Genomic DNA, 72,089 nt, shown 5'->3' on the forward strand with positions numbered 1-72,089 from the left:
GTAGTGATTCTGTGAATTCTAGATATTTTTACAAGAAATGGAGAAAATCTTTTCTTCACTTTTCACCTTCTTTTCAGGATGCTCAAATCCGCATGTCCCTAATTTTGAGATACTCCCCGCTTCTACTGTTGCAGTGAACATGGGTATTCTTCTTCAATATAACGTTTGAAGTACAGTCAGACCTCCATATATCGAAGTAGCAAATTGCTCGAAAAACATTCGATAAATAGAAATTTCGATATATGGAAACGATCTTATTTTATCATAAAGTGTCCTAAAAACATCAAAATAAAAGCTAATTTTCATGTATGAAACCCAATTCATAATTTATACGAGTATCGGATTAAATGCAAGTTAGTGATTAAGAAATTAACAGAAATTAAATTTTTACGCCTTCATACACCTTCATTTTTTGGCAATTCAACTTAATCGCAATATTAGGGGATTTTCGTTTTAACAATGTGATCGAGAGAAAAAGTAAAAAATCAATCTACTTAAGTTGAATGATTTTTATTGAAGCTAAGAAGACTAGAAATGATAATCAACAAACAAAAGAGATAATTTGAAACTGATTTTACAGTGCTACTGGTTACAGATAAGATTTGAAATAAACTTGAGAGAATTTAAGAACTTCAGACCGAAACAACGACTTTACTACACACCCTTCAACACCAGATTTCTTGTGAGTTCCGTAGCAACCTTTAGTGAAGGTAATTTTCTCCTCTAACTTTCATTTTTGATGAGACAAACAGTCTAAAGTGGAAGAAAAAATCTACGAATGTATCGAAAAAAAATTCGATATGTGGAGATTTTTTCGATATATAGAAACAATTTTTCTATATAATGAACATAGAAATTTGCTGGGATTTCGATATATAGAAAATTTCGATATGTGGAAGTTCGATATATGGAGGTTCGACTGTATGTATTTTGTGAATTATTAAGAGGTTCTATTTTTAAATACTTTCCAAGTCATTAGTCGTCCCTCAAAATAGATGCAGGACCTGATTAACGAACGGTCTTGCTGGTCCGTGGAACTGCGCATTATAATTTTAAGGACCCCAAAATCAGATTACTTTCTTTCTTCCTTCTTTTTCAAACAATTACTATGAATTCTCGCGTTTTTCTCACAAGAAGGGCACCAAATTTTACAGGTCGGTCTCTAAATCCCCCGTCAAAGTTTTTTTTACAGCAGCCTACGACGCAAATAAAAAACATAAAAATAGTCTGCAAGGTAAACTGGCATTAGATTAGTCACCAGCATTTCATTAGTCATTATAGATCAAATCAAATGCTAAATTTATAAACTATATTCGTCTAATGTCTATAATCCATTCAACACTAGAAAATCCATCCAGTTTCACAAATAGATGACAGCGAACTTTGCCGTCTTGCCCTCCGTTCCTTTTATTTTCCCTTGTTTTTACTTCCCCTCTCCTCTGTTTCTTTCCGAAGTTGTTTTCTACTTCAAATGTGACAGATTCAAACAAAAAGTAGTTGAAAAATCTTTCTTATTCAGAAATAGGCTGCAGCAGTGTTGCCAGATTGGGGGAAATTTCCCCATTTTGGGGAAATCTGGTGCTCTGGGGAAATTTTGGGGAAATGGGTTTTGAGGGGAATTCTTTGGGGAAAAATTTTTTCCTTGGGGAAAACCTGGGGAAAAAATATTTTTTCGTATTTAAATTCGCGTTTTGACATCTGGTAGTTATATTGTATCAAACAGCATTGGTTTAGCTTTGCTTAACTTTATGGAATTCGCATTTCGCATTATGTGGAATATTATGCTGCGGAATTCTCATTAATAGTTCTGCGTAAGTAACTAGTTAATATGTGAAACAGGCAAAAAAGAGTGTGATGAAGAATGTACTTAGATAAATACATACAAAATCATAGTTTAAATGTACATACAGAAGCAGAGTAAGTAAATGCGAGTAGAAAGAAAATATATGGTTATTTCTTATCTTTTGGTCAGGCGCTTGTATTTATGACTAGTGTCACCCGCACGGCTTTGCCCGTAGTAAAAAATTAAAAGGTATTTTGGTTCCCCTGTATATTTACAAATAATGCATGATGAATTTCTCGCCAATTGGTTTGCCCACGTCACGGTTCCGCATTATGATAACTTGGTAATTTAGTCGTCCATCTTATGAAAATTTTGCTTGGGAAAAGGTTCGTAAAATTGGAATCGGAAAATCGCTTAAAGGTGCACACCCCCGTGCTACAGACTAATTCTTTGCCAAATTTCATGAAAATCGATCGAACAGTCTAGGTGCTATGCACGTCACAGAGACCCTGACAGAGAGAGAGAGATCCGGACAGAGAGACTTTCAGCTTTATTATTAGTAAAAAAAAAAAAAAAAAAAAAAGATAAAGACAAAAAAAAAAAAAAAAAAGTGAAAATGGGAAGGAAAAAAAAGTTGGGGAATTTTATAAGAAAATTTGGCTATTTGTGGAAAAAAATTTTTTTCAAGAGACAAAAATATCAGAGGAAGTCGATTCATTTTATGAAAACATTAGTGGGAAAATAATTTTTGAATTTGGGGAATTTTGATAGAAAACATCGCTTTTGGGGTAAAGTTGGAAGGGAATTTTGGAAATCTGGATTTGACCATCTGGCAAGACTGGGTTGCAGATCTCCCCAAGAATCTGCGACGGGCGTCGCAACGCTGCTCTGTTTCTACTACCGATTATTCATATTTTTAAGTACTTCAGTTCACTATTACGAGAAATTAGCTGACATACGTCTGAAAATCTTGGGCTAAGCCCATGGCATGCAGTTATCATCAGGGCTGCGGAGTTGGAAAGAAAATGGCCGACTCCGACTCTCGGAATTGAAGGGTCTGCAGCAACAAAGAGTTAACTCCATTTTTTGATTGTTGGGTCATCTCCTGGAGTTAACTGCATATTGCCTCAAACGAATGAAACCACTAACTCCTGCTGGCGAATTTCTTTAGAACTACCAACTGGAGATAACTCCTTGCAAGGGCACCCATATAGGGGTCAATGGGAGGGGGGAGGGGCTCAAGCCCCTCCCCCCTATAAATGAGAACTTTCTTGCTTTTAAGGTTTTTTCTTTGCAAAAATGTATCAAAATTTCCTTTCCAGCCATTAATGAATAAGTTATTAAAAATGTCACATTTTAATGTCTCTAATATGTACTGAAATCGGTTTCCATGGGGAAAAGATTCGGCTAAACCAGAGGTTCCCAACCGGTGGTTCGCGAACCCCCAGGGGTTCGCGAGGTGCAGGAAGGGGGTTCGCGAAAATTTCGGTGCAATGGCGGATTTTTCCTAGTTTGGTAAAAAATTATAAAATATTCAGTTTGCACACATAGTTACTAAATTTTTTTTTAATTTGAAAACGCGCCAGATTCTTGTATTAAGCTCAAAAAAAAAAAAAAATCTTTCAGCGGTTTTATAATCTTGGTAAAAAAGAAATTTTCTCATTTTTTTTTTCGATAGACAACAAAAAGAGATATCCTTCCTTCTTTATTGCGAGGCGCCATGCAGAAACGTTGTATTAAGCTGTGGCGGGGATCACGATGACCTTAAAAAGGCGCCATCGCGTGGAGTCAATCAAACAATATACATATACATATTTCTGCTTTATCCCTGGCTAATGGGCGGTAATTTACTGAATATACATATGTCGAAAAAAAAAAAGAATTCTCAAACAATGCATCATAGGGGTATTATTTCTAATTTGGTTGAAATATAACTCGGGAATTTCCGTCGAATTCAGTCATCGAATAGCAGACATGACAGCAAAAGGCTTCAAACTTAAAATTTATTACTGGATTTTACCCATCTGTTCGTTTTCAAAAATATATAACATCAGCATGCTCATAGTTCTGGGGAAATAGTTGTTAACAGACGTATTTAGAGATACTTTAGAGATGCTTGAAAACAAGTGATTTTGTTTGCAATTGGTTTTGCTACGTGAACTTGCTACTCTGTTTGTGAAGTTATAATCGTGTTGGTAATTTTTATGATTTAATAACTTTCTGCTGTTATGGATCGATGGTTGAAAACTGGTAGTTTGGTTGAGCGACAAATGGAAAAGCAGTCAATCGATCAACCCTCAACATCAGCAGTAACTTTCGAATCAACACAGGATATTGAAATAGATAGCTGTAATGAACTGCCGCCTCCCCCGACTAAACAGAAAAGTGAACTAGGGGAGAAAAAAGGAAAAAAGTGAAAATATGACAGTAACTATTTACAAATGGGCTTTTATTTTACTGGAGAAGAGTCTGAACCTAGACCGCTTTGTCTTCTCTGCAACGAAGTTCTAGCGAACAGCAGTTTGAAACCGTCACTTCTGAGAAGACACCTCGAAGCAAAGCATCCGACACACAAGGACAAACCTATCGAATATTTTAAAAGAAAATTGGAATATAATAAAAAGTGTAGCGTCTCTACGTTCCTGTTAGAATCCAACGAAGATAGTAAAATGGCCCTTGGAGCTTCATATCGAGTCAGTTATAGAATTGCAAGATCTGGACAGCCACATACAATTGCAGAAAATTTAATTGGACCGTGTGCTAAAGATATTGCTAAGTGTATGCTGGGAGAAAAGTCAGCAAAAAAAAAAATAACCTGGTTCCGCTATCAAACAACACAGTATCACGCAGAATTACTGATTTGGCAAGTAATGTGGAGAAAGAACTTGTGAATAGAATAAAAGAGAATAATTTTGCCATCCAGCTTGATGAGTCGACTGATGTAGCAAACGCTGCAATATTACTTGTCTATGTTAGGTATATTTTTAACGATACAATTAAAGAAGATGTACTATTTGCAAAACCTTTGAAAACCAACACAACTGGAGAAGCAATTTTCGAACTGGTCAACAGTTAGTTTGAAGAAAATGGAATTGGTCTTTGTGTGTGGGTGTGTGCACGGATGGTGCAAAATCAATGACAGGAAAATTTGTTGGCTTTGTGGTGCGAGTAAAGAAGATCAACGAGAAAATTGAATGGACTCATTGCTGCATTCATAGACAAACATTAGCATGTAAGCGTATTCCCGCAGAATTATCCGCTACTTTGAATGATGCGGTAAAAATTGTAAATTTCATAAAATCACGTGCCACAAACTGCCGTCTATTTCACGCGCTTTGTGAGGAATTGAGAAGCCTTCATGTTACTTTACTTCTTCACACAGAAGTTAGATGGCTTTCCCGTGGCAAAATTTTGACACGCTTATTTGAATTGAAGTCAGAAGTCCAAGCATTTTTTTGTTGATCATCCATTTCACTTGTCCACTTGCATATTCGATCCTCTTTGGATGCAAAGGCTTGCATATTTAGCTGACATCTTCTCAAAATTAAATGAATTAAATCTATCCTTGCAAGGTGCAGTTGTTAATATTTTCGTTGTATATGATAAAATTGAAGCTATGGTAAAAAAATTGAATTTCTGGATCCAATGCCTGGAAATGGGTGAGTTTTCTTGTTTCACTTCTCTTAGTAGTCTTTTATCAGAAAACTCTATGAAACTTGATGAAAGCGTTAAAAGAAATGTATGTGAACATCTGCAACATCTTGAACTAACTTTTGACGAGTATTTTCCTAATAGGCGTAACGTCCCTCTCTCAAACAACTGGATACGCAATCCTTTTGAAGGGAATCCATGCTTAGAGAACACCCTGACATTACCTGAAAAGGAAATGCTCATCGAGTTATCCTGTGATAATTCATTGAAAACTGAGCTCTCGTTAATTGACTTCTGGCTCAGCGTAAGAAATGACTATACCGTTTCGTCCAAAAAAGCAATTCGAATTTTATTACCATTTTGTACAACATATCTGTGCGAGAAAGGATTTTCCTCCTATACTTATCTCAAAGATAAATACCGAAGCAGATTGAATGCAGAGCCTGATTTAAGACTCAAACTGTCAGACATTGAACCAAACTTTCAGTTTCTTTGTTCCGTCAAACAGCCACAAATATCGCATTAAGGATTTTTTCCCCCAATTTAAAATATGCTTAAAAAAATAGTTGGTTTATAAAACTTCTTGTTTATAATTTTTCTTGTAGATGTAGTTTTAACTTTTTATTAATGTTTGCACTTAATGATATTTTACAATTATATTTTTGTTTATTGCAATCAAATGCTGCAAAAAATGGAAAGCAAACATGCTGTTTTTTATTGTTTCTTACATGTTACTAATTTCAACATCAAGGGGTTCGCGAACTTTTTTGCCTGTATCAAGGGGTTCGCAAAGAGAAAAAGGTTGGGAACCGCTGGGCTAAACCATGGGGAAAACTTTTGAGCCCCCCTTAAAATTTTGCATATGGGCGCCCTTGACTCCTTGCTGAAGCACACCATCAAAAAATGGAGTTAACTCCTTGTTGCTGGAAACCCTTCAATTTTATGTCAGACTCCCGACTCCGACACCTTCGCCGTAAAAGCAGCTCGACTCCAACTCCGCTGCCCTGGTTTCTACGAGAGGACCAAAAACGAGGCGCTACTCTCCTTGAACTATTATCGGTCTTGGCATGAAACTCCGATCGAAGTGGATGCTCGTGACAAATGGTGAGATTTAGCAGGAAGTACCAGGCTCACATCGGTCATGAATTATGCATGTGGAATACAACGTCTCCATTCGGAAGACTGAGGAAAGCCGCTCTCTTGGAATCGCTGCCGATCCCTCGAGCGCATTATGAGGAAAGAAACGAACTGGAACAACCAAGAGCACATCACGTGCGCTCAATATGGTTCCTCCTTTTTACTCGATACCACAGCCAGGATTATACGCACTAAAAAAAATCTTGAAAATATGCATGCATATATGATAGCTACAGGGCCCGATTAAGATATCGAGGGGCCCCAGGCTAAATTATTTTTTGGGGCCCCCTGTATTCAAACTTTATAACTATAGCCGTTGGCTGAAACAATTTTAGCCATAGACTAAAAAACATTTCAACCATTTGGGGGCCCCTAAATGTCCGGGGCCCTAGGCCAGGGCCTAGCAGTAACCAGGCCCTGGATAGCTATCAGCACTGAAAGCTAAAAATTAAGGGGACTTATGCGTAGAATTAAGGAATTTGGCATGAATAAATTTAACGACAATCATTTGAGTTAGGAAGATACTTTTAAAATATAAGTGGGGATTTCTTAAATTAAGAATGTGCAGGACCCAAAGTCGACCTTTTTAATCCAGCAGGACCCGAAATTCGGAAATTGAGAATATTATTATTATTGCTGTTTTTAAGTCAAAAGCTACGACTTTTAGGAGAAATTAAAAAAAAAAATTAATTTGAATTTTGACATTTTGAATTCAAATTATGTTTTTTTCAATCACGAGTGTGTGTATGTAGGCGTGTGTGTTTGTGTGTAGGGATTATGTGTATGTGTGTGTAGGCATGTGTGTTTGTGTCTGTGTGCTGGCATAAGTGTGTGGGTAGTTGTGTGTATGAAGGTGTGTGCGTGGGGGCGGGGTATGTGTATGTGTGTGTAAGCATATGTGTTTGTGTCAGTGTGCAGGTACGAATGTGTGGGTAGTTGTGTGTATGTGCGTGTTTATGTGTAGGTGTCTGTATGTATGCGGGTGTGTATGTGTTTGTGTATGTGTGTATGTGGTGGCATGTGTGTGTGCGTAGTTGTGTATGTATGCGCGTATGTGTAGGACATGGATGTAACCTGGAGACGGCTTTCGCTATAGGAGCAGCATCGTCGACGGTGATGGTGCGGAGGGTGGCGGTGAGAAAAATCAAAAGACGCCAAAAACAGTCAAATGAGAACATTAAGCAATCGTGATTACTCAAAAAAAAAAAGGCAAAAGCTGTTTTCTTTTATGAGTGGTTTTTTGCATTCCTTGCAGGAGGTAAAAAGCTCGGAGAAAAAATCGGTAGCGTTTTACATCATTTTTTGGGAGGAATTAAAATTTTTCAAGAGAAGGAAATTAACGTTTTAAAACTGATAGTTCGTTCACTGTACACTGCCGTCGTGAGGTAAAGGGCAACAACGGCAAATTCTCCTTTTTTTTCTTTTTCGCTTTTGCCATCAACTGTACGTTCGCTTTGTTGTACAAACTTGCTTACTTGGTTTCTATTCAGAAAGAACCTCAGGGCGAGAAAAAAACATTTTGAACACTAGAAATTTTACAGTTTGCTACGAACTGATAGAGAAAAGATGGAGAAGATTGCAGATAATTTCAAAGATCGGAAAAATTTTAAAGTTGGTTGAACGAGCGTCATATTGGTGATGCATTTCCAATTTGGCGGCAAAAACTTTTATCCCTACATAACAATGTATCCCTATACGGTTGTCAATTTATAACATTACTCCACTTTCAATTTAAATTAACATTGGATAGACAATAGAAAGGGGCACACACCGTATTACAACCAAACAGGTGGATGCACAACCAGACCCCATACAGACCCTACATACGGAATTCCGACATTCTACGTCATACCGTTTTTTTAGTAACTCTAGATACATGCACATGTTGTACATACATACGTACAAAGAGATGTCACGAGAATATTCATGATAACTAATTGGGGATGATCAAAATGAATCTTTCGGTTGCTTCTTAGTTTTTACAGATGCACAGTATGCACATGAAGAAGTGCCGAAAGAATGAGTCAGATTCATGAATGGATAGTTAAAATGAAAATTGAAGCTGAAATTGGAGTTTAAAAATCTTTACTAATAATAAAGCTGAAAGTCTTTCTGTCTGGATATCTGTCCGGATCTCTCTCTGTCTGGATCTCTGTCTGTCAGGATATATCTGTGACGCACATAGCGCCTAGACCGTTCGGCCGATTTTCATGAAATTTGGCACAGAATTAGTTTGTAGCACGGGGATGTGCACCTCGAAGCAATTTTTCGAAAAATTCGATTTTGTTCTTTTTCTATTGTAATTTTAAGAAAATTTTCCTGAGCAAAATTATCATAAGATGGACGAGTAAATTACCAAGTTATCATAACGTGGAACAGTAACATGGGCAAGCCAATTGGCAAGAAATTCATCATACATTATATGAAAATATACAGGCGAACCAAAAGACCTTTTAATTTTCTACTACGGGCAAAGCCGTGCGGGGTGCCACGAGTTTATGAATAAAATACATCTTTTACGACGTTCATGGAAGCAATAACTTTTAAAATGTCAAGCAGTGAAAATCAATGAAACACTAACACTAAAAATAAACATTGATAGAACCTAATATGACCTAAGAGTATGATGGTGGGGGGGGGGGGGGGAATGATTTTCGGATTAGTTTGACATTTTACCTCGTGACTGACACCATAACGAAAGATTTGAGGGAAAGAATATCCATGCAAATGTTGCATTTACATTTAATTTTATCACTCAATCAAAGGGTCCTGCAGTTTCAATTTTGCGAGAAATCAAGTTCTGCGTTGAAGAGACAGCTACCGTCAAGGTCAAGTGCACCAACTTTGTGTCGCTGCATCTTTTTAGACATTCGGGTTACGAAGCGGTTGTAGAAGTGTTCATTTCATCGATTTTTACTTCCTTTTACAAAAAAGGAAGTATTGTATTCGCGAAAAAAATTTCACTCAAAAATCGACCTTAATTTCCATTTTGCTCACCCTCGTCTGAATGTTGATTTTTTTTTTTGACCCGATCACACGTGGATATATGCCTAGGAACGTACAGACACCCGAAATATCCTTTTTGACGACCTCCGAGTTAATTACAACAAATTTTCTCGTGACGTCCGTATGTACGTATATATGTATGTGCGTATGTGTGTATGTATCTTGCATAACTCAAAAACGGTATGTCCTAGAAAGTTGAAATTTGGTACGTAGACTCCTAGTGGGGTCTAGTTGCGCACCTTTCCTTTTGGTAGCATTCGGATGTTCCTAAGGGGGTCTTTTGCCTCTTTTTGGGGGGGGGGAATCATTGTTAATTTCGATGTAAACTCAAGTTGTGTTATAATTTGTCGGACACTAGGCGATATATCGCCAGTCTTTTGGTCGCCAAGTTTTATCGCCAACTTGGCGACAAATTTGGCGATTTTTTTTTCTTTTTTTTAAAATTTGGTTTCAATTTGTCCACTGTTGGTGATATTTAGAGAGTAAACTATTGAATCACATTAAAATTGCCAACGATGGGGAAATGAAATTAAATTGGAGTAAAAGGAAGTCATGTGATGCACACATCAGCTCGTTTTTTTACAGCGGCCGAACGGTCTAGGCGCTATGCGCATCACACAGATCCAGACATCCTTCAGACATCCTCCAGACAGAGAGACTTTGAGCTTTATTATTAGTAAAGATAAAGATATATTCATTGTCCCAAGTTGGGAATCCTCCTCCCTAAATTGTCACCGTTAACGTAATTGATTTTTATTCTAACTGCGCAGAAATGGAAAATAACTTGAGGGCACCTATTATTTTAAACAAGCCTATTTTTACAACTAAATAAAGAAGAAATAACATTAGACAGAAGTAATACAACCTTGTACACTTTCACTAATTTCAGAATGTATACTTTCCCCTGAAAATATTTATTGTTTGGTGAACCCAAGTATTTACTTCTGCAGCAGATACTTAGCTTTGCGTATTCCTCATTTCACATCTTTTCACATTCATTTTTATTCCTTCACTGTACGAAAAACTCACAACAAATAAATTGGTCTCATTTACATTTTGAGACTGATTTTCATTAATAGAACTAACATTTGAAATATTTTGGCCAAACGTATCTTGTTCACTGCCAAATTCCAATTTTTTTTACCAAACACAAATTTTCTGTCCAGTAACGGTATGACACATTTATTATCATCAGAATAGTGATCTTTTAAAATTTTTTTCAAACTATATATATTTTTTTCATAATTAAACTTTACTCCTATAATTTACACAATATTCCTCGTCGACACTTTTTCTGCTTTTGTATCCAATTTGGAACCATGTCGCAAGTTTGGAGCGTATTTGCAATTTCTCAAATTTATGAATAAATAATTTAAACTGAGTAAGTTAAGCGAAAATGAATGTGCACAATACATTGCCGAGAAGTATGACGAAAATTCAAACTAATGCTGCTCAGTTGACGTTGGTAGCCAAAGATGTTTCCATGCTTAAATATCCCATATTGTATCAAAATTTTCAAAATGATCAAACATACCCATAATGCTGAAGCATTAAAATTTAACTCACATAGCTTCAAAAGATACTTATTCGCTTATCCTGTACCGCCATTTATTTCTTACTGGTCGTACACTGATAAGTGTACAAGCACTCAAAACAAAATTTGTCAAAATACCCCTATTTAGGGTAATGAGATAGTATGGGCACTGACTGTAACAAAAAATTTTGGATATGTATGAGATGTTGCACAGTGTTTCTGCATTGTCGTGAGAGTATCGCGTGAAACAACTATTTCCACTCATTATACAAATACAAATACAAAAGTGACGACCAGCAACAGGCTCTGGGCCCAGCTAGGCTGGTCCTAGTCCATTTACAATCCCCAGTGAAGATCAATGGCCCTCTTAAAACTATCTACTCCCTTGCTCATTACCACCTCTTCCGGTAAGCTGTTCCAAGGTTCTACTACCCTGCTATAATAATAATTTTTCTTAATATCTGTGTTAGCCTGGGATTTAAATAACTTAAAACAATGACCCCTTATCCTGTTTTCAGTGCTAAACTTCAGCCCCGTAACATCTTTCATTTTAATAAATTTAAACAACTGAATCATGTCCCCTCGGTCTCTTCTTTGCTCAAGACTGTACATTTTTAGCCTTCTAAGCCCGGAATCATAGTCTAAATGAGAAAGTCCATTTATTAGCCTTGTAGCTCGCCTTTGAACCCTTTCCAATACATTAATGTCTTTCTTAAGATAAGGAGACCAAACTGAACAGCATACTCCAAATGAGGTCTTACCAAACTTCTGGACTGTTAACAAACTGTCTTGTCCTTATAAACTGTTGGAAATTTTAATGTTGTACTTCTACTTTATCGAAGGTTAATAACCCGAACCCGCGATTGCAAGAATTGCTTTGTTTAATTGTTATGTCAATGTTACCTCTGTACCTCAGAGCCAGACTGACGTAAGTCCAAAAATTGCGATTTTCCGTTTATTAGTGCATTGTATATAGACGTCTATTTCGCATCGAGCATGTGAACGTAATTCTGAGAAGAGAAAAATCCTTTTCAAATTTGTACCAGGGTTAACATAACTTTTATTTTCGAGGTAGACCGTGCAAAACCGGGCGAGGCAGCTAGTACCTTCATAAACGTGAAATTCACAAAAAATTAATTGGTATTATCTACAATTTAAGATGCATTTCCACTTCATTAATTCAGTTAAATTTATACATGCATAAATTTAAGAAATTGCTAATACTCTCCAAATTTAGGAAATTGCTCTAAGTTCAAGAACCATGGGCGAATTTATGGGGGGCAGAGGGGGGCAATGCCCCCCCAGTTTTGGGAGGACTTTATGTAGTAACAACACATTTACCAAAAATTAAAAAAAATAAAAAATTTTCTTTTTTGAATAGTTCAGAAGGGCATGGGTGGATTTATAGGGGGGGCATAGGGGGCAATGCCCCCCAGTTTTGGCAGGACTTTATGTAGTAACAACACATCTTCCAAAATCTTAAAACAAAAAAAATCATGACTATTTCTTTTTTGAATTGTTCAATGAAAATGAAGAGAAAAGCAAATGTCCTTTTCTGATATGAAAAAGAAAAGGAAAAAAAAAAAAACGAACATTAAATACAAATAGTACAGCTGTCACTGGGGTGCTGAAAATGTGTCTAAATTCACTATTTTGGACTGAAAACCATTTGGGCAAGTATATGAATGAAAATATAGGCTAAACGAGCTATACATTAAGCTGCAACACTTATAATAATTGACGATTATTTTAACAAATTAGAACCTAAAGCAAAGGGGAAAAACTCCCCCTCCCCCATTTGCGCTAACAGAACGTTCTACTATGATTTGTGTCCACATTTCAAATATTTATTTGTGCATAATATTTATGTTCTTAGTATATTAATTGGCCTTAATGAGAAATTCTAAAAAACATAAGTTTTTTTTCCTTCTCTCTCTCTCTCTTTTTTAAGAGAGAAATAAATACTATCGCAAACTGAATAAATTTCAGTTATCTGAGTATTCTGATTAAATGAATCTTTTAACTTAGAGGGAAAGTACAATTTTACTTACTTTATAAATACTGTTTAAAAAGTAAAGTAAGTCATAATCATCTAAGTCTAAGTGAGTCAGTCCTTGTCATTATTGAAATCGAAATAATTGAGTCATCAAAATTTACTGAAATTTTATAAAAGTCTATAAAAACCTAACAAAGATTGGTAAAATCGTAAAAAACTGACGAATTTTCGTAAAAATTGCCAAAAATCAAGCAAAAATTTACAAATAAGAGTGAATTACAAACAGAGTCGAATTTGCCTATAAGATAAACAAGCTGTTGCTTATGGCCCCGCTTTGAAGTGGGTCCCTAACTCCCAAAAAAAAATAATTCATGATTCGTTCCTTAAAAAATGGAAATTGCTTGAAAAAACTAATTTCTTTTTTAAGTGCTTGAAAACGAGTGGCTACAAACCTTAAATTTTAAAATTTATAACAAATGGTAGAGGGGGAGGAATGCCAACATATGTCAAATTCAGCTCCTTGCCACATCCTGTATTAAAAATGTAAAAATCATGGTTCTCACGTTCGTAATATATTATTTGAAGTAAAGTTTTGTGACTCACATGTTTCATATCTTGCTATTTATTCAATCCTGAATGCAGTATTTTGGAAATTCTTTTGTATTGATTGCTTTTTCTTACTTCTTCTGCATATTGTCTATCTGTTTAGCACAGAAAAAAAAATACACACTAATTCTATTTCATTTCGTTTTCTGTCCCACTTGCAACTGAAGAAAAGTTGTTGTCATGAGATATCTATGGTTTCTTTTTTCTTTTAAAGTTAAAATAGTTATTTCTCCCAAAGTAAGAACAGGACTGCAAAAATTTACAATCAAGTACTAAAATACCAGAGACTGGAAAGTACAAATGAAGGGCGTTAAGTAATTTTATTTATTCCAGAGTCCTTGAAAACAATTAGATAAGTCTTTGAAAATTCTAAGCAAAGTAGGCTCCAATTACTTCTACTGAATATTGTTAATCTGTTTAGCCAGGAAAAAAAATGATACACTATCTCTATTCCTTTTCGTTTTCTGCACCACTTATAATTAAAAAAAGGTTGTTGTAATGAGAAATCTAGTTTATTTTTTCTTTCAAACTTAAAATGGTTGTTTCTTACAAAGTTTGAACAATACTGTACAACTGTATAATCTAGTTATCAATTTCTATGTCTATCCAATTAACCTTTATAAGGCTTCAATATGCAGAATTTTATATCCGTTATACAAAATTTCCTCCGGGGGAGAAACCCCCGGCCCCCTAAAATCGGAGATATTCTATTTCCCACTTAAAAGGGAGCCCTGCGTCACTCTCTTGATACCAGCTCCCTCTCTTAAGGTCAATTCAAAAAGGACAGCATGAAAACACACATTAATGAAAACGACACACAAAACAGTAAAGCATGGACTTATACATCACAGGAAACAGACAAAAACTTAGGAGTGGGGGGGGGGGGGCAATAAAAATGTTGCTAAAAGAAATAAAAAAATCCTGCCCCCCCCCCAGGAACTCAGTCCTAAATCCGCCTATGTCAAGAACCAAAGCAGAAAAGGGTGTACGAAGAATGTTGAAAGTTGGCACTGCCCGATTAAGATACCAGGAGTCCAAGGTCAAATAATTTTTTGGGGTCACCCTGTATTCAAACTTTACAATTTTAGCTATCGGACAAAACAATTTTTGCCATTTGGGGGCCTCAAAACTAGGCCATGGCCTAGTCGACCTATTCAAAAATCAGGCCCTAAACGTCAGTGTTAAAAAGACAAATGATGACTGTTCTGATGACAAATACATGTAGTTACAGGACAGAAAAATGGTTCTTCGTAGTTATTCAGAATCTGTTGATAAATAGAAGACATTTTGCCAAAGTTTGACAGTTTGACATCTGTCAGCATTGCCAAAACAGAAGACGTTTTGACATTTGCTAGATCTACTAATTTGGTCGAGTTTCAAAGTATAGAAGAGGCCTTTTTTTTTTTTTTTTGTTCTGAACTTCACTGATTATGAAGGAACGAAAATGAATGAAAAAGTGTTTGTCGAAAAGATTACCAAAATGAAGAACCAATCGGAGATGATTTAAAATCATATACAATAGAAACTATTTTGGCCCACAAAATATTTTTTTTTTCCATACGTAAAGGGGAACGCGGAAACGTTATATTCATAGGAATCAAACTGTTTGAGGAGAGAATATTTTCAGAGGAACGTTTACATTCCCACACCTGTAAAAGTCAACAAGATAGTGAAGTTTCAACTGATGATATTTTTTCCCTATTCAATTTCAAAACAAACTTCTTTCAAACGATAATAGGTGCCCGAAGTTATTATGTACTAGTGGTACCCGTACGGCTTTTCCCGTAGTTGAAAATTAAAAGGTCATTCGGTTCGCCTGTATATTTACAAATAATGGATGGCAAATTTCTCGCCAATTTGCTATGTTCATTCGCTCTCCCATTTCCACGTCATGATAATTTCGTAATCTACTCTTCCATCTTATGATACTTTTGCTCCGGAAAATGTTCTTAAAATTGAAATAGAAAAAGAACAAAATCGAATTTTCGAAAAATCGCTTCAAGGTGCATACCCTCATGCTACAAACTAACTTTGTGCCAAATTTCATGAAAATCGGTCGAACGGTCTAGGCGCTATGCGCGTCACAGAGATCCAGACATCCTACAGACATTCTCCAGACATCCAGACAGAGAGACTTTCAGCTTTATTATTAGTAAAGATAAAGATTGACACATACATGAAACAAAAATCAAAATGTTAAGTATCCCAAATTAAAGAGGAAGATCCATAACTTGGGAAAATGAATATTTTTTTCGATTTATTATTTTGGAGACATATCTACGCATTATAACTTATCATGTAAAGTACCAAAGCCCTCTGGGGTGCCTCTATGGGAGATCATGGTAGGTCACGGTGACCTCCCAAATGTTTCTTTTTTCGGAATATGCTGTCAAACGATTCGGCAAAAACATCCTTATTTGGCAAATTTTGTCTGACGATTCGTCAAAATTGTCATCATTTTCGCAAAATTTGAAGTTGCATTTAGCAAAATTGTCATCACTCGGCAAAATTTGGAGCTGCATTTGGCAAAGAGCGAGTTTTCACCCTCACAAAAATTTAACTTTAGAGCGCCTTCTGTGGCCCTCCGATAAAATAAAGCATTTTGTTCAAATTGAAAATAAGAGATTAATATGTAGTTAAACGCTAAGGTTCGAGACAGTTCGAAACTGTCTCAAGTAAAGACAATTGACTGTGCTTTATCAAAATACCATTGAAATTGTTTTCATATATGCTAGTTCTAACATACATATAATGTTAAAAATAAAACAAAATCTTTAAAATTAAATTTTTTCAAGAGCAATTTGTGATTCTCGAGATTTTTAAAAGGTGGAGCTGTCATTTTCTTCAGGGGTGCCCCACCCCCTAAAATCAAGGGGGCACCCCCCTCCAAAAACCAAGAGTCCCCAAAAAAAGTCAAAAATACCCCTTAAAACAGCCCTCCTAAAACTTTCAAATGGCAATCTGCACCATGAGCCCCCCCCCCCCCCCCCCCCCCCGGTGGGCACTCCGGCCTTCTTGCGCCGAGATCATCATTCCGAAATTCCGATTTTGCAATAATATCAACATGCACTGGCACTGAATAAATCCATTGAAGTCAGTTAGTGTTTTAGTGTTTTAAGAAAATACTAATGAAATTGGTTTCAAAGAGTCAAATTCTAACATAGTATTAAAAATGAAACAAAATCGTTAAAATTAAATTTTTAAAAAACAATTTGTGATTCCTGAGAGTTTTTTAAGGGGGTCCGGGACACATTTTGAAAAAAATTTTAATAAATACTTTAGAGTTTTGAATTTTTTTTTTGCACTGATTTGCCATCTATTTAACAAGGAAAAACATGACATAAATGTTTAATTTTTTTTAAATTTCAATTTGATTTGTTTTTTTAAAGAAAAAATGGGGTTGTTTTAAATTGCTATAACTGAAAATATTCTTGGTCAATTTTTATTTTTATTTTTCAAAAAATTATGCACAAATATCTAAACTTTAATTTTTATTCGGCGATTTTAAAAGTATTGAGTCAATAAAAAATAAAAAAATATGAAGAAAAATTTCGAAAAATTCGAAGATACTTTTAAAAAAAAATCATATTTTTTGCAGTAAACTTTTTTTTAAAAAAAAATTCGCCGAACAAAAGTTAAAGTAAACTGTTTGAAAAAGATATGCTCCAAATTTCATTACTTTATCGGTTCCTGACTTACAAGAGTTTGAATGCAAGAAATCGAGAAAAATTGTATCATGGAGAAAAACGCGTTTAAAGTTTTAAAGTTAAATACACATTAATTAGGTGCATGCAAAAAATAATTGTATCTTTCGTTCTAAATAAGATAGAAACAATATTCAAACGTCCTTTTAAGCAGAAGAAAACGGGGTAATTTTTCAAATGATAAATTTTTTTTCCAAAATTCGACGATTTTTGTGTTCCGGACCCCCTTAAAAGATAGATCTGTCACCTTCTTGTGCTCAGATCATCAATTCCAATTTTGCAACGATATTTACATGTACTGGCATTGAATTAATCCACTGAAGTTAGAATGAATCTTAATCGAAGTACAGTTAACGCTTTCCAGTCCCCCCCCTCCCCCCCAGTTAAACAATGAAAGTGTTTCCAAAATTAAATATAGGAAGAAACTTACTTGATTTCTTGACAAGTTTTAAATCCATTTTATGCACTAATTGTTTCGTGGAAACTCTCCTGACACTCGGAAGATGGCGTTAATTTTTGAGTGGATTTCAAACATGGCAGAAAAGAACACGCGCACGCTGGTAATCTCGCGAACAAACACGTTTTAATTACTTCGATAAAAATGGAAGCGGGAAATGTGAGAGAAAGTTGTAGCAGGAAAAAAAGAGTACGCCATTTTTTTTTCGATGAAAACAACTTTGTTATTTATTCTAAACGGCAGATTAGCTTTTCCTGTTGTTAAAACAAGTCCTTGCCTTTCATCCTGTCAGTTTTATTGAAAAGCCAAGGTAGAGAGAAGAGGTTGCATTGCTAGGAAACTTTTCTAGAACTTTTAGAAAAATAAAGAGGTTGCTCAGAATAAAGAACATTTCGAAAACGCTGCCGAATACAGAAATTGATGTTGTAGCTTGTAAACATATTATTCACTACGTATTGTTCAAGGCTCTTCTTGGGCTGTATTTATCTAATAACCATAACTTTTTTTCCCCTTCCTTATTTCCCTCCACTTTTTAGAAAATGTTATGTTACTTTGACATCGTTGAAATTAATTAATCATCCAGGAACGTAGAACTTGCCTAAAGGTGCTGTATGCATAAAGAAGACCATACGTTCCGTTTTGAACGGGACAGTCCTGTTTTCAGGTATCCTGTCCCATTGTCTTCGGACATACTGAAGTGTCCCGCTTTTTAAAGGGACAAGTGAACACTAAATGCTTCAACCAAACGTCACTGGGTGGGGCTGTTTAAGCATTTTCATACAAATAAATTAAACGATGAATATTATTATTTCAACATATTTTATGTTTGTTGAGTCTTACTGTTTGACCACGGATTGTATGTAATTTGGCAATCTGCCAACTAAAGATGATTCCATCTGAATGAATCTAGCAGGGAAGAAGGGAAAATAGCGATGGGATTTTGATGCACGTGTTTCATAATGTCACTAGTGCCTTATTCATTAAAATTAAATAAGGGGAAACAAAAAAAATATATATATATATATATATATATATATATATATATATATATATATATATATATATATATATATATATATATTCATTTTGTTCAGAAACGTAAAAGCAAAATGGTAAGCTCAAAACTTTGTTAAACCGGTAAATAAACAAATCAATTAATTTTTACCTTGAGAATATAGATCAAATATACTTTAGATTTAAAAAATGTTGCTGTGGGTACATTTTCATTTTTACAAAACTTAGGCTAAATAATAGAGAGGCAAAAGTGCACCTCTGAAACAAACCAACTAACATCCCTATAAACTACTAGATATAGGTACGTCCATTTCCGCCTATAAACCGGATATTAGCCTTTCCATGTAATCGATGGTCAAACAGTAAATATTCGTACAAAGAGCATATTCGCTTATTTCTAATTCGTGGACTAGCGAAAAATCACAGTTGAAAATCGCAATTCAAAGCAATATTGTTTTTAAAAGTAAATTGCGTATGATATTCTCCAAAAATATCATTTTCGTTTAAAATCAGCACCAAATAAGGGGAATGTTTCAAAGTGAAAAAGCGGAGCAAAGCGAAATGATCAAATATTTACTCCGCATTCAGCGCTACCTGATGCGGTAATATTTCAACTATGTAGTAGCACATATAGTCTATTCTAGCTCGTAAAAAAAAAAAAAAAAAAAAAAAAAAAAAAAAAAAAAAATCGACACTCATATTGTAATTTTGTTGGTGTCTAAAATTATTTTTGTTATTATAAAATGATAAAGTTCTCGTTATAAACATTTTAAATATTAATTGAGGACTTCTAATGTTCGTTGAAGTATATTTGTTTAGTTTATATTAAACTTATTTGTATTTCAAATATTTGTTTACAATTAGTCAAGTATATGCAGAGCAAAGTGGATGGGGCAAAGTGAAATTGTTTATTTCGTTTATTCATTCAATCATTTACAAAATAACTGCAAATTTTGCTTTAACCACACATTTTTTAATTTAATTTGTTATTGAAAGTAAAATATTAGCATTCTCTCATTTTCCACACAGTTTTTTCTTCAGACTAAACAATGATTACTTAGACATCTTATGAAAATCAAATGTTTTTCAATCATGGTAATAGATCAGCGTAAAACAGTAAGTGAAGACAAAAAGCAGGTGTCGGTTTCAGAAAGTGTCGTTGCGTCTGGTCAAAAGTCGCTACAAGATTGGAGTTTGACTAAGATTTTTAGTGCTAGACTGATGTTAATGCAGTACTGGTTTCTTGAGTGATTGACGTTTATTTTATTTTTTACATTATTAAGATTTAAAAATTGTTTTCTGTTAAGATTAAGTCTCGGAGGTAAATAAAATGATTAACGAGCGAAAAAGGCTGAATTATTTTAAATAAAGAAAACATTCTAAATTAAAAACCGAAGAACGAAAAAGAGTCTAATATTTTTTTAAACGTGATATATTTTTTTTCCAAACGGGCAGTTTTCAAAAGCAGAAACTTTGGACTCTTTGCAATGTAATCCAGTTTCAAAATAGTTATCCAGTTACTAATAAAACAAAATCGAAGAGTGAGGAATGGTAACAAGTGAGTGAAATTATTCAAATCGTTAATTTGATGAAAAAATAAATAAATAGCAGGATAAAGATGCTGCTTTAAATAATGATGACAACAGATATAATTGTTAACGCATAAGACATTAAAGTTCAGTGCTTATCAAAGAATCAGCTACATAGATATTGAAAAGGCCAAGCTAGAGTTTCGATTTCGAAACACGGTTTTGATGATAAGAGCACTAATACATAACTTTAAAAAAAAATTAAAAATTAATTTGAATTTTGTCATCTTGAATTCAAATTTTGTTTTTCGCAATCACGAGTGTGTGTGTGTGTGTATGTAAGCGTGTGTGTGTGTGGGGGGGGGGGGGCTGGGTATGTGTGTTTGTGTGTAGGGGTATGTGTGTGTGTAGGCATGTGTGTTTGTGTCTGTGTGCAGGCATGAGTGTTGGTAGTTGTGTGTATGAGTGTTTGTGTGCGTGGGAGCGGAGTATGTGTATGTAGGCATATGTGTTTGTGTCTGTGTGCAGGCATGAGTGTGTGTATGTGTATGTAGGCATGAATGTGTGGGTAGTTGTGTGTATGTGTAGGTGTCTGTATGTATGCGTGCGTGTATGTGTTTATGTGTGTGTTTGTGTATGTGTGTAGGTGTGCGTAGGTGTAGGTGTGCGTAGGTGTTGGTGTATGTGTATGTATTTGTGTGTGTGTGTGTAGTTGTGTATGTGTAGGTGTCTGTATGTATGCGTGCGTGTATGTGTTTGTGTGTGTAGTTGTGTATGTGTAGGTGTCTGTATGTATGCGTGCGTGTATGTGTTTGTGTGTGTGCTTGTGTATGTGTGCGTAGTTGTTGGTGTATGTGTGTGTATGTATTTGTGTGTGTGTGTAGTTGTGTATGTATGCACGTGTGTGTAGGATATGGATGCAACCTGGAGACGGTTTTCGCTAGAGGAGCAGCATCGTGAGGAGCCGGTCGACGGTGATGCTGCGGAGGGTACTGGCGGGAAAATAAAATGACAGCACGTCAAAACAGTCAAATGAAAGCAATAAGCAATCGTGATTGCTCAAAAAACACACACACACACAGAGTTAATTCGGTACGTAATACTTTATTAACCTGCCTAAGAGCAGTACTTGAGCCATGAACGATGTAAAAAATTAAATGACATAAACAAGGGCGCACTGAACTAAAATTTTTGGGAGGAGGAAAATTATAATTTTACCGAAGGATTAAGACACGAGCTTACACGCATATCATACATACGTCCTTCTAATGAGAGGGAAAGTTAGGCATCATTAAAAAGCAATTTTAAAAATTAAAAAAAAGATTGCAATGTTATCTCCAAATTTGCTGAAAAAGGATTTTTATGGGAGACCACTGTGACTTTCCGTCGGGACGCCCCTGAATGTGAAACGCTATTTTTTGAGTCAAAGAAAATTTGCTTCTTTTAGGGAGGAGGGTTCGGCAGATTTCAAATCTGCCTAACGGCGGCATGGAGCTAAATTCGGCCCTGGTAACAGCAACACTTAAATAATTTATTAAAAATCAAAAACTTCTCAGCAATTACCAGCAGAATCTCAAAATAAAAAATAAAAACGAAACCTTGAAGAGATCCTGAAGATTTTAACTCATTTTTTAAAAGACAATTTAGAATAAAAGAGTATAAAACAATTTCAAAAGGCGCAGATTTGTAGGCAACATCATATACATGTTTCGGGATTACAAAAGGCCCCTTTTTTAACGTAAATTTGTCATTTTTTAAGTTGTTGAATATTCCTGTACTAAGTACAAAGGTATTTATGCAATTATTTCAATAAATTTAGAATGTTTTGACAGTAGCGTAACTAGGGGTTGGCAGCCAGGGGGCGGCATTTCGACTGATGAAAAAATTTTTTAAAAGAGGTTTTTTTTTTTTTTTTTTAATCATAGAATGTGAAAAATGCTTTAAAAAAATTAAAAAAAAAAAAAAAAAAACTCGCAAGAAAAAGAGCTAAAAGGGGGGAAATATATATATATATATATATATATATATATATATATATATAACATCTTCTGAGACATCCTCCTATTTGTCGAATAAATCAATTCAAATGTTGATTTATATATATATATATATATATATATATATATATATATATATATATATATATATATGAATAAACAATCTAAATAAAATTGAAGATGCAAAAAGCAAGAACATCGAAATGAAAAAAGGTGAACCAGGGACCGACACTTTTTCAAGGAGAGGACCGGTCCCTAAGTTCACAAGGCCCTTTCTGTTTAGCAAGAGAGAAGGTCCCATTAGCTTGCTACCCTCCCCGAGAGCCTTGGAGGAAAATTGAACAAGAAAACATACCTGAAAAATAATAAACGAAAGCGTTTTCAGGTGAACCATCAAAGGGAAGAAACGATCAGAATGTAGACCTTGAAAAAGAGAAATGATATGCACGTGCCAGGCAAACATGCAGTTAAGACACAGCAGCAGCAGAACCTGGAATTGTAAAACATGGAGTTGAAAAAAACCTGGAGTTGAAAAAAACCTGGAGTTGAAAAAAACCGGAGTTGAAAAAACCTTGGAGAGGAAATAAAAATGATAATAAAAATAATAATAAAAATTAAAAAAATACTAAATTAAAAAAATACTTAAAATAAAAACTGGATCGGAAATTGCATCAGAAATTAACAAAAATTTTTCCAGGGGAATTTATATAGGAGTTTGAACTACAGGTAATATAACGGAATTTAACAGGATTTTTATGAAATTTGGGGTAGACACGGATGGTAATATATGGAAAGATAATCTTAGAATATATGGAAAGAGTTTTTAATTTTAACTTTTTTGCAGTTAGAGGAATTATTTAGTTCTTCATCTAAGAATTGGAGATAGAATTTTTTTACATATAACTAAAAAGTTGTTGGCTGCTTTGTCAATGAGAGCGATTATAAAAGAGTCTTGAAGATCTTTGATGTATCTCATGTTGCATACGTATGTATCTCATTGTTCTTAAAATGTATCTCATGTTGAGTACATATATATATATATATGTTTGGAGGTCACAATGACCTCCGGTGACTTCCCATTGGAGCTATGGGGGGGGGGGGGGCAATTTCTTTAGTTCGCCTGGGGCGTTAGACCCCATAGTTACGCTACTGCGTTTTAAACAAGTTTGTCGAACGATTTTAAAGTTTTTGAATTAAAATAAAACTTTTAACATTTTTTAAAAATGCAATGGTGATAAAAAATATGGAGAACGCTCAAACCCGGTATTTAGAGTATGTTTTAGATAATTTAGAGGATTTAATCTAAATTTTTTTTTTCCAAACTTATTTACACATGCCCCCCTTTTTTTACACATGCCTTTACATTCGCCCATATGCAAAGTTGCAAGGAGGGGAGGACTCAGATATTTTAACCATGGTTTAGCAGGATATTTTCCCAGTGGAAACTGATTTCAGGACAGATTAGAATCATTAACATTTGACGTTTTTAATAACTTATTCATTAATGGCTGGAGAAGAAATGTTTTTACATTTTTGCAAAGAAAAAAGTACTAAAAGCAAGGGAGTTCTAATTTCCCCCTATATGGGCGCCCTTGCATCTTACCGATTTATATGGCATACTGAAAAATGAAGAGAAGTGTCCGGTGGAAAAAATTACAAACCGTGGAGCCCGACTTCGACTTCACGAGCCTAACTCTACGTCGGCCTGGTCGCAGCACAGATCATTGACAGACTACTGAAACAACCGTGAATGACATTTTAATTCCAAAACTAGCTGTACCCGACGCGCGTTGCTACCCCAACAAAAAAATACATCATTATACTGATTTTCATGACAATCGGTTGAACGGGGCAGAAGTTGCTACTCTGCAGTGCCACCTGGTGGCGAGTGGCTTCAATGAGCATATCATGCACCTTCTCGGTGGAAAAATACATATATATATATAGCAATTTTCATAATAATCGGTCCAGGTATCAAGTGAAGCCGTGACTATACTCAAATTTTGTACTCACGCAGTTTGCAAGATCAATCCATCGCTAAAAATATCAAATAGAAAAAGTTTTAAATCCCCCCGTTGCATGAAAAGCCATAAAACAATCAAGAAAGATTTTATTTGTTCAAACTCAAGAAAAATGGCAACAGCCTACTTCTTATCAATGAGATCTTTCACGCGAATTAATTTTATTCGTATTTATCCAATGGATTGTGACTTAAATTGGAATAAAAAAGGAACTATCGATCGAATTTTTTTCGAACTGGTCTATAAACATTCCCAGTACCAAAAATAACAAACGGTGAAAGTTTCAGCCAAATCTGCCGGGTAGTTTTTGAGTTCATGGATGACATACAGACAAACGTTGATTTATATATATATAGATTATCGGAATTCGTTGATAGCCAATAAACCACTCCTCCTTATTGCTAGGGTTTTTACCTTTAATCAAACTCGTAGGTTTTTCACTTTTCACTCCAGGGTCCCCCGTATCAACCACAATTTGTGGTTTAACCAATTGGATGGGACCCTGAAGACAGCTCTGATTTTTTTGATCCAGACCAGAAAATGAGCAATCCCTGGTCCAGCACCCCCAGAGGTATCGTTTCACTTAGAGAACTTTGTGACTACCAGCATATTTAATGTCTCCCAGTCACCATTAATGAAGACGGTGGATCTTCGACTGGCTAAGATCTATCCCGGGACCAGGGTTGCCAGAATTAAAAACAGTAAATACGGGACAGGCTTCTAGGAGTGAAAAGGGGGGGGGGATATTTTTGAACCGTCTGTTCATGATAAATCTGAAAAATTTAATCGCAACAAAGCATTGAACCTCACGAAAAGTCGCCTATTAAATTATAAAAATCGGTTTCATTGCGATTGACGACGCATGCGCAGAGATATACAGTGAAATCTCGTTACAACGAGCTTAAGGGACCGCAAAATTTTGTTCGCTGTATCGGGAAATTCGTTGTAATGGAATTTAAGCAATGTAATGAAAATTAAATCGGAACTGAAAATTTCTTTCGTTGAAACGGATATTTCGTTGTATTGGTTTTCGTTGTAACGGGATTTCACTGTATTTCTAACATTAGTCAATGAGTAAAGAAGAAGCAACCATTCGGTTCCTCATGATCTGCTGCCAAAACAAAAACACTTTATTTTTTTTCTCTTAATATAATGTCTCGTTCTGTAAAATATTGTTATCGGCTAGAATACGGGACTTTAGCCGTCCCGTATGGAAGTTCCCCGGGACGCGGGACGCTTTTTCAAAATACGGGACTGTCCCTTGAAATCCGGGACGCCTGGCAACCCTGTTCGGGACCTTCCGCTCACTAGTCCGATGCCTTAACGATCAGGTCACTACGGCCTAAACTCGTAGGTGTCGGCCTAAACTCGTAGGTGTCGGACTTACCGTATCAAGCTATCCTTTATAAGCTCTATCTGGGACAAATCAGGGGATCGAACAGCCAGATGAGATGATAATATGGAGGAGGAAGTCCTCTGACACCTTTGCTGTGTTGAATCGAGCCTTGTCCTGTTAAAGAATGACTCTTGGTACATGCCATGAGTGCCGATGTGACTGAGGATATGGTACAAACGTACCGTTAGACTGTCATGGTGTAGTGGATTGATCATGTTTACTAATAATAAAGCGAAAAGTCTGTATCTAGATCTCTCAATCTCTTTAACGCGCATAGCGCCTAGACCTTTCGGCCAATTTTCATGAAATTCGGCACAAATTTAGTTCGTAGCATAGGGATGAGCACCTCGAAGCGAATTTTCGAAAATTCAATTATGTTCTGTTTCTATTCCAATTTTAAGAACATTTTACCGCACAAATTACCAAAACGTGGACGAGTAAATATCATAACGTGAAACCGTAACAAGGGTGAGAAAATTAGCACAGCAAACTGGCGAGAACTTCATCATCCATTATTTGTAAATATACAGGCAATCCAAACGGCCTTTTAATTTTCTACTACGGGCAAAGCCGTGCGGGTACCACTAGTGTATCATAAAGCCATGGTACCCGATCGTAACACCCCAACTGTAGGTGCGGTGAATCGCTGAAAACAAAGGCAGGATTAGGCTTTCCACACTGTCATCTCCATTACTGTCTTTGCTTTTCAGCTGCACACCTCAACTACAGCTTGGGGGATGTTGTCGGGTGCTATCGTCAGGAGCGTGCACAGAAATTTTGGGGCTCGTCACAAATGACTTTTCCGCCCCCTCCACGTTGTTTACCCCTATATTTCAACCCTAGTTTTAAAGATATTGGGCGCTCTTCAGGCTCGGGCCCAGGCCAACAGGTGTCCCTTCTCCCCCCCCCCCCTGTGCACGCCCCTGGCTGTCGTATGCAACGCTACAATTCGCAGTCACCCCTTTTGTTGTTCCACAACACTATGACAGCTTAACGGTACATTTGTGACATTATTCAGACAGATATGCTAGCAATCATGGCGTGGATCCCAGGGGCTATTTTTAGCAGGACAATGCTCACTGCTCTGTCACACAGCAAGAGGGCATCAAGTCTTCTTTTCTTCCACATTATCACCTTCTGTAGCCTGCTCGATCCCCTAAAACATACACAACATAAAAAGAAACGAGCTGATGTGTGCATCACATGACTTCCTTTTACTCTGTCATTTCCCCATTACTGGCAATTTTAATGTGATTCAATAGTTTACTCTCTAAATATCACAAACAGTGGAGAAATTGAAACAGATTTTCAAAAAAAATCGCCAAATGTGTCGATATATCTCCAAGTGTCCGCCAAATTATAACACACTTGAGTTTACATCGAAATTGACAATGATTTCCTCCAAAAAGGCACAAAAGACCCCTTTAGAAACACCCGAATGCAGCCAAAAGGAGAGGTGTACAACTAGACCCCACTTGAGTCTACGTACCAAATTTCAACTTTCTAGGACTTACCGTTCTTGCGTTATGCGACATACATCCGCACATACGCACATACATACGTATATATAGACGTCACGAGAAATCTCGTTGTAATTAACTCGGGAATCATCATTATGGATATTTCACGTGTCTATACATTCTTAGGCACTTATCCACGTGTGGTGGAGTCGAAAAAAAAACTCAACATTCATTCGGGGGTGAGTAAAATGGAAGTTAAGGCCGATTTTTGAGGGAAAATTTTTTTGTGAATACAATACTTCCTTTTTTGTAAAAGGAAGTAAAAAAACCTCTATGGTAGGAAAAAAGCCAAGGAATGTATAAGTACCAATAAAACTGCGATTTGATAAGAAATTACAATGTCAGGCTCTTCAGAGAAAAACCCTTCAAAAACTTAAATGCAATGAAAATTGCATCACTTTTCAACCTTTTCCTCAAACATAGATAATGTTTGGGAAAAAATGTAGTGGGGGGTCTCCCTAAAAGAAGCTACTTCGAGAATCCACTGATGGCGTTCCTGGAATATCGATAGCGAATTTGATATTGCCAATAGAAGAAAAACCTGCCCATTACTAGTTGGTTGCCCATGAGTATAGGGGAGCTGCTGTACACACGGACAAAATTTACTTTTCAATTTTTGCTGGTCTCTGGGAATGGATAATCGATTTGAAAAATTTTCTGGCAGAACATACAGCTTATCATCTAATTTGGCAATTTTTGTCAGGTGAAAATCTCAAAACTTTCAACCACCAAAAAAAAAAATCTTAAAAACCATATTTTTTGTCCGTGGGTACAACAACCTGTTCATCCCGCGGACAGGTGCCTTTGTATTGCCTTAGCCCTGGCTATAGGGCGGTAACTTACTGAATATAACTGCCTTGCCTGCAATCTTCGAGTTGAACGGAACCATTGTTTCGGTCACTCGTCTGGTGAGTGCTAATTCTATGTTAGCTACCAGTTTGTTTCGCACTCTTGGCTTCCTTAAGAGGTTTTCCACTTCCAGCTCAGTTAGTCCTATGCCGGGCTGATGAGTGCTAATAAGCACGAAACTGCAGTCCTCAGCTGGAATTGACTGAGCTGGCGGTGTATTTCATGTAATATATAACTAGGTCTGAGGAACTCAATTATACTCAATACATTTTCGTAAGCCATTTTATGTTGAAATACTTCAAACATCCATTGAAAATAACATTGAATAAAATATGCAACAGAAATTAAACTTTGAAAATTCATCGAAGTTTTTTTCCATTTTTAATTTTCCTTAATAATTAACATCAGTGAACTTTAAAAAAATTATTAGTCTTAAGAGAATTAATGATGTTATGAATAATTAATATGCTTAAAAAAAAAAGATTCATGATAGTACGGCTCTCTATGTACCTACATAATAACTTCAATTTATATGGAAATTGAAATCTTTAACCAAAATTAACCCATCACAAAAAACTTAGTTTAGATGAAATCAGCAAAAATCGAGAAAAGTCGACTTCAAATGAAAACAGGTGGGATTGACGGTCTGAAGATCCTAGAACAGGTGGGGGTTACTTCAACACCATATCTTCAAGCCTTACTTCAAATTCATCATCATTGTTAAAAGCAAATTTCGAACGTTGATGATAAGGCACCATTTTGAGGTACTTGATATTGTAAGAAGACTCAAGTGTGACCCAAGGAGACTAAAAATTGCTGTCCGTGGATACACATATTTGTGTGTCATTAGTACAAAGGTATGCCATTTTGGTTTTGCAAGGCCGTCACATCGACAGGAACACAGTTTTACAACATTAAAAATCAGCAACAGAACCTTCAAAATATAGGGAATCATGATACCTACAACAAAAATGAATAATACAATACACGACGGACAAAAAAAAAAATAATTTGAATTTTTACATCTTGAATTCAAATTATGTTTTTCGCAATCACGAGTGTGTGTATGTAGGCATGTGTGTTTGTGTCTATACATGAGTGTATGGGTAGTTGTGTGTATGGGGGGGGGGGGGTATTTGTGGGTGTGTGTATGTGTTTGTGAGTCTGTATGCATTTGTATGTGTTTGTGTGTCTATGTGTCTGTATGTATGCGTGTGTGTGCATGTGTGCCTGCCTATGTAGGATATGGACGCAACGTCAAGACGGTTTTCGCTATAGAAGCAGCATCGTGAGGAGCCGGTCGACGATGATGGTGCGGAGGGTGCTGGCGGGAAAATAAAATGATAGGAGCGCCAAAAACAGTCAAATGAAAGCAATAAGCAATCGTGATTGCTCAAAAAAATTCTCCTGTTATTTTTTACTTAGATCCTACTAAAACCGAAAAAATGTGATAGAATCTTAAATGTTCGTTTGATGGGGTTGAAACTTTCTAGGGTATTGGAGAGGGCTGTGACACACACGTTGAACCCCAATTTGGATCCCTCTCGACGATGCCCGGAATTTCCCGACCAACGTCCGTAGGTACAACCGTCCGTGGGTACATTAGCTTCCCCTAGTCATTTAATCTACATATTAATTTCATAAAATTGACATATTTATGCATTGAAATGCACTAACTTCAAAAGGAGCAAAATTCTGCAATTGCATAAGCACCGTATCATACACCAGTATTATGTTTACATATAATACGGGTTCTAATACGATAAATTAATAGAAAGAACAAGTGTACTCACAAGACCGAATTTCAATAGTTTTAATGATAAAATCACGTACGTATCTCTCACATCAATGATAAACACAATATTCGTTGTATCTAGTAAAAATTCTATTTATCAGGTAACATTATAATGCAAATTTAAAGCGAAACTGATTTTAATCACTATTAGATTGCATTTCATTAAGTTTGTAAACAAATTCAATGTCGGGTTAAACGACTTTTTATTATTCTTACGAATAAATACAGATTCGAAGGATGGAGAAATTTTCCATTAAAGCCAAATAATTCTAAAGTAATTGTCATTTCTCAATGGTTCTCTCCTTTTTTACTTCCTTTTACAAAAAAGGAAGTATTGTATTCGCGAAAAAATTTTCACTCAAAAATCGCCCTTAATTTCCATTTTGCTCACCCCCAAATGAATGTTGAGTTTTTTTTTCGATTCGACCACATGCGGAAAAGTGCCTAAGAATGTATAGACACGCGAAATATCCATTTTGACCACCACCGAGGTAATTACAACGACTTTTCTCGTGACGTCTGTATGTATGTGCGTATGTGTGTATGTGCGTATGTGCGTATGTGCGTATGTATCTCGCATAACTCAAAAATGGTATGTCCTAGAAAGTTGAAATTTGGTACATAGACTTGTAGTGGGGTCTAGTTGTGCACCTCCCCTTTTGGTTGCTTTCGGATGTTCCTAAGGGGGTCTTTTGCACCTTTTTGGGGGGAAATCATTGTTAATTTCGATGTAAACTCAAGTGGCGTTATAATTTGTCGGACACTTGGCGATATATCGCCAGTCTTTTGGTAGCCAAGTTTTGTCGCCAACTTGGCGACAAATTTGGCGGAGTTTTTTTTTTTTTTTTTTTGGTTTCAATTTGGCCATTGTTGGTGATATTTAGAGAATAAATATTGAATCACATTAAAATAGCGAATAATGGGGAAATGACATTAAATTGGAGTAAAAGGAAGTCATGTGATGCACACATCAGCTCGTTAATTTAAAAAAAAAAGGATTTTTAATGCGCCAAATTCGGTTTGAAATCATATTCGTAATTTTATTTGATTTTTCAGAAAACAAAATTTAATTGTTTCACAATGAGAAATTTGATAGTCAGAATTCTTTGTAAAGAGATCAGAAGAGATCAGGAAGGGAGGCTGTTGCTTAAATGGAAATGTTATGAAAGGAAAAGCGAAGCAAACGTATTTAAAAATGTATTAAAAAAGAATAACGATCTGATCATGGAGCATAAATCATCACCATCTTTATTTATCAACTCATGAATATTTTTACTGTATCTACTGTACAGTGCTATTATAGTGCAGATTTTATTATTACTACATAATGTGCGTGCCGTGTTGTTTTATTTTATGTCTTTCCCTCCCATTAATCATTCATTTTGTGCATTTAAAATATTTTATGTTGAATAAAACGGCTTTTTATGTTTTTTAAAAACAGTAAAAGTTCAGCTCTTTATGTAAGAAAATGTAATGTATGGTTCAGAAATGCTTTAAAGCAGTTTAAGGGGTGTTTAACAGCGTCTAAAAAATTCGGTATGTTTTTAATGAAAAAAAATGTACACGTACATTTTTCTACAACGCGAAATTTCGACTTACGCGAGGAGTCTTGGAACGCATCCCTCGCGTAAGTCGGGACTCGACTGTATCTATATATATAAAAATGAATGTTTGTCTGTATGTCATCCATGAACTCAAAAATTACCCGGCAGATTTGGCTGAAACTTTCACCGTTTGTTATTTTTGGTACTGGGAATGTTTATAGACCAGTTTGAAAAAAATCCGATCGATAGTTCCTTTTTTATTCCAATTTAAGTCACAATCCATTGGATAAATACGAATAAAACTATCGGCTGCAGAAATTAATTCGCGTGAAAGATCTCATTGATAAGAAGTTAGCTGTTGCCATTTTTCTTGAGTTGGATTCTTTCTTTATTGTTTTATGGCTTTTCATGCAACGGGGGGATTTAAAACTTTTTCTATTAGATATTTTTAGCGATGGATTGATCTTGCAAACTGCGTAAGTACAAAATTTGAGTATAGTCACGGCTTCACTTGATACCTGGACCGATTATTATGAAAATTGCTATATATATATATGTATTTTTCCACGGAGAAGGTGCATAATATGCTCATTGAAGCCACTCGCCACCAGGTGGCACTGCAGAGTAGCAACTTCTGCCCCGTTCAACCGATTGTCATGAAAATCAGTATAATGGTGTATTTTTTTGTTGGCGTAGCAACGCGCGTCGGGTACAGCTAGTATACATATATATATATATATATATATATATATATATATATATATATATATATATGTATATCTTCATTCGTTTCAAATTCGGATTCATGAATTCTACTGCTTTAGAAGTTTCTATTTTTCTTTTAATATCATCGACAGAGTACTTGCTTAAAAATCTTTAATATTAAAGAAAGCTCACTCTGTCTCTCAGGAACTTATGAGCAAATAATCGAACTAAAGAATGAAGGGGAAAGCATCTTAACTTAGGTCAGTCTTTGAATAAAGGTACAATCAGTCGACTTAACAGCTTGAAAGAAAATTCATAGTCCAGCAACATGTCAAAGTGTAAACAGTACAGTACAACAAAAGAAAACAATAAACAAGCTAACTCATTTCCACACGTGTAACTCCTTTATCGCACATTGGCTCAAAAGGTGCTCTTCTTGCTTTAAAGGTCTATTGTGCAGGAATTGCAAGTGAAGGTAAATTAATTTTTCTCTCATAGTCGCTTGTTTCTTTCTTTTCCTTTTTTTTTTTTTTTTTTTTGTTCTTTGGAAATAAATTTCGAGTCATCTTAAAAAACACTTCGAGTTAAAGGAAGGAAACAATGAGATATTGAGAATAATTAGCATGCACTTAAAGACAAAGGGGTCGGGACTTGATAAAAACTTCAAGTTATAGTAATATTCGAGTTATCGGACTTCGAGGTATCGCGAATTGACTGTATATGTATTTTTTGAAGTATAAAAAAGGCCCTGAGAACAGTTTACATTCAATTAATTTGCAAAATGTTGTAGGATTTTTTAGTATCGTTTATTTAACTACACCATTGATTGAGCCGCAACGCACGACATGGTACGGTAATTACTGTATACTGTAGGGTAATTGCTGCATATTGAAGGGTAATTGCTGTATATTGTAGGGTTATAGTTGCATATCTTACTACTATTATATATGCGAAAGCTTGTCTGTATGGATGTATGGATGTATGGACGTTTGTTACTCTTTCACGCAAAAACTACTGAATGGATTTTGATGAAACTTTACAATAATATAGCTTATGCATCAGAATAACACATAGGGTAGTTTTCGTCCCGTTATGGGGGGCAAAACCCCCTAGGGGCAATAAAATACAATTTTCGTATAAATTCTCTAATATGGGGATGAAAAAATACTTGCATATATTAACATTATATGTCCATCGAAAGCTCTGATTTTTCTGCTGAAGATGGCACCTGTTCGAAATTTTTAAGTAGAATAAAAAAACGAGTTATGGGCTTTTTAGTTCCATGTTCGAAGGTTTTTCTCAACTCAATGCAGTATTTAGTGTATCATCTCAACTCCAGGCGATAGCGACAATTGTTGTATTGTTGGCTATCTTTGCTTTTCGTGACTGTTCAAGGCTTTTCTCAAGTCAAATTTTGAAGTAAGATTTTTGCACAAGGTTGGCACATACTAATAATACATGGATTTGGTTGATTATTTCCCATTTTAATGCAACTTTGGGGCAACTAATGGTTTTTTTTTTTTTTTTTATTTTATTTGTGTTGACTGGGTATTTAATTGATCAGCAAGAATCTAGCCAAACTTATTTTGTGGAATCATTTCAATAGCTAAGGCATTTGGCATTTTTTTCAACTGTCGCTCTTTTTGAAGCTAAAGACTACGCAATACTGTTTCTCGGTTTTCCCCATATAACCAAATATCGTCAATATTTCTTTCTTTAAATTCGTTAACACGTAAAATAATTCGCCAACTAAATTAAGCGAATCCATAAACAGCACAAAAACTTCTATTAATTTGTTTTTGCACACAATTTCAAACAATTACCAAATTTTTTCTGTTTTTTGAAAACATTTCGGGTAGCATCATTTTATAATCACCAGAAGTATCTCTATTTGGCGACTCTATTTCTTCGATGAAAATTAGCAACACACAGTTTTACAAAGTAGGGAGGAGGAGTCTCATTTAAGGTATCCCAAAACGATTAACGCAAATTTAATAACATTTTAAATCGCAGTAAGGGATTACGGGCAGCTACACTTTTTAAAAGTTTGTACTTTAATAGCAATATAGAAAACGTTTTAGACTATGTTAAAAAGAAAGAAAAAAAGATAAATCTTTTTAAACAAGTGAAGTTTAATTTTATATTTTGGAAATTCCTCAAATTTGTATATGCTTAAATGTCGTTTTTACGTTTCTAAAAGAGTACTATTTTGTTCTTCATACTTATTGCCATTTTACTTTTATGGGTAAAGAAGAAGCTCTTTTTTTAATCACGTCAAAGCGGTGTGTTTTTGAGTTATTTCAGTTATAGCAGAGAACAAATAAAAGTAGCGATTGTTTCACATAATTATTACAGACCCAGGCAACGCCGGATATTTTTGCTACGTACAATTATCTGGTAACTAACATGAAACAGAGTCTGCCCCCTACCCCCAGTTACCGTCGAAAAAAGAATTATTTTTGGCCAGAAACGGCCAAATACATGCAAAACATTTTCTTTATAGCATTTCCTGTTCGGAATTAAAAATCATATCTTATGAATATAGATTAACCATTGAGAAGGAATAGATTCCTTCTCAATGAGATTAACCAAACATTTTACTCAGTTTCATAAACTTTGCAAGTCTCTGCCGAATGTATGGTACTGTGGTCCTTTGGCGATAAATAATGGATTAGGATTTATTATTTTACATCTTAACGTTGCTAATATAAAATGACATTTTAAAAACTTATTTGATAGGCGGAGTTATGATAACGTGTTCGAGACGAGTGTTCAAAAATTTTGGCGCTACAGCCAGTACAAAAGTTGCATTAAAATATAAAAATTCCGCCAAATTAATTTTGGTAAAAAGATCATTAAGTACTATGAGGTATTGAAGTTAAAATTAATCCGCCAAATTAGTGAAACAACACTCTTAAATAACATTGAAACTAATATTAAAATATAAATTAATTCACCAAATCCATTTTTTATCTGCAGTCTTACCAGGCGACTACTTTAGTGCATTGGCGAATTATTTAAAACTTTTATGAAACTTTTCATTTTCTTTTTTCTTTTTTGTGTGTGTATTTCTAAGGGTTAATGATGCTAATTAGGATTTTGGGGAATTAATGTCCCTACTTTAATGGCGACAATGGAGAATATTGTTCTTTCTTTCTTTTATTCTGTTTTTGTTTTTTATTCGTTCTTTTATCCTATGAGACCTGTACTGATGAAGATTTTTGGAAATAATCATAACTGAGAAAATCAGAGGGAAATGTTATTTGAAAACGCTGATAGAGACCATTCTAATAGAGACTTTTGGGAATTTTTCTCTATGCGAAATGAGAAGTTTTTGTACTATTATCCTCATTTAAATGGGAACTTTAAAAAAAAAAAAAAAAAAAACTGTTGTGCTTACTCTGATTTTAATGGTATTTTTAATCTGAACTTTTTCGTATTGTAATCAGGACCGTTTACGTTATTTAGAAAAAGTAGATTTCTTTCTGGTGAGGATTTTAAAGGTTTGATGTTCTGACTCTAAAGGGATATTATTTGAATCAGGATTTGTAGTGATTGTTGACCTTTTTTGGGACGATTTCTACGGTAAGAAGTTATACATTATGTAATAATTTAGATTTCCGGTGTAGCGCTGGATGTTATGTATTTGACGGAGATCGGGATTATAAGGGAACTGTTTCACTTTATTTAAGAATAGTTGACTTCACTCGAATTGGAGTTTTTGAGAATTACCCAAACTAACTTTTTTACAACTCCTAAACGTTTTCAAGATTTATTTTGTGTGATTTTTTGAGAGTCTTCCAAGTTTCGCCGACATTTCATTTACCACCCCTCCCCTTGATTTTCAGTTTTAATCATACCTTTTAATACATTTAAGGGGGCAGGCAATTTGAAATGACAGCGAAACTAGAGATAAACAATTTTTTGGTAACTATTTGACCTCTGCCTGTAATGACCATTAACTTGAATCAATTGAAAAAAAAAAAAAAAAAACTACATCAACGTGAGCGAAGCTGCGCGTAAAAGCTAGTTATACAGTAATTTTCTATCATTCCCACCGAAAACACAATTTTTGAAAATGTTGACTTAACGTCTTTTGGAAAAAAAAAAAACTCTTTAAATAATGTCGGAAAGAAGCATATTTTTCTTAATCAATATATTAAAGGCTTTTCAGAAGAGTTATTTAAGCAGGGAGTATGAGAGGCATTTGCCCTTGAGCTCCGATCCTTGACTGTTATCAGATTTTTAGCCTTGTGCAAGTATTTTTTGAAATTTTAATGAGTACAAAATTTGTTCTCATATCAATATTACCAAGAGTGATCCCCCCCTCCCCTCGTAGGCCCGGTTCCTGGGGTAGGCAACCCAGAGGGCCACCTAGGGCGGCAGATTTTAGGGGCGGCAAATTTCGAAACTGATTTTTTTTTAAGTTTGAATATCTGTTTTAGCGTCATAAGAGTCACTGCATCAAAGGTCTGTACCGGTGCTTGAATATGCAAAACAAAGTTTGGAATTTAACAATAAATTCAATTTAATTTTAGAGGCGGCAAATTACGTGATTTAAAAGTCTTTTCATTAAAATATGTTTCAGTGCCATCTCAACACTGAAGACACCCCAACCCTCAAAGGAGCAATCCAGGAAAGAGAACTCCTCCCAAATGAGATTAAAAGCTCTTGCAAAAATTCCCTCCTTTCCCTCCAAAAAATTTCAATGGTACAGCATGTGCCATGAACCCCCACCGTGAGCACACCTGATATTGCATAAACGTTGAAAACTAACACGCAGAAATAAACGTTAAAAACACCACATTTGGCACGAGTATTTTGACGGCATCTCGTGCGGATCATGATATACACTGGCGCATGCAGGGCATTCTCCCTTGCTTCGTGAGAGGCCATAAATTTTAAAACACCTTGAAAGTTTATATTCAGTAAATTACCACCCATTAGCCAGGGCTAAAGCAAAAATACGCGAAATACACCGCCAGCTCAGTCATTTCCAGACGAGGACTGCAGTTTCGTGCTTATTAGCACTCATCAGCCCGGCATAGGAAAGTGAGTGAGCTGGAGATGGAAAATCTCTTAAGGAAGTCAAGAGTGCGAAACAAACTGGTAGCTAATATAGAATTAGCAGACCAGACGAGTGACCGAAGCAATGGTTTTTCGCACTCTTGGCTTCCTTAAGAGCTTTTCCATCTCCAGCTCAGTCACTTTCCTATGCCGGGCTGATGAGTGCTAATTAGCACGAAGTCCTCGGCTGGAAATGACTGAGCTGGCGGTGTATTTCACCTTGAAAGTTATTTCGGAAATTTTGATACTTTCATGTACTATTATAGTAAAGGATAAGTTTAGTATAAACTTTTTTCCCTATCAAGATAGTTGCTCGTTTATGCAAAGCCCGACTAACTAAAAGTGAGGCCCTAGGCCCACAATAATTTGGTGGCCCCCTGAAGACTCCATAGCGGCATACGGTGGTTACAGGTTTGGTCCCCGTCGGTATTCCTTTTGGGGCCTCTTTGTATATCCCAGAATTTTACGTAAATCTTTAACCACGTGCATTTATGAATCCCTTCAGGGCCCCTCACATAGTTGTGGCATGGTAAATTCGCTAATAGCAGAGTGAATAAAAATTCTCCTTTAAATAAGTTTTTTCCGATTAATAAGTTATATTATTATTTTTAATTATTATGCATAATTCTTTAGGAAATTTGATGCCCCTTAGGAAGATGGGACCCCAGGCCCAGGCCTAGTTGGCCTGTGCTATAATCAGGCCGTGGGTTTATGCATACGCACCTTGAACATATACTTTCCTGATTTAAACAGGGGTGCCCCTAACTTAAACTTTTGGGAAGGCGTAAATTCTCAATTTGCAGAATGGAATTCCAAATTTTGACGAATGACGATAATTTTGCCGAATAGAACTCCAAATTTTGCTGAATGGTGATAGTTTGGCCGAATCGTCAGGCAAAATTTTTCGGATAAGAAGGATATTTTTGGAAAGTCACCGTGATCTCCTATCGAGCACCCCTGGATTTAAATAACAATTCGTAGTATTTCGGCGTTAGCTAATAGTGGACTATAACATTCGTAAATAGAACTCATAAGACAAGAGTCTAACTTTCATGTTCAATTTTTACAGTTAATGTACAAAATTTATACCCAAAATAATTACAATAACCATGTGGTAGAACTACTAAAAACAGCTAGTACTCTGTATAAAAACAAACATCTTAATGCTCTTGTAAGGAACCCCATTTAAGCATACATTTCATCAATCATAGATAAAATTTGATCATTGAATTATAGAAATTAAGCAGTAGGAGGTTATCTGTCAGACGATTCTACATAATTACCAGAAAATAATCATACTATTTATTTATTACTTAATAAGCCTTACTTTACTTTAAGGCCCTTTTATTTTTGAATAGGGAATTCAATGCCAGAAAAAGGCCTAACACGAATAACTGAAGTAAATAATTGTTTCAAATGATTGTAAATCATTTGTTTAGCTTGTAAATCATTTAGCTGAAACTAACGAATTACATCATTTTTAATTTTCACTTTTCTGCAAGCCAAGTACACTCTTGCACACAGGGCCCGATCAAGCCAAAGTGGTGCCCAGGTCCAGGTAAAATTTGGTGCCCCTCTTGCAAGATAATCGGTACATTTTCGAAGTTATAGTTCCAAAAAAAAGTGCAGAAAGAACGAAATTTACCCTGTTTTTGTGCCCCTAAAATTGTGGTGCCCAGGTCCATGGACCCGCTGCACCATGCATTAATCAGGCCCTGCTTGCACATTTTCCAAAAAATCAATGTACAAGAAAATAAGATAGGAAGAGTGTGTGTAGAAATTAAAACTTACCAAGGAATTCGTTTCAGCATATAATCCATGCGCTTTTTCTTATCAAACTAAACAAAAGGTTTACGACAATGTTTATCCAGTGTGAGATATCGCTACGCTATCTTAATTTTATCTAATTTTAGATTCCTGAACGTATCATTTATTCTAGAATCAAAGAATAAATTTTGCTACCGTCGCTTGATGTAGAAATTTGGACCAACTGCGTTTAGTAGTATGTCTCGTCATCTCTTTTGCTTTTCCATCCGTCCTATTAATGTTCTTGCAGAAATAGCACAAATATAATTTTTTATTAGCTAAACAGCTTCACATAGAGGACTGCGCACCAAGCGCCTTGTCTCCGGACACACACAGGAGAGATTTACAACACAAGAGAAGGAAATAACGCCCAGGGCACCGGCGGGAATCGAACCCACGACCTCCGGCTTAAAAGACGAAGCTTCTACCACAGAGCCAATTCTGGTTAACTTTTTGACAAGAATGTTTCACTATAGAGTAAAGAAATATACATAGAGAGGCCCCGTCTATGGTAAAATGGAGATGAAATTGAACCCGGAATTATGGGATACAGCGGTACAATGATGAGCGGGGTTATGAAAACATGATTGCTTCGCGAGAATAGTTTTTACCAATCTCGCAAAGGGACCGCATAAAGTAGCTGGCGGATTGACTTGCATTTTAATTCTCATGTTTTAATGCAATTTCAAAGACGTGTTTCAGAAACTTGCAACGATATCTAAGTTTAAATTAACAACCAATTGAGATTCAGTAATGGAGAGTTTTGAATCAAGATGTATCTCAAGAAGCTAAGCATCTTGGGATACAGCGGTGCAACTTCCGGCTTCAATTCCTTAGTATAGCGGGGCCTCTATATGTAATTTCTTTACTCTATGGTTTTTACTTAAAAACTAATTGACTCTTTGATTGATTTATTGAATGATGTTTAAACGATTCTTTTTTTTTTTCTTTTTTTTTGCCCATCCTGCGAGAGGAGGCTTGTATCACGGCAGGCAGATATAAAGAACAGAGGGATGCATTTGGAAAGAGAGAGGGGGGGGGGGATAGTGAAAAAAATAAGTAAATAAATAAAAACACTACGATCAAAATCGATTGGAGTTAAATACAAAAGTGCATAAAGTATGGCAAAAGTTCGCTTAAAATAAATTGCTCTCTATTCTTGCCCTTAAGAAGGGAAAAAATGGTCTTCTTTACTCCCCACCCCCTGCTCATGCATGTGAACAACATGCATGTTTCATTTCACTAGCAGATAAATATGAAATTTGAAACTGTCCTCGTCGCTATCAGTATAATTTTGAGCAGGATTGAGAAGTTTTCTTCTTTTTTTTTACATTGTTCCATTCGTCACCATCGGTGGGATATTCATGTCCATCACACAGTCTCAACTGACTGAAAAATATAACTCAGTTTGTAATCGCATTTTCTGTCGCTGTTTCAGTTCTAATGGGACATGTGTGACTAGCTAAAACATAACAATGTGACACATCTGTCCCATGGAATTCTTTAACACCCATGGAATTTTTTCTCTCAGAGAAATGTATTGGCGATAAAAGGGTTAACCCTTGTCGTCCACGTCAATGGTGAATGATTATGTGGCATCTTAGAAATCCCTTGAGCATTTACTTGGCTGGGGCACTCTCGGCGAAACTAAATTCCTAGTGCAATTTCGCATCGTAAGAACTATGGTGTCGCCATCTGGTGAAAAACTGGGCGTCACTATTCTCAGACGGCTGTCCACCGATTGCTACGTATGTCACATGAAAGGATGGATACCAGTCCCCAAGGAATACAAAACGTCTTCAAATGGCGAGGAGCCAATAGGTAGTCCCATTAAACAAGAAGACAAACTTTGGTATTAGTGTATAGAGCGATCTACCGTAATAGTTAGCTAGTTGCTTCATAGGTGGCGCCACTTGTGCTATTAAATTTAAAAAAAAAAAAAAAAACGTTTGATTTCAGTAATGCCTTTTGTGAATTTACTAGTTAACTACAGAGGTAGATAGTCTTCTACACTATACCTAAACTCTCTCAGATATTCATAAGTTCCATGCGAATAAATTGCGCAAAAATTCACAGAGGTAAGACTGTCTTCTGATTTTTTTTTCCAAAAATTCCCCCGAACCTCGATGTTCTCTTCCATCTAGCTCGCTCTATCAACATCCAGAAACGTGACTTCATCACACTGCATGATGTCACTCCGTCCACAACAAAATATATCTCACAAGTCGTTACATCAATAAAAACAAACCTACGCAAGAAACGTATTTTACTGCTAATGAACCGAAACTTCCGAACCTATTTCAAAATTTACTTGACGAATGGAACGTATTAAAAAGCACGGATCTGCGCAAACATTCCCCACCGAGCGTCTTCCTTCTCAGCGTGGTCTTCGCGCGGAAATCAAACCGGCGTTTGGTAACGCGGTTAGGAAATGCGAAGGAAACCCGGATTTGAGATCGCTATTTCAATGCTTAACACACTGACCGCGTTTCTAAAATAGAGCCAATATTATCCCTTTCGCTTTTTTCCTCTTAACGAAGCGATCGAGTTTTCGGCGGGAGAGTGGAGGTTAAATTTTTTGTTCGTCCGTCCACTCTCTCTATCTCTCTCTTATTCGAAAAGGAAAGTGAAGGTGTGAGCATAAGTGAAACAAATTAAAATATTTATTTTCAACTGAGGCATTCAGAACAAACTCAAAAAAAAAAAAAAAAAATTTGAATTTTTGGCATCTTGAATTCAAATTATGTTTTTCGCAATCACGAGCGTCTGTGTGTATGAATGCGCGTGTGTGTTTGTGCAGGCGCATGTGTGTGGGTGCGTGTGTATGTATGCGTGAGTGTGCGTGTTGTATATGCAGTGTTGTGTGTGTATGCGCGCGTGTGTGTAGGCGTTCGTGTGTGTGTGTGTAGGCATATGTGTTTGTGTCTGTGTGCAGGCATGAGTGTGTGTATGTGTGTGTGTAGGAGTGTGTGTTTGTTTCTGTGCACAGGCATGAATGTGTGTATATGTGTGTAAGCGTGTGTGTGTATGCGTGTGTGTGTGTAGGATATGGTCGCAACCTGGAGACGGTTTTCGCAAGAGGAGCAGCATCGTGAGGAGCCGATCGACGCGACGGTGGTGCTGGCAGAGGGTGCTGGTGGGAAGATAAAATGATAGCACATCAAAACAGTCAAGTGAGAACAGTAAGCAATCGTGATTGCTCAAAAATATGTTTTGAGCTGGGTTGCGGTGTCAGACTCGGAGTCTTAGAGTCGGACTGATTTTGGGGAAAAAGAGTCCGAGTCGGGAGTCGAAAGCTTTAAAATTGTTGAACTGTCTGTTCCTTTCCTTCCGAGTCTGCAACTATGGCAGAGTTGTGGAGTCATGATCGATTCCGAGTCACAACTGACTACAACTGTATTTATGTCGAGGACTGCATACTGAGTGCCTTGCCTCCATTATTTTTTATACCGATAGATGGCAGCACCATCACCGGATCGAACAGTTAATGAGAATTTAGAACTAGTCCAGGAGCTAATAGCTACCTGGTGCTAGCACCCCCAGAGGTATCGTTTCACTTGGAGGACATTGAGACCACGAGCATATTTAACGTCGCCCAGTCCCCTTTAATGACGACGGTGGATCTTCGACCATCGAGGTTCGAACTTAGGACTCTCCGGCCCCGAATCCGACACTCTACCGATCGGGTTACCACGGCCGGAGTCATGATAAATGTAAAAAACATATTTATCATGTGCATTTTTATATCCTCTTTAGGGCCCCTGGGTCGTTCGGGCCCCTCGCAGTGGGGTCTTTTCCAAAATTTTAAAAGTTCTTTTCTAAAAGAGCATGCTTAAAAACATAGGGTCAGATCATTTTTTCAAATAATTTGACTAAGTTTAATATTTTCAAAAAATTATTTTGATCGGTACGCTTTTATTGTTTACGCTTCTGCCGCTGACATAACAAAGAATAAATGCCGTTCACTGATGGCATTCACAGAGCACAATATTTATTTCGCTTTTTTACTCACACGTGTTGGCGACGATATGGTTGATACCTAGCGCAGAGAGCAATATTTAATTCGCTTCTTGATTATCATAGCGCGGAAACGCCGTAGACATTTGCGCCAAAGTACATCATTTGTAACGTCATAAAGAAATAAAGACTACGCCTTATTTTCAAAACTGGACATATTAAAAAATAAATTAAATGAAGCGTTGGGAAAATGAAAGTTTTTTCTTGCTCTATGTTATTAGTTATGTGTTACTCATAATTCGCTCTCCTCTCCATTCGAGCTAGAAATTGAATGATACCAAATTTTTCATCATTTTAAGTCATTTCAGATTGCAAAAATGTTCTACTAGGAAAAATATCGGAATTAGTTACATCTGAAATCGGTCGCTATATTGGATTAAGCAATACAGAACGGTCGTTCTACCGAAAGCAAATTAACATAGATTATGTAGGGATAAAGTTGGGACTTTTACCACTAGTCCTTATTATGGAATGGTCTTTATAATGTGTGGTCGTTTTAACGAGCGTCGATTGCATATGTAATTTAAAGATCTATTTCACATTAAAACTAAAACGATTTAATTTTAAGAAGTTATTTTAGATGCGTAAAGTAATACACGCACGAAGTTTTGCTTGTGCAAAGTTCTGTAAGCACGAAATTTTGAATGCGCGAAGTTTTGTCCAAGCGAAGTTTTGTCCACGCGAAGTTTTGACCGCGCGCAAAATTTTGTCCACACGAAGTTTTGACCACGCGAAGTTTTGTTCACGCGAAAATTTGTTCAGGCGAAGTTTTGACCGTGCGAAGTTTTGACCGCGTGAAGTTTTGTCCAAGCGAAGTTTTGACCGCGCGAAGTTTTGTTCACGCGAAGTTTTGACCGCGTGAAGCTTCGTCCAAGCGAAGTTTTGTCCAAGCGAAGTTTTGTCCCAGCGAAGTTTTGACCTCGCGCAAAATCTTGTCCACACGAAGTTTTGACCACGCGAAGTTTTGTTCACGCGAAAATTTGTTCAGGCGAAGTTTTGACCGTGCGAAGTTTTGACCGCGTGAAGTTTTGTCCAAGCGAAGTTTTGTTCACGCGAAGTTTTGACCGCGTGAAGCTTCGTCCAAGCGAAGTTTTGTCCAAGCGAAGTTTTGACCTCGCGCAAAATTTTGTCCACACGAAGTTTTGACCACGCGAAGTTTTGACCACGCGAAGTTTTGTTCACGCGAAGTTTTGATCACGCGAAGTTTTGACCGTGCGAAGTTTTGACCGTGTGAAGTTTTGTCCAAGCGAAGTTTTGTTCACGCGAAGTTTTGACCGCGTGAAGTTTTGTCCAAGCGAACTTTTGTCCAAGCGAAGTTTTGACTGTGCGCAAAATTTTGTCCACGCGAAGTTTTGACCACGCGAAGTTTTGTTCAGGCGAAGTTTTGACCGTGCGAAGTTTTGACCGCGTGAAGTTTTGTCCAAGCGAAGTTTTGACCGCGCGAAGTTTTGTTCACGAGAAGTTTTGACCTCGTGAAGTTTTGTCCAAGCGAGGTTTTGTCCAAGCGAAGTTTTGACCACGCGAAGTTTTGTTCACACGAAGTTTTGACCGCGTAAAGTTAAGTCCACGCGAAATTTTGACCACGCGAAGTTTTGTCCACGCGGAGTTTTGACCGCGCAAAGTTTTGTCCACGCGAAGTTTTGGCCACGAAGTATTGTCCACCCTTAAAACGACTCTGAATTACGTTGCCTATGTGAAGTCGACTGATACGCTGAATGTCTCAGGATTGGAAGCAGGGTTGCCAAATTCAAGAACAGTAAATACGGGACAGCCTTCTAGGAGTGAAGGGGGGGGGGGGGGGTGATATTTTTGAGGTTGATGGCAATTAATGGATATGGTGTATTTTTAAGGGGTGCTTCTCAACGTAGAACGTCTCTTCATGATAAATCTGAAATATTCAATCGTATTCGTAATAATGCATTAAATCTTACAAAAAGTCTCCGATCAAAGTATAAAACTTGCTTTCATTGCGATTGACGATATATTTCCAACATTAGTCAATGAGCAAAGAGGAAGCTTTCATTCGGTTCATCATGGTCTGCCACCAAAACAAAAACTAAATTAAAATAAAATATTTTTTGTGTTTGCTGCCAGAATTTTCTTATTGCTCATTATTTCATTTTTTACTTTTTCTCCTAAAATAATATGTCTCGTTTTGTTAAATATTGTTATTAGCTGGAATACGGGACTTTAGCCGTCCCGTATGGAAGTTCCCCGGGACGCGGGACAATTTTTTCAAAATATTGGGATTGTCCCTTGAAATCCGGGACGTCTGGCAACCCTGATTGGAAGCGTGTTGTCGTAGCACGATATACGATATGACCTTTAACGATTAAAGAAACGTATCGTCGCCACTTTTGGCGACGTAAGACTATATTTTTTGGTAGCCATTTTCAGAGGAATGATCGCCCATTGATGACTGGTGACCGCTAATCCAGAGCTTTGGGGGGGGGGGGGGAGTGCGATTGCCCCATTCTGCAACCCCAAAATAATAGACCTGAATATGAGTCATTTCGTTTTTAGAAAAAGAACCTTGAATTTTCAAACTTACGTAGAACACAACCCATAGAAGACTGGTTGTGGCAATGCGGTGACTGACGCAAAAACGGCAAGGAATTGTTGCCATCCTTTGTCTTAAAATAGCGTGCGAAAGGAATTATTGAAATTGAGCAAGCACGGAGGGAATGATTACGGTATAAGTGTTTGGAGAACAATGCTAAAGAAAACGAAATTTGATGAAAACAATTCCTCCGTGTCTAATCGAGTATAGACAACAATACTTAAGAAAGGGACGAGGTTTACTTTGATGCCAACACTTTAAGTTGTCACGCATATTGGAATGGAACGGATACAAGCGTTTTATTGTGTTCAGATTAAAATGTTAAAATGTAAATTGAAAACAATGAACTGTTGTATTTTCTTCTTACGTGTCTTAATGAATATTGGAATTCTTAGGACAAATGTTCAAGTAGTATTACTTGATGAATTACAAGTACAGTTTATGACTAGTAGCGTTATTTGCAACTTAGGAGCCCTAGGGCAGAATATAGAGGGCGCCCCACTACAAAAATAAAATATGATTTTTTCAGATATTTACATTTTTTTTAGAATATTGCGTTTGAAGAAACAAATTAGTTTTATTAAGGAAGTCATTACAATCGCATAGGCATCGAGGGGAGGGTGATTAGTGGAGTAACCAAGGGGAGAGAGGGTGGTCATACCCCACCCCCTTTGAAGCACCAAAATTATATGCATGAGCTCACATGCAAGGGTCTAAAATTTCGCTTTTCGGCCTTTAATTTCGAAACATTTTATATGATTCCCCGCCCTCCTTAAAAAAAAATTTCTCGCTACGTCACTTTGGGTGGTATATTGACAACGGTAGCATACAGGGTGAGTTCGATAGAATCTGTTATAAGAAAGGGGGTGATAGAAGAGCCTAAGCCGAGCATAGAGCCACCCATTATCGTGCCCGATCCGTAACTGTAACCGAGTTATGGTAGAAATAAGAAAAATCAGTAAAAAAAAAAAATTCTGAGAAAACGACCTAGTTCTGAAATTCTTGTAGGACCTGCACACAAAATAAGTACATATTTGCAAAGAGCAGACTAAATCCTACAAAATTACACTTTTTTCATCAAGATAGTCGCCCTTTACAGCGATCTACAAGCTTTGAAACATTGGGCACTCTCAGATTTGAAATACGGTGCCAAAGTTTTCAAACGACATTTTCAAAAACAACCATATGAGCTACAATCGGTCAAATCTACCAAAAACTGATCTATTTCACTAGCTTTCGGATGATACAACAACAAATCATATTGGGCTCCAAGTTCAGCAGAAATTCATCCTTTTGCTTGAAACTCTAAAAACCTGCATTCGTTGAAGAAGAAAAACCAGCGAAGAGTCGCGCTTTTTTTTTCTGTTTTAAACTTTCTATTTCACGTAAGCATGTTGCTTTCTTTGTTTAAGAATACGATATTTTTATATCAAAATTCTAGTTTTAACATTTTATTAAGTGAAAAAGCACAAGAGATAACAAAAAGTAGAAATAAGAGAAGCATTACTTTCCCGTGCTTTTCACAAAGGAAAAATCAACAATAAAAAAAATTACTCTGACATCAATAAAATCAATACTCAAAATTTTCAATAGCTGATGAAATTGTTCGCAGCAACACGCGATACACGCCATTGCCTTTCTGCGAATGGAAACAACAGTCGCTCTTAGTGAAATTTCATTTCTTAGTTTCACAACTACTTCATCAAGCCGATTGCTCAATTCTGTAAACTGGCTACTTCTGTTTTGTAAACTTCTTTTTTTTTAAGAATCCCAAAACAAAGAAATTCACATGAGTCAGGTCTGGTGGTCTAGGTAGCCAATGAATGGATGTCGTACGATCAACCCATTGGGAGTACTGTTCCGTCAGAAAATTTCGAACGGAATTTGAAGAATGTTTAGGGGCCCCATCGCGTTGGAAAATGATTTCCGCTCTCTCTGGAATAGGAATAGCATCAAGTAAACTAGTCAAATGATGTTCAATGAACTCTAAATATGTGTCTCCTGTTAGGTTACCTCGAAACACATACAGACCAATCAAATGATCACTGATTATGCCAAGCAAAACATTTAAGCTGAATCGTGTTTGGAACGATGAGCTTCGGATTCAAAAAAAAAAAGAAAATTAATTTGAATTTTGATATTTTGAATTCAAATTATGTTTTTCGCAATCACGAGTGTGTGTGTGTTGGAGTGTGTGTTTGTGTGTAGGGGGTATGTGTATGTGTGTGTAGGCATGTGTGTTTGTGTCTGTGTGCTGGCATAAGTGTGTGGGTAGTTGTGTATATGAATGTGTGTGGGGAAGGGGTATGTGTGGGGGTATGTGTGTGTAGGCATATGTGTTTGTGTCTGTGTGCAGGCATGAATGTGTGGGTAGTTGTGTGTATGTGTTTGTGTATGTGTCTGTATGTGTATGTGTGTGTGTGTGCGTGCGTGTGTGTGTAGTTGCGTATGAATGCGCGTGTGTGTAGGACATGGATGCAACCTGGAGACGGCTTTCGCTATAGGAGCAGCATCGTGAGGACCCGGTCGACGGTGACAGTGCGGAGGGTGGCGGGGGGAAAAATCAAAGGACGCCAAAAACAGTCAAATGAAAGCAATAAGCAATCGTGATTGCTCAAAAAGAAGAATAAGAAAGAAAGAAAGAAAGAAAAAGAAAAAAAGATTATGCTCAGCGTACTGACGCCAGTTATGCAAATTCATGCCCTCTCTAGTGAACAACGACTCATCTGTCCACAGTATCTTTCTCAGAAAATGGTGTTCTTCAATGTCTCGGGCTAGTAGCCATCTGCAAAATTTTATCCGCTTGTCTAAATCTAAATCGTGCAATTCTTGTACTAGAGTGAAATGGCAAGAGTGATACTTGTTTTGGTGCAATGTTTTCATCAGTTAGTGAAATTCCACCTTCTTCAGCAATCGTGCGTGAACTCACATCTGAGTTTTCCACTACTCGGTCCCGAACATACTCCTCAACATCGACAGAACCTTGGTCCTGGCCCCTTTCCTACTTCGGAAAGAGCGGAAATCATTTTTCAACATGATGGTAACCCTGCTCAATTTCAAATGCCATCGGAATCCCCAATGTATCCCCAATGACTGGTCTTACTGCTCCCATTCTATAGCCACCTAGATCGCCAGACTTGATTCCAGTGGACTTCTTTGTTTGGGGATTCTTTGAACAAGAAGTATACAAAATAGAAGTAGACAGTTTGCAGGAATTATGCAACAAGTTTGGTGGAGCAGTAGTAAAACTAAGAAATGAAATTTCACTTAGACCAATGGTTGTTTCCGTTCGCGAAAGGGAAAGGGCATGTATCAGGTGTTGCGGCGAACAATTTCAGCATCTATTGTAAATTTTGTTGATTGATTAAATGTACTAATTGATGTTAGAGTAACTTTTTTTTATTGATTTTTTCCTTTGTGAAAAGCACGGGAAAGTAATGCTTCTTTTATTTCTACTTTTTGTTATCTCTTGTGCTTTTTCACTTTAAAACTAGGATTTTGATATAAAAATATCATATCCTTAAACAAAGAAAGCAACATGCTTACGTGAAATAGAAAGTGTAAAACAGAAAAAAAAAAAAAAGCGCGACTCTTCGCTGGTTTTTCTTCTTCAACGAATGTAGGATTTTACACTCTTTCAAACAAAAACCTGAATTTCTGCTGAACTTGAAGCCCAATATGATTTGTTGTATCATACGAAAACTAGTGAAATGGCCCAATTTTTGGGTGGATTTGACCGATTGTAGCTCAAACGGTTGTTTTTGAAAATGTCGGTTGAAAACTCTAGCACCATTTTAAATCTGAGTGTCTGATGTTTCAAAGCTTGTAGTTTGCTGTAAAGGGCGACTATCTTGATGGAAAAAATGTGATTTTGTAGGATTTAGTCTGCTCTTTCCAAATATGTACTTATTTTGTGTGTAGATCCTACAAGAATTACAAAAATAGGTCGTTTTTTCAGAATTTTGTTTATTTACTCATTTTTCTTATTTCTACCATAACTCGGTTACGGTTGAGGATCGCACACGATAATGGGTGGTTCTATGCTCGGCTTGGGCTGTTCTATCACCCTCTTTCGCATGGCAGATTCGATCGAACTCACCCTGTATACTAACAGAGATTACACTACTAGATAAGAAATGTGGCTTAAAACAGAGAGTTGGGTGCGTCCTGATGGGGACATTATATTTTACTATGTTACTAAAATCGAATGATTATGTCTCAGCGATTAATGAAATCGTTGAAACGCAAATTGAAGCATAAAAATCCGGCTGGATTTTTAATAATCGGCGCTCAAAATTTCAAGTAAAGGCTGAAATCCATCCAATGCTACAGTTTGTAATGAATTAAAATAATATTATAACGGATCCGGTGCGGCTTCCAACTTTCTTGAAAGGACGACACAGTTCTTGTTTAAAAACACAAGAAATTTATTTATACTATGTACAGGAAAGATCGTCAACAACTGCTAAATTAATCATCAGCAATTAAGCAAATATCACACCACACCGTAAACTCAACGGTTACACACGTATTTACTTCCAAATACGAAAAACAACACAGCGAAATGCCTCGCAATAAACAGAGCTAATACACTCTCAGTACAAATTCTCAATCGAAACTGAACTTTTTATCATGCATAACGGCTTTTTATACACACCGAAAGAGATCTCTCAACTATTGCAGAAAATGCTACACCGTTCCACACTTTCTTATTTCTTTTCATTCACACATCTTATCAATGAAAAAATAGGGGACCATATACTTCAGCCGAATGTATAGAGGCTGTATATTCATTACGGGAAACTATTTACAGGTTACGTTACTACAATAATTACTATTTACAGAATTTGTAACAATATTGGAGTAGGCACTGTTTTACAAATTTGTTAATACAGTAGAACTCCAATTAACCGAATTAATTGGAACCGGACCAGATTCAGGTAGTTAAAAATTTGGATAATAGGATATTTCCGAAAGAAAGGGTCTATTTCAATCAATTACTGAATGTACAATCTATATATATAAAAATGGAGTTTGGTAAATTTGTTCCCTAAGATCTCAGAAACTACCCGGCAGATTTGGCTGAAACTTTCACCGTTTATTCAATTTGGTACTGGGACGGTTTATAGACCAGTTCGAAAAAAATCCGATTGATAGTTCCCTTTTTATTCCAATTTTAGTCCCAATTTTCGCACAACTGCCTCAATATGACGGTGAAAAAATACCTGCGCATATTAAAATTATGTGTCCATCGAAAGCGCTTATTTTTCTGCAGAAGATGGCATCTGTTCGAAGTTTCTAAGTTGTATAAAAAACGAGTTATGAGCTTTTTTTGTTCCATGTTCGAAGGCTTTCCTCAACCCAATTCATTATTTAATGTATCAACTCAACTCCCAGCTCATAGCAAGAATTGTTAAATATTTTTGTGTTTCGTCTGACTGTTTGAGGCTTTTCTCAAGTCAAATCTCAAAGTAACGTTTTTTCCCCCAAGATAGGCTAATAATAACTAGATTTGGCTGATTATTTTCCATTTAAACGGAACTTTAGTGTAATTAATGGGTTTTTTTTTATTATTTGTGCTGATTGGGCACTTAATCATTATCCAATCTAACAGTAGAAACTTCGCCAAAATTTATGCAGAAAGATTTCAGTAGCGGATGCATTTGGCAGTGTTTTCAACTGTCGCGGTTTTTGAAGCCAAAGACTACGTAATAATGTTTGTCAGCTTTCACCATGTACACAAAATAGCGCCGATCAAAGAATCTTTAAAAACTTTTTTTACTGTAAAATAATCCAGCAACAAAATTAGGCAAATCCATAAACAGCACAAAAACTTCCATTAATGTGACTTTGTGCACAAATTCAAACCATCGCCAAATGTTACTACTTATTTTGGAAACATTTTGGATGAAATTATTTAGCGTCATTTTGTGGTGACCAAAAGTATCTCAGCATCTGGCGACCATATCTCTTTAACAAAAATTAGTAACATGCCGTTTTACAAAGTAAGGAGGGGGAGCATTATCCAAGGTATCCCAAAACGATTCCCGCAAATTCGATACCATTTTAAATCGCACCAAGAACCCACAATAATTGAAATTTTCCAAAATAACTAAAGCAAGGTTAAGGGGATTACGGGCTGGCGGCTAAATTTTTTTAAACAGTTCACACTTCAATAGACATACAAAGAAGATAAGACTCCATGTAAAAAAAATAAATAAGTATTAACTGATAAATCATTTTAAACATGTGAAGTTTAATTTCATATTTCGGAAATTCTTCAAATTTGTATATGGTTAAATTTCGTGTTTTCGTTTCTAAATGAATACTATTTTGCTCTTTTTACTTACTTCTACTTTAGTTTTATGAGTAAGGAAGAAGCTAGATTTTAAATCACGTCAAAAAGGTGTGTGTTAATTTCTTTCACTTAAAACAGAAAACAAATGCAAGTAACGATTGTTTCTCATAATTATTGCTAACCCAGGCAACGCCGGGTATTTTTGCTAGTATATGACCAAAAGTATTGGAACACTTGTAAAAATTCAGTTTTAAGTTCTCGAGAGATAAGAGACCAATTGCTTTTTAACTTTCGTCCCATAAAAGGTATATTCCAGCTGTCGTTCCCCATTAAAAGTTACATCACCCGTGTAATTAGGGGATCAGCAACAAATTAAGGAAAACATAAATAATTTTTGATCATTGTTCATCGTAAATAGCTGAGGATAAGCTGAAACTTTCAGAATTAGTTACCCTATAATTCACAATTATTTTACGTACTTTCGAGAAAATATCACTGATATTCATGAAGATATACGCTTATACGCATTTCTTCAAGAAGTACGAATTTTATTTGAACGTTTTGGCTCATAACACTCAAAGTTATCCATCAAAACTTACCAAACATTCAGAAAATTTGACAGCATACAAGAGAAATATAATACTAAAATTGGAAATTAAAATGTTGAAAATTTGATGAAATATGATCGCTTAAAGCAATTCATTTTTCTCTGCACAAGCGCGAAAGATAGCAATTTATAACTTTCATGATCTTAACCTCAACTAGATTCCCCGCCTCATAAAAAAATTCCAGTTCAGTATCTTAAAAATTCAGAAAGTTATCAGAGATCCAATGAGTTGAATTTGAATAGCTCTTGCGTAGGCGACGAGTAATGAGGGATCGTTCAGAAATAATTTGTTTATATAATGAATCACACTGAGTGATTGTAAGCAAATGTTGCAAACTTGAGACCGACCCCTAAAGAGTCGTCGCCTATAAAAGAGTTATACAAGTTCGGTTCATTAGATCGCTGATAACTTTCTGAATTTTGTAGAATTTTATCATGAGTCGGGAAATATAGCTGGGGTTTAGAATATGAAAATTATAAATTGCTATCTTTCGCGCATGCGCAGAGAAAAAATTAGTTGCTTTAAACATTCATATTTCATTCAATTTTCAACATTTTAATTTCAAATTTTAGTATTATTCTTCTCATGTATGCTGTCAAGTTTTCGGAAAGTTTGGTAAGTTTTGATGGTAAACTTTGCGAGTTATGAGCTAAAAACCTTCAAAAACAATTCTTAGTTCTGAAAGAAATGCTCACATCTTCATGATTATCAGTGATATTTTCTCGAAAGGAAGTAAAATACATGTACATAATAAGGTATCTAGTTTCTGAAATTTACAGCTTATTCTCAGCTATTTACGATGAACGACGATCGAAAAAGTTCTTCCTTTCCTTAATTTGTTGCTGATCCCCTAAATGCATCTGTGATATAACTTTTAATTGGGAATGACAGCCGGAACATACTTTTTATGTGACAAAAGTTACAAAGCAATTGGTCTTTTATTTCTTGAGAAATCCTTAAAAATGGGAATTTTTGAAAGTGTCCTAATACTTTTGGTCATATAGTGTATGTTGAAATTGAGAGAAATTTTAATTAAAAAAAAAAGAAATTTTAATTAATGAAGTGGAATGGTAACACTTCTCAGGCAAAGCGCACTTTCAAGACAAGTGATGTACATTCATACATTGTGTACAATGTACGTATCGTACTGCAAATGGAAGTTATTGCTTGTTGAACATACTGTCTAACCACGGATTGTATGGAAAGGCAAACATCCGGTTTACACGCGGAAATGGAAGCATCTATTAGTTTTCAGGGATGTCAGATTTTGCAGATGTATGTTAGCCTCTAAGTTAAGCAGAGTCTCATTCAAATGAGCGGAATACGCGCATAAAATTTTTATTTTTCCCCTCACTCAGATGGAGTCGCCTTACCTGGATGTTTGCCAATTCCATACAATCCGTGGTCAAACAGTATTAACATATTATTCCGGGCTTTGAAAAAAAAAAAAGCCAATTTATTTTTTTCTTATTCAGCTTCGAAATAGTAGGCTGTGAAAGTTTTTTTTTCTTTATTTTTTAAATGTAATTTTGTTTTTCAGTTTGAATTTGGTGAAATTGTACGTTTAAACATTGGACAAAATAGCTACACTTAATGTTCTTCTACTATAAAAGGTCATTAACCGTTGAAAGTTAGTGAGAAAATTAAAATCTGACAGTTGGAGAAACTGAACTTAATAAAAATGCTTTATTATTAAATAGTTCTTTTTCCCTTTGAACATGAAAAAGGCACATATAAAATCAATATTTAATGTTAAAAATTTATGTTTGACATACTTTAGCAAACGTTCAAGCGTAGCTAATTGGGAGAATATTGATCTGATGCTAGAAAAACAAAGTTGGTTTATGGAAAAGTGGGCACGTTTAGTACTAATCGGAGTAAATAATCTCATACTACCATTGCAAAAAAATTACCGCATTAATTAATCAGTATTTCTGAAATGGTAGAACAAAAATAACTTTGTCGTTGAAATAGGCTTTACTAGCGTCATCTATGAAGCAACTAAGTAACTAGATTATTTGATTTACGCTATACATAAAATTTCTATTGAGTGTTAAATTAATTGCATGTAATTATATAAAAAAGAAACCCTACGAAAATGTTGATCATAGCAATTAATTGCACTCAAACAAAGGTTATTTCGTCATTACGTTACAGCTACCAGTTTTACATAAAATAACTTCTCATAGCTTGATCTCGCAGTGTTATTCACTTAAATACTAGAACGCCTGCTTTTTGTTACAAGAGTAAGCAAACTATTAGTTCAGTAAGAATAGGGGTCAGACCCGAACATAAAAAAAAAGTTTAAACCAGTTGCAAATTTTTTATTACCCTCCCAATAAGAACAGGTAAAAAGTCCCACCCCATTGTGCGTCGGGTTCCGGAATGAAGGGCATCTAAAAATTGCTATTTTGGGTATTTTTTCGGAATTTTTAGAATACAGTCGAGTCCCGACTTACGCGAGGGATGCGTTCCAAGACACCTGGCGTAAGTCGGAATTTCGCGTTGTGAAACAAGGTATGTTTAGTAATTTTTTATAAGCATACCCAATTGTTTTAGACGTTTGCAAACACCCCTCATATTGTTTCAAACCATTTATTAACTACATATTGCAGTATCTTTTACAAAGAACCGACTTTTTCTGTATTTTAGAAAAAGCGTTATTATTTAACATAAAACTCTGTAATTTAGCACAACATCAATGATTAATGGGGGAGAGAAACTTAAAATAAAGCAGTATGGTACTTACAGTATGTATACTACAGCATAATTATAGCACTTAACAGTATAGATATAGTAAATATATTTATAATTTAAAAAATGAAGAAGGTTTATGCAGCGCGACCAGAATGTTATCAGAATGTATTTTATTAACGTTCATATGTAAAATGAAAAAAAAAAAGTTAAGAATCGGAGCAGTTATTTGTATAAACTAAAGCAGAGGGTTGTTTAGACTAATATAGTGGGTGAACGTCCGCTTTCACTGATGCTAAAGGGATGAAAGTCCATTCACAAAACCAATATTTAGTGTCAACGAAGCCCATTCTAACTTTCCGCCGCTCTTTTCCGAAAAATTTTATGTTGCAGGCGAGTAATTTGTGTCCGCAGTAAAAAATTCATTACTTATGAAAAATTCGCGTTATAGCCATTTCGCGTAAGTCGGATCGCGTTGTAGCGGGATCCGACTGTACATTTCAAGTGGAAATATTATTTCATACTAAATTTAAAAGCATTACATTAAAAGTGTTTACCCCCCAAGACTGATGGCACAATCCACCAATCCTACAGGGGTCGTGTCGCAGATTGAGCCATTGAAATTTTTAGGGAGATGAGATTTTAAAGGGTATTTATCTCTTCTGAGGGATCGTGTTATTTTGGAGGATACGCATTTGCTCCTGGGGGGGGGGAGCACCCAGCACCCCTGTTCTTTGTTATTTTAAAATTCCAAAACACTATCATTCGTTGATAAAGAATGAAGTAACACCTGAAATAACTGAATGGGGTCGTTTCCAAAATTTTCAAAGTATTTTTTTCTGAAAGAGTATGCTTAAAAACATAGAATCTGACCATTTTTTAAATAATTTCTTTAAGTTTAATATTTAAAAAAAAAATACTTAAGTCGGTGCTCTTTCATCGTTTGACGCTTCAGCCGATGACATCACAAATGATGAAATGCCATTCACGGTCCGAAATATTTAATTCGCATTTTTACTCACGTGTATTGGCAACGATATGGTGGATAGCAAGCGTAGAGCGCAGTTGTGATTCGCTTCTTGATTATCATAACGTGGAAATGCTGTAGAAAGATGCGCCATAGTCATCATTTGTGACGTCATATAGACCACGCCTTGTTTGAAGAATCGGACGTTTTAAAGAAATAATTAAAAATAAAATGTTAGGAAAATGAAAGTATTTTCTGAGTTCATGTTTTTTTTTTTTTGCTTATTCTATTAATTTCAGTGACAAAAAGTACTACTTTTGACTGAAAGAAACAAACACGCTAGATAAAAGTCGTTGCGCTTAAAAAATCCTTGAAAATGTGCGTTATTATTACAAGTTTTACATCACATTTCCACGCCTGCTCCTCAGCTTATTTGCAAATGCATAAAAAACCACTATCTCCCTTTCAGTTTCTACAGCCTGCCTGCTAACAATAATAGACATTAAATCGAAACATTTTAAAATCAGTTTTATAGCGACCTTGGGAAATGGAACAATGATTCAGTCCGTGCGTAAAAGCAATTCGGCTTCCATATGAAACTCCTCAGAGCAAACAAGACCTTGGAACACTCGCTGAAGATACTTGCTTTTAAGTGTGTAATAGATTTACAAGAGGGGTGGAACACGGAGTTTTGTGATTGAATGTTTGAATACGACGTCATTAGAGACGTGCAATATTTACGAGAGCTTTATATAAAACGAGAGATCAAAATGAATTTAAATATATCCCCCTCCTCTTTCTGAGTACTTAAGTGAGATTTGCAAATACATGAGTCGCCGTCATGTCTTCCTAAAGATTACCTCAAAAGGAAAATAAATTAGTAATAATAACAGAAGCGTAGAACCAGGGTTGCGGAGTCGGAAAGAAAATGGCCGACTCCGACTCCTGGATTTTGAAACGCCTGACTCCGACTCCGGATTTTTTAAAAAATTTTTAACTGTATTTTTTCAACCCCTTCTCTCCCTTCAAGGGAAGGGGGAAAACCTCTAAACAGAGATTGAAATATTAATTCCTTTTTATGAAAATTTCGCATTTTGTTTTTTATTGTAAAGCCAAGACGCCATACAACGTTAGAAATTCAATTTAAAAATCAAAATTTCCAATAGTTACGAGTTAAAAAGTGAGATGACTTAAAAATCCCTTTTAAAAAATTTGAAAAGGATTATCTGTAATTTACCCCTCTTTAATGTTTAGCAAATAGATATTGATCAAATCGTGTGGTGTCAATTTTTGAAAGCTGTAACTTGAGAGAAAAAAAAGCTTTTTTTCTAAATCCAATTTCTTGAGAGGGGGTGGGTTGCCCCGGGTGACACCCATCTGGTAGATGACACCCAAAGTCAATTTCAGAGTTTATAAAAAATATAAATATTTTAATTCTGAAAATTTTCGCGCAGATATTTTAAATTATATTTCATCAATAAAATGTCAACGAAAATAGGGCACATATACGTCAGTAGCTAATTTTACAAAAAACGCGGCGGTATACAAATTTGTACGAATAGCTTTTACTATACCTATATTTCTTCTTCGCGAAATTTTTAATTTAAATTTTATTGGGTGCTTTAGAATTAACTTTAATATGAAGGTTTTAAGATTAACTGCAATTATTGAGTGTTGTAATCAAGAAATCATTTACACTTATTTTTTTTCGTACTTTTTAGTGATAATTAAGCTTGTAGAAATAGTCTTGATAAAGAAAAAAAGAAACATTTGATTATTTCATCGAATCTTTTGAATCCGTGCTTTCGCGCCAGAACTTCTTTGACTTTGCCGATCACGCTTAAACGTTTCAACCTTAGCTACGGACCTCAACTTACTAATTTGTTACGTTTCTTTTACTATTTTATAACTGAGATAGAACAAAACACTATATTTCTATTTTTATTTGAAAGTGATTACTTGAAAATGTTAGGCAACAAAACCGCTTGCTGACAGTTGCTATTAGTTAAGTTAAAAAGCAAGCAAACTCTGGGACGGCTACAGAAAGTTCGGTAAGCATTCAAGCTAGCTGATTGCAATTATGGCAGTTATTTTCTCATTAGTATCTCTTTATACATGTAATCGAACCAATTGGTAGTCAGTTTTTAAAAAATGCAAGGAGAGTCAGTAATAAGGAAAGAAAAGAAGAAGCCCGGAGTCGGAGTCGGCATGTTTTCTAACGACTCCGACTCCTTTACCTTAAAATCAGTCCGACTCCGACTCCACAGCCCTGCGTAGAACACATTTGATTATAGAAGCTTCTAGGAATGGTGATTAGAATCTCATTTTTATTATTAAAAGTATTTTTAATTTCTTTTTTTTTTTCTTTGTCCAGAGTAAGCGTTTTTGATTAGTCTCGACTTTGATTTGAAAGACGAAAATATCTTATATTTTTATTCCCTTAACAATTTATTTTTATTCCATTTTCAATTATTATCCATTTTAAGTTTTTCATCTACGTAGGGGAATGTGAGGCAAAGGGAAATGGTTAAAAGATGACACTGAGCTTTTTCAAAATGAACAAATTAGAAATTTGTTTTGAAAATTACTGTATATAAAGAAAGAACATTGTATTTTGTAATAAAACTTGCGTTGAAACATTATTTTTTTTATTTTTGGCAGTAAATTTGTGCCTTAAAAAAAGCGGACATTTTTACTAGTTTTTTTCATGAGGAAAAGGAAAAATGAAATATTTTTCGAATAAAATATTTTTTCTATTCGATTGGGAAAAATATTTTGGAACAAAATTCTGAATAAACAAAATAGGATAACGTAATAAATGAAAAGATAATTAAACAATAAACTAATAAATTAATTTATTCATTAATACAAGAGGGAAAATAAATGAGTGAATAAAATAGTGAATGAATAAGAAAAAAAGTGAAAAAATGAATTATTAAATGAAGGAATGTAAATAAATTTGTTAATAAATGTATGTGTAACTAATTTAGTTAATGATTGAATGAGTATACGATATGAACTATAGTAGAACCTCCTTTTTGGGACACCTCCTCTAAGGGACACCTCTATTTAAGGGACATTTTTTCTGGTCTCAGCTCCTTTGAATTGAGACCTCCATGTATTTGCCTCTGAATAAGGGACACTCTATTTAAGGGACAAATACAGAGAAAACTTACAAAAATTAATGTGTAAATATCTACAAAGTATTGAATTTACAAAAATTTAAGTGTCTCAAATTCAACTAGTAAAATTTTGACATAGTAAAATTTTTGCTTAAATTTACATCTAAGCTTTTTTATCTCAGCAACTTATTCAGGTAGGCTAACAGCCAATGGATAGTCAACGACCCATGAATAGTTTTGTGTAAATAAAACTTCAAATGTAAACACTGTTTGGAATTTAAATTCTACTGAATTTTAAATTGCCTGAAATCAAACAAGTTCATGTAAGGAAATACTAAAACACAATTCATGTATGCTACAAAACTTTACCATTGTCAAATTTTTGATTAAAGTTTAATTATTAAAAAGATAAATTTTGAGATTTGAATAATTTTGATTTGTATTCAGTGTACATTAATAATTTTTAGCATTTTATATTGAACTAGCAAAGATACCCGGCGTTGCCTGGGTCAGTAATAATTATGAGAAACAATCGTTACTTGCCCTTGTTTTCTGTTTTAAACGAAAGAATTTAAAACAAACCTTTTTGACGTGATTAAAAATCGAGATTCTTCCTTACTCATTAAACTAAAATAGCAATAAATATAAAGAACAAAATAGTATTCAATTAGAAACGAAAGCACGAAATTTAAGCATATACAAATTTGAAGAATTTCCGAAATATGAAATTAAACTTTACATGTTTAAAAAGATCTATCTGTTAGTACTTTTTCTCTTTTTAAATCTAAAACCTGTATGGCTATTGATGCACGAACTGTTTAAAAAAATTTAGCCGCCCGTGTTCCCCTTACACTTGCTTTAGTTATTTTGGGAAATTTCAATTTTTGTGGGCATTTGGTGCGGTTTAAAATCTTACCAAATTTGCGAGAATCATTTCGGGACACTTTCGATAATACTCCCCCTCCTTACTAATTTTTATTATAGAAATATTGTTGCCAGATGCTGAGATACTTTTGGTCAAAAAAAAAAAAAAAAAAAAAAAGGCGCTAAACAGTTTCATCCGAAATGTTTCCAAAATAAGTAGTAAAATTTGGCGATTGTTTGAAATCATGCAAAAAGAAAAATTAATGGAAGTTTTTGTGCGGTTTATGGATTTGCCTAATTTAGTTGTTGAATTACTTTACACGTTTTTTTTTTTTTTTTTCAAGTATCTTTGACTGGCGATATTTTGTTTACATGGTGAAAGCTGAGAAACATTATTACGTAGTCTTTGGGCTCAAAAACAGCGACAGTGGAAAAAACTGCCAAATTCATCAGCTACTGAAATCTTTCTGAAAAAATTCTGGCGATATTTCTGCTCGTTGGTTGGATATAGTGAGCGAGTGTCCAATCAGTATAAATAATAATAATAACCCATTAGTTACATAAGTTTCGTTCAAAAGTAAAACGATCAGCCAAATCCATTTATTTTTAGCCAATCTTGTGGAAAAACGTTACTTTAAGATTTGACTTGAGAAAAGCCTCAAACAGTCAGACGAAGCGCAAAAATATTCAACCATACAACAATTCTTGGGAGTTGAGATGACACACTAAATAATGACTTGGGTTGATGAAACCATTCGAACAGGGAACAAAAAAGCTCATAACTCGTTTTTTATACAACTTAAGAAACTTCGAACAGATGCTATCTTCAGCAGAAAAATTGGCGCTTTCGATGGACATATAATGTTAATATGTGCACGTTTTTTTCCATCCCCATATTGGAGCATTTATGCGAAAATTGGGACTAAAATTGGAACAAAAAGGGAACTATCAATCGGATTTTTTTCGAACTGGTCTATAAACCTTCCCAGTACCAAACTGAAAAAACGGTGAAAGTTTCAGCCAAATCTGCCGGGTAGTTTCTGAGATCTTATGGAACAAATTTGCCAAACTCCATTTTTATATATATTGATATCAATAGCATTTAGTTTTTACGGAATTATACTGAGTTAAGTACTCAGCATGCATCAATACATCTACCTCCGAAGAAGGGACACTTCTATTCAAGGGACAATTTTTCTGGTCCCCTTAGTGTCCCTTATCGAGAGGTTCTACTGTGTTTCACTTAGCCCCATCCACTTTGCCCCGCATACACTTGACATATAAGCTAAATATTAACTAAATAAATACTGCACAGAATATTAGGAGGTTCCAATTAATATTTAAAATGTAAATAACAAGAACTTTATCATTTGATAATATCAAAATAATGTTTGACATACAACAAAATATTACAATTTGAGTATCAGTTTTTGAAAATTGCTTGTATTATCATATGTTTTGTTTTTCCAAGGTAATTTTTTCTTGACTGGATTAATCTACATATTGTAACGGATCCGGTGCGACTTCCACTTTCTTGAAAGGACGACACAGTTCTTGAGAGAAACACGGGAGATTTATTTACACTATGTACAGGAAAGATCGTTGACAACTGCTAAATTAATCATCAGCAATTAAGCAAATAACAATCAACACCGTAAACTCAACGGTTACACATCCAAATAAGCAGAAATACAGCTCAAAAGGCTTCACAAAACAGAGCAATAAATGCTCCCCAGGGCCGTGGTAGCCCGATCGGTAGAGTGTTGGATTCGGGGTCGGAGGGTCCCGGGTTCGAACCTCGATGGTCGAAGACCCACCGTCGTCATTAAAGGGGACTGGGCGACGTTAAATATGCTCGTGGTCTCAATGTCCTCCAAGTGAAACGATACCTCTGGGGGTGCTAGCACCAGGTAGCTATTAGCTCCTGGACTAGTTCTAAATTCTCATTAACTGTTCGATCCGGTGATGGTGCTGCCATCTATCGGTATATAAAATAATGGAGGCAAGGCACTTAGTATGCAGTCCTCGACATAAAAACAGTTGTAGTCAGTTGTGACTCTGAATAGGAGTAGGAAATGCTCTCCAGCGTACCGCTGCAACGATTCACAAGCAAAAACTAACTCGAGACTGACTTTTTATCATGCGGCACGGCTATTTATAGACATCGAAAAGTTTCCACAATATTCGAAATGCTTCTCGAAAATCGTAGACCGTTATCTTATTTCTTTCCATTCACAAATTTTATCATTCAGAAATGAGGGGACCGTATACTTCAGCCGAATGTACAGGGGATGTATATTCATTACAGGAAACTATTTACGGGTTACGTCACTACAATAATTTTAGATGACAGATAATTTAATAAACGCCAAATTTAGCTAGATTACGACAAATTAATCACAAAAATAACTAGTATTTACAGAATTTGTAACAATATGTTACAAGATACTTAAAATATTACGCGGTAAGTGGCACTAAAAGCAGAGTAAATATTTCACTATTTCCCTATGCCCCGCTATTTCAACTTTGCCGCACATTCCCCTATTACACTTTCATAACGATTCATGTTCACAACTCCTTTTGCACGACTTAGTTTTTCAAATGATTATTGATTTAAATATTTCCTATTTATGTTTACTTGTAGTACCCCCACGGCTTTGCCCGTAATAGAAAAAATTAAAAGGTCTTTTGGTTCGCCTGTATATTTACACAAATAATGTATGGTGAATTTTCTCGCCAATTCGCTTGTGCCCATGTTACGGTTCCACGTTATGATAATTTCGTAATTTACTCGTCCATCTTATGATATTTTTTTTCTTAAAATTGCAATAGAAAAAGAACCACATCGAATTTTCGAAAAATCGCTTCGAGGTGCACACTCCCATGCTAGAAACAAACTTTGTGCCAAAAGTCATGAAAATCGGCCGAACGGTCTAGGCGCTATGCGCGCCACAGAGATCCTGACAGACAGAGGGACTTTCAGCTTTATTATTAGTAAAGATAAAGATTATTTTGAAAAGTAGTTTACTTCACTGTTTAGAGACTCTAAAAGCAAAAGATGATCCACTAAAGTCTATCAGCAAATGTTTTGCATTTCATTTTTCTGCATTTTTGTCATCTATTTTACTTTAGCTTTATTGCATGTACACACTTGTTTATTTGGTTTCCTTTGAAAATGGGGTGGTTTCCTTCAGTCAAAAGTACTACTTTTAGTCATTGAAATGGATAGAATGAGCAAAAAAAAATTACATGGAGCTTAAATACTTCGATTTTCCCAACAGTTTTTGTTTAATTAATTTTTTTAAATGTCCGATTTTGAAAACAAGGCGTGGTCTTTATGACGTCACAATTGATGCAATTTGGCGCATCTTTCTACCACAGTTCCACGTTATGATAATCAAGCAGCGAATTAAAATTGCGCTCTACGCTTACTATCAACCCTATCGTTGCCAATACACGTGAGTAAAGATGCGAATTAAACATTTTGTGCTGTGATTAGCAACACAGAGTGGCATTTCATCATTTGTGATGTCATACGACAGAAGCGTAAACAATAAAAGATCACCGATTTAAGTAATTTTTTAAAAATATTGAACTTAAACAAATTATTTAAAAAATGGTCAGATCCTATGTTTTTAAGCATGCTCTTTCAAAAATAAAAATACTTTTCAAATTTTCGAAACGAGCCCATTAAGCACGAAAAGAACGTCACATTCAAACATTTTACCGTGTTTGTGGGGAAAAAAAACGTGTTTCCTCAAACATATCAAAAACTCATTTTTGTAGATGCTGCGGTTGATCTGCCCGCGGCAGAATAAAACTCGTTCGGTTTGAAGAAACCAAGCCGCAAAAAAAATCGCCATAACGGAGATGATGTTTCGCCACTCTTTTCGCATTTTTACTTCTGGTTTTTCCCTCCAGATATCATGTATTCTGAGAAATGAATAAATAACTTTGTGCAACAATTCTGAGCTTTTGGATATTCAGTTATCTAGGATGATTTAACACCTAAAAAATCACAATTTTTTTTGTATTGAAAAAAGAGTTCTTTGAAACGCCGAAACACTTGCCTGTAACTTCTTGCAATATTTGTGCTTTGATTACGTTGTTGTTTTATGGCTATTGTAGAGCCCCTACATATATTAGGCCGAACTGTCCGCCAGTTTGGATCAAAAGTCGGCGAAATATTACCACACTATATGTGTTTTCGCTTCCTTTCAGCTTCATTTTATGTCAGCGTAATGCATTAGTTTTTGTCCCGAATTGTTATTAGAACTACAGAGCGTCATATTTTGAATAAATAAACTAACCAACAAAACATCAAGAAATCGAAAACATTTCAATTGGTGAAATATTACATATATTATTCCTATTATTCGGTTATTTGTATGTTTAATTACTTGCTAATTAATTATGAAACTAGTATTACTTTACATTATTAATGCTCTTAGTAGTATTAGTGTTACTATATATTTTTATGTGTTGATACTGTATACTTGAATTTAAAATAAAGTGAATTGATCCTATTTTTGGTAGCATTGCGTTTCTGGATCTTAGCAATTAATTTATCAACTAATTAAAAAATGTAACAGTTGTATGAAAAAAAAAGCATATTTCTTCAGACTAAATTACTTCATAGCAATAAAAGTAGTACCGAGAATTTACATAAAAATGCTTACTGCTTTCGCACTGCCGAGTTTTAGCTTCGAATTTCCAGCAAATCGTCAATAAAATTGATTTTTTATCTTGGGTTATTAATTTTGAAATTTAAAGAAACAAAATCCTTTTTGTGAACTATTAGCACAGTACACTGTGACACATTAACTTATTTTTATGACCTTAATGTCTTTCTTGCGTCTTTTAATAATTCACCCTATGGCAATGGCTCAAAAACAGACGATCACTTTAATCCAAAATGGCAGATGCGTCGGCTCCCTAGTTATAGGGGCCTTAGGCTATTGTAGCCCCGATGGGAGATCACTGTGACCTTCCAAAAATTTCTTTATTCGGCAAATTTTGTCGGACGATTCGGCAAAATTTGGAGTTCCATTCGGCAAAAGTATCATCAATCGGCGGGGTTTGAGTTCTATCCGGCAAAATTATCATTATTTGGTAAAATTTGGAGTTTAAATCTGCAAATTGTGAATTTTCACCCCACCAAATATTTACGTTTGAGGCTGTTACGTAACTTGTTTCTGTATCTAAAAGGCCAGAACTCAATCAAATCCCGGAGAAGATTTTTTTCAAGATTCCTTTCGAAAATTCAATACCCCCCCCCCCCCATTTTAAGAATTCTTTTAATAATAATAAAAAAAAATGTCGTTTGAAATAAATATCACGAATATGCAAAGAGAGCAAAAAAAAAAGGTTGAGTACTGCCAGATCAGATCGATAAGATGGACTGATAAAGAACAATAGCTAAGGCAAGGACAGAAGTCCTTGGCTATAGCAGGAACATTGATTGAGTGTTTACTGTAAGACGCTGTTTGCATTAGAAAACGTTTGCGGTTTGAGGTAACAAAAAAAACCCTGGAAAATTTCATCGCTCGATGTACATCTTTCTGACCGACGTTAAAACATAAATCATTAAAGCAAATGCTAAGAGTTAACTTTTAGACCAGCCTCATTAAAAAAAAAATATTGATACGTTAAGTCGACAGGAATGTTTTGATGCTATTACCTTGAATTTTCTCAAGATGAAAACGGACATTGCACATATGAAGAAAGCCTTCGTTTCAGTTCATTGTCGCCAGTTGATTACAACGTTTATGTAACTGAAACAAAAACTCGTCAGGGCATAATTTTTCATTGTAATCTATGTCAATCATACTTGTTTAAATACGTTTCTGGAAACTTAAAAGGTTTGTAAAATAAAACGGGGTCGTTTCCTTCAGCCAAAAGCACTACTTTTAGTCACTGAAATTGATAGAATAAGAAAAAAAAAATGGAGCGAGAAAAATCCTTCATTTTCCCAATGCTTCATTTTTGATTAATTTTTTTTTTAAATGTCCGATTTTGAAAATAGGGCGTGTTCTTTATGACGTCACAAATGATGCTCTTTAACGCAACTCCACTGCTACGTTTCCACGTTATGATAATAACGAAGTGAATTAAATATTGCGCTTGCTATCAACCAAATCGTTACCAGTGCACGTGAGTAAAGATGCGATGCGAATCAAATATTGTTCTCTGTGAATGGCGTTAGTGAATGGCATTTCATCCATTGAGAAGGAATCTATTCCTTCTCAATGATTTCATCATTTGTGATGGAATGATGATGATAGCAGAGGCGTAATAGCAGAGCGTGATAGCAGAGGCGTAAACAATAAAAGCGCTCCGAATAAAATATTTTTTAAAAACATTAAAGTTAGTCAAATTATTTAAAAATGGCCACACCCGATGTTTTTAAGCATGCTCTTTCAGAAAAAAATACTTTTAAAATTTCGGAAACGACCCCATTGCATTCATGTCTTTTGTTTTAATTCACTTTCATCGGGTACATTTCTTTTAAGTTAGAAAAGAATATTCAAAAGGTGTAATCGTTTGCCCTTGCCTCTCCGTTATCGAATGGGGTCGTTTCCAAAATTTTAAAAGTAATTTTTTCTGAAAGAGCATGCTTAAAAACATAGGATCCGACATTTTTAAAATAATTTGTTTAAGTTTATTCTTTTTAAAAAATTACTTAAATCGGCACGCTTTCAATGTGTATGCTTCTGTCCGATGACATCACAAATGATAAAATACCATTCAGTATTGCCATTCACAGAGCAAAATATTTAATTCGCATCTTTAATCACGTGTATTGGCAACGATATGGTTGATAGCAAGCGTAGAGCGCAATCTTAATTCGCATCTTGATTATCATAACGTGGAAACGTGGTAGAAAGATGCGCCAAAGTACATCATTTGTGACCTCATAAAGACCACGCCTTGTTTTCAAAATCGGACATTTAAAAAAAATAATTAAAAAATAACTGATGGGAAAATGAAAGTATTTTCTAAGTCCACATTTTTCTTTTCTTTCTTTTTTTTGCGTATTCTATCAATTTCAGTGACAAAAAGTACTACTTTTGACTAAAGGAAACAACCCCATTACAAGGTCTTAGAGTCTGCCAAAATTTTAAGAAAAATCGCGCGTTTAGGCAGGGGGAGGGGGTCATGAACTCCATGACCATCTTCTTCTATCCGCCCCTGATCTAATCTGGTAGCGACGTAACGCTCTGATTTGGATTGCGTAGCCTTCACTGTGCTGCCAGGTTAGGTTTGCCCCAACTAAAGGTTCAACCATTTGTCAAAAAACAGTAATCGCAAAACAGAACAGCAAAAATGTTTTGAGCAGAAGTGGCTACTAAACCACTCAATTAGTCAAACCTTGTTTCATTGATTTTTATCAATTTTGCTCTCAGAAGCTCATATTATGTTTTAATGAAAAAATAATTTGGAGAAGTTTTAATACTAAATATTCAACACGCTCAAAGGTTATTTAAAGTTAAAATAAAAAGAAAAGTATTTCGTCATATAATTTTTTTTTTTCGGTAAGATTATGATAAAAATCATATAAAAAAGCATTTTTATATGTTAACCTTTGAATAACATGGACAATTAAAATATCGGAAATTAATTTTTACGAGGGAGATAAATCGTTTAACATCCTCATGTAACTAAATTTATTGCTGTTTTCCTACATAATGGCCGTTCATTAATTACGTAAGGATGATTTTGGTAATTTTTGACCCCCCCTCCCCCCATGTAAAAGTGTACGTAAGTGTACCTTCCCCCTATTCTTACGTAAGATTCCATTTCGTTTCTCAAATAATAAAATAACGAATCTTACATCATTGAAATCGAAATTAAATTCACTATTATTAAATTAAACCCATGTGTGTAAAGAAATATTTACTAAAAAGTTGGAATCTAGACTGACTGTTTTTTGGACACTTAATTGTATAAGGTGCGATATTAATTAAAAATAAAACTTGCCATACATAGTGCGATTCTTCATTATATTTCAGACTATTCACTCTTTGTAAAACAAACAAGAAGTTCCGTCTAGAGCTATTCGCAACTCCAACGAACTATAGGGGGCACTGCAGTCACTGTTTAATGGCGGAATTGAAAACTAAAACAAACGCATGTGGTAGCGAAGAAAATGCTAAAAGTGTTGTGATTTTTGTTCGTATGTATGATTTTTTCGCTTTATTCGTTTGAAAAGATTTTTCAAAGTCTTGTGGATATTCTGACCCATATAGAAAGAGATTAGAAACCAAAAAGTATTACGAAAGTAAACAATTAATGTAGAACACACAGTAAGTTGTTCTGAAGCAGCCATTTTCACGATGTTGAATTCGGAATTCATAAATTTTTGGTTCGCTTCGAACGGCATTTTCATTTTGTACCGTTTTTTCTATACATTAGTACATATTAAGTTCAGTTTCGTGACATTTCCAGCATTTGTTGACATTTTTGTCACATAGTGCACATACGTGGCAGACTGTCAAGAGTAACGTTTAACACTAGATAATTTATTTCTATGACTATATGATTGGATATCCAAAGAAATCATGCATTTAATTCATTCGTCATGGAAATGATTTACCTGATATGCGAAATCTTGTCAAGATACATTATTCTTTCACATAATTTTAAAACCATAACACTATAAACAGATTTTTGGCGAACTTTTATTTTTTATTGTTCAAATTCTTAACGTTCTTTCTGGATTTTTCAATCTGTTCTGCGATAAATATTTTCAAGAAAATTTATTTGCATACTGTCTATTTCAGTAGGATACTGTAGTAACAAATTTTATTTAAATCATTTATGTGGAATTAGGTTAAAGAAAAGTGTCCAGTCAATGTTGTTAAGTTCGTTTTTTTTTCATCGAATTGAAAAACTGATATTTATTCAAATTCACTCAGAACAAAATAAATAAAATGTGTACTCACAGTTTATATATGGTGGTAGTTTTCTTTTCAGTTGATTGACCATTATTTCTTTTTACTTATCGAATTCTGTAATCTTACTATCATTTTATTCCACTCATGATAAAAATTAAAAATGGTTTAACTAAAAACGCGAAAACTCGCCAAGGCTACTTTGCTTGCACAATACTAAAACTACTATAACCCTAAACAAATTTGGCGAAACCTTTCAGCTGAGAATAAAAGGAATAAAGTAAATTCTTTCTCGGTTATTCATTTTGTTCTACGATAATATATTCAAGAAAATATTTTGCATACTGTCCATTCCAACTAAATGCTGCTGTAAAATATGATTAGTTAAATTAATTTAAGATTAAAAAAAACTCATATTCTTACAAATTCATACAAAACAATAAAAAATTTTACCTGGTATAACGTTATCCAATTTTGTTAATCCAGAGTTTTCTTGTTTACGCGTCCACCATTTAATACTTTTTTGAAAGAAATAAGGAAAACTAACATTATTTTGAGAAGCTCGATAATACTCTTAGGGGACGAATTAATTTCTGTAGCTGAAAGCAAACTAAGACACATCGATTGCGTTAATAAATACTCAGAACAAACTGCCTGTGTTTACGTCAACAGACACACGTGATGCGCAACGTGGCAATGTTTTAGGTGCAGACGCAGTTTTATAAATCACCGCAAGGTAGCGTATTCGAGCGCTGGAGTTCCGAATACGAGCCTACTTTACCGTGACTTTCTAGTACCCGATCAGTATTCTCAAAAATAGCTAAAATCGCAAATTGTTTCAAACATATTTTTTAATATTTTAAGCTAATTTCTAGGAATAAAATATTCCTCACTAAAATTCCTCATCTAAAAAAAAAAAAAATAGATGCAAATAAAATAGCAGCACCTTTTAAACAAAGCAGCTAATAAACTTTTTCCATTAAAAAAATTCTTTAACAGCTTTCAAAACGAAATAATAATAATTAAAACTAATAAGCTCATTAAAATAAATACATCATATCAAAAAAAAAAAGATGAAAAATTAATTTGAATTCTGAAATTTTGAACCCAAATTATGTTTTTCGCAATCACGAGCTGCGACAGGACCTTACTCATTGGAGTCATTGTTTCTGGAAACGGCTCCTGTCCCTCCTCCTAAGCGGTTATGTGTGAGTGTGTAGGCGCGCGTTCATGCATGTACGGGCTTGTGTGTGTGTATGCACGAAGTCATATGTGTATGTGTGTAAAAGCATGTGTGTGTGAGTGTATGAGTACCAGAGGAGCCGCGCCTCCAGAGGCCAGTGGACGGTCGTGCTGCAGAGGCTCTCGGTCCAAGCTGAAAAAGGAACCACAACGCCAAGGACGGTCAAATGAAAACAATTAGCAATCGTGATTGCTCAAAAAAAAGAAAATCGTTTATTTTTCCCCTGTTGCCAAAAATATTTTTTTAATGAATTAATGCACTTGCCAAAATAAATAAAAACAATAAAATGTCAACTTAAAGAAATACTTTTCACTGTCAAAAAAAAAAAAAAAAAATCGTCTGCACATATCTTCATGTAGTAATTCGCAACTCCAACGAACTATAGGGGGCACCATAGACTAATAATAAGAGTAGACCGAGCTATGGCAACCCTTTTGCTGCTCATAAACCAAACCATGTGACTGGTGGATATCCTAGCAACAGCGGGCGTTAATCGTAGCAGACGATCAACGCCAGCGAGAAATAAAATAAATAGAATTGATGGAACACGGAAGAATGATCTTTTATTGAGTCCGATTTGTAAATTTGTTATTCTAAGTTGTAAATATTTTGATAATATAGTGAGTTTTTCGTTTAGATAGTATTGTGCATTTTCTTTAGTCAATTTCAATAACTCTCTAAGCAATAAAAGATGCAAGCGACCAAGAAGAATCGGCAAACGGTAAGATTTTTACCTACAGTTTCAATTTAAGATACTGATTAGTACATTTTTGCGTTAACGCAAAACGTTTACGCCATTTCGTTCACGCCAACGCTGACAGCTCCAAATGAAATAAAAGTTACTGAAAACTGATCAAAAACTATTACTAATGTCAAAATAATGCATAACTAAAAGAAAAACAGTTCAATCTCTGCATCTGGAAGTTTTTTTTACTGAAAACACAGTCTTAAAATACATGTCGAGTGCCAAACTATAGATAATGCTGCCATCTAGCAACCATGCTGCCAAAGTCTTCGCCAAGCCCTTCCACTAGTCACATGATACATCTATGAACCAATTTTCTTCATCAGCAAGAATGAGAAAGCTCGGTCTACTCTTATTATTAGTCTATGGGGGGCACTGAAGTCACTTTCTGATGGCGGAATTGAAAACTAAAACAAACGCACATGGTAACGAAGAAAATGCTAAAAGTGTTGTGATTTTTGTTCGTACGTATGATTGTTTCGCTTTATTCCTTTTAAATTAATTTTCAAAGTCTTGTTGATATTCTGACCCACGTAGAAAGAAATGAGAATTCAAGAAGCATTACTAAACGTCAAACATTAATGCAAAGTACGTAGTTCGTAGTTCTAAGCAGCCATTTTCACGATGTTGAATTCGATATTTATCAATTCTTGATAAAACTAAATAATAATTGTGGCCTGACAAGAATAACAATTAATGCTAGAAAATTTAATATGACATTACAAATTATTACCAAAAGAAGATGATACTTCTTTGCTTTGCTTTGGCTAGCGCTTGTTTTCCATTTGTAGCTGAGTTATTTCTCTTGAATTCCCGAATCGGTTAAAATTTAAAAATTTTCTGTTTCGATTTTTCTAATTTCTGAGTTACGATTTAATTGTGTCATGTTATGCAAATCATCAACAAAATTCTCACGGATATATGGTGGTAGTTTTCTTTTCAGTTGATTGACAATTATTT

This window comes from Uloborus diversus, chromosome 9, assembly GCF_026930045.1.
Source record: "Uloborus diversus isolate 005 chromosome 9, Udiv.v.3.1, whole genome shotgun sequence".
Classification (NCBI taxonomy): Eukaryota; Metazoa; Arthropoda; class Arachnida; order Araneae; family Uloboridae; genus Uloborus; species Uloborus diversus.